The 72089-nt window shown below is 32.8% G+C and overlaps 1 protein-coding gene across 1 annotated transcript; it reads right to left on the reverse strand.

Moving 5' to 3' along the window:
- Positions 1-31159: 31159 nt before the first annotated feature.
- LOC108465096 (IQ domain-containing protein IQM2-like) lies at positions 31160-34482 on the reverse strand. The gene is made up of 8 exons (XM_017765409.2): positions 34265-34482; positions 33418-33882; positions 33142-33322; positions 32973-33061; positions 32780-32867; positions 32457-32696; positions 32247-32348; positions 31160-32135 (listed from the first exon to the last, which is right to left on the reverse strand). Exons 2-8 carry the CDS (start codon positions 33864-33866, stop codon positions 31416-31418), a joined length of 1869 nt encoding a protein of 622 aa, XP_017620898.1. The 5' UTR covers positions 33867-33882; positions 34265-34482; the 3' UTR covers positions 31160-31415.
- Positions 34483-72089: the final 37607 nt, after the last annotated feature.

Raw genomic sequence — 72089 nt, forward strand, 5'->3', positions numbered from 1 at the left:
ATAACTATTGTTGGTTTGAATCCCCATTCTTGGATAAATGTTTTGCCTTAAAGTTCAAGATAATACTTCTTAACATTTTGATTTCGAAATTGTAACACCTCAAAATAGGGCCTAAGAGTTTTAAGGGTAATTTAAGAATTTTAGCCTTAGAGTGTTTGAAATTTTACGACATGGTTTATTGATTTTTTTTTCTATGGTTTTTAAAAAATTAAATCGATTTCTGAATATGAGTTTTAAATACCTTTAATTTTAAAAATAAGACTGATTTGTAAAAGAGTCAAAATTGTCAGTTTTTCAGCCAAATTTTAAAAATCAACCTAAAATCATCTCCCACCTATAAGTTTCATGTTAGTCTTCTCCATCTTCATGCTTTAGCCGACCCTTGCTGCCAAAACTTCTCTCTTCCACCTTTTGTTCTTCAATCTTAATTCTCTTGATTTCTATCATCACTCAAGCCAAATATCTCCATAAAATCCAAGAAAAACACCCAAAAATACCATAGATTCCTCTATTGTCAAGCTTGTGGGTTTTTCAAGTTTTTTTATCAAACACTCAATTTTTTGTCGTCTAAGGTAACGATTCAACTTTTAATTAGTTTTAAATTTTAATTAGTCTTTAAAACCAATTTTTTAGCCATTAAATCGCATGTATTGAATAAAAGCCAAAAGTTAGGTGTTAATGGTGCATTTCAAGATTTTGCATAAAAATGATATTTCAAAGTGTTTTTCAATTAGTGTTGACATGTTTAAGAGGTTTCTAAACTTACTTTGAAGTTTTGTTAAATATTTCTAGGGTTTTAATGAATTTTTGAAAAATAGCCTTAAAACATGTCGAAAAAGTCGATACTATGAATTGGGTGATTTGTGTAGTTCAAAGGTTGAGAATTAATCGTAGGTGAATTATAAGATGAAAAGAATTGGTTTTAGCTGAAAATATTGAGTATAGATTAATATATTTGAGTTTTAATTTTGCTATGTTAAAGGTTTTGGTTACATAAGAACCTAGCTTAAGCTTGTGTTTTTGGATTGTTTGATGTAAGTCTTTAGATGAATGTTGATTGTGTTGTTGTGTGAATTACATTGTTGAAGCATTGGAATCGATAGGACCTTCTACAAGTAAAGATAAAGGCAAGGAAAAGCTAGTTTGAACTTTTGGCTTTTCGAAAAAAGTGTAATTGGTGAGTGTTTGGGATAATTGCTTGTGGACATGATTCAATGTGTTATTTGGGAATTTAGTAGTAGCCTAAACCAATTATCTAAATTCCAAGAGTAAGTTTTCTCATACCTATGTTATCTTGCAAACAATGTGCTTATGTGTTTGAGAATATGTGAATTGGGATGAGATGCTATAACATGTGATATGTGGTTATGATAACCATTTTGAAAGTGTAAATGTGTATATGTTAAATGTTAGTGACAATGTTTTGCTAAGGATGCAAATATGCAGTGATAATGCACGGATAATCAGTAAGTGATATGTGTTTAATTTAAGATATTTTTGCCTTGTAATCTTGAAACTGTTGGATATAGTTGGCATGCCACAAGATTGTGAGTACTCACCTATATGTACAGTGATTTTGGGCATTAAGGCCCTGGGGCATGTTGGAAAGATAAAGGTATGTGAGCTAAGCTCCATTCAAAGGGACATGTGAGGGGAAATAAGAAGAGTGTTAGCTTTATGTTTCACTTTTGGGACATGTTTGACTCTATGACTCTATGTGGTGTGTTGAAGATTCGTGTATCTGATGAGTGATTATAGATCTCACTTTTATGTTTCATAGCACAAGTGTCAAATTATCTTAAATTATAAATATGTGTGTATTGTGATAAGTGTTTATATGACATGTGACCATTATGTAATTTATCTATAACATGTTTTTGAGTATTGCGACATACGCTTGAATGTTATGTGATTATATGATTATTGTGATATATGCTTATATGTTATGTGATTATATGTGTAATGCGATAGATGTTTAAAAGTGAATATATTTACCATGGAAAAGAGCTAGTAATAATACACGAGTAAGTATAATATGACACTAGAGTTGGAACTGTTGAGGTAATGCTATATGGTTGTTTCATTGATGCTTGATGAATTGTTTGCACTGTAGTTATTCTAAGCATTCACTGAGCTTGATAAGCTCACCCACTCCCTTCCTAAACCATTGTAGATTAGTAGTGTGCAGGCATGAGTGGTGTGGTTTTTGAGAGGTGGTCCAAGCAAGTTTACTTGTTATTTCGTTTGTGTTCTATATTTATTTACGTTTTGAGGAATAATGCAATGTAGTAGACTTGTTTATAGCCATGTTAACTTCTAGACATTTTGTTGGTTTTTGGTTCGATTTATAAGGATTACATGTTATTGTTATACTTGGGTTCATGAACATGAGGATGGTACTTGGGTTCATGAACGTGAGGATGGACTAACATTACTTGCTCTAATGCAATTTTGTGATATTAAAATGTTAATTAGGTCATTGCATGATTATTTGTCAAAGTAATTGATATATGATGTTTAAGAACTAAATTAGAATGGATTAATTGTGTATGTATGTTGTATTTTTAAGGTTTGGAGAAGAGGTATTGATAATTGGGTTTTCAAATTTATACCTCGATGTTTTGAAATGTACAGGAAGTCAGAATAGAGATTTGGTATCGATATCTTTGCTCGAGTATCGATACTTGGGGTTAAAGTATCAATATTTCATGACAGGTACCGATAATTTTTTAGATATGGGTTTTTAATTGAGAAACAAAATGCAAGTTTGGTATCATTTTTCCTGGTGGTATCAATACCACTTAAAGAAAATATTGATACCTTAGTGTCAGTATCGATACCTATGGACCTAGTTGAGAATTTTGTTGAATGGACCTTATGCATGTTTTAATATGCTTATCTGACTAATTAATGTAAGTTTAGCACTTGATAATGATAACTCACTAGTATGATCGACTTAAGACCTATGCGAATAATAAATTGATGGATGTTTTGTTAGAATGGGATTTTACTTGTTGGTTATAACATGAGAAGGTGGTGTGGCATCCTGATATTTGAACTTGGAAACCAGGTCAGGTATAGGGTGTTACAGAAATTTTAAGGGATTCAAAACCATTGGTGGTTCTTGAACAATCAGCTTTTTAAGCTTTCTAGGAGGCATATTAATCTAAAATCTATGAAGTATTTAAGCAATATATTTAATGTAATAGTAAAAAGCAAGTTTTTAGAACCCTTAACCTTGTTGTTTTGATTGTTGCTGCTTTGTTCTCCATCGATTGTTAGAAATCTTTCCTTAGCTTTAATGTTCTAAATAGCAAAGAAAGTTTGTAAGTTTAGGAATTTTAATGAAAAATTGTTTTAGGTTTAAGAGATTTTTTGAGGAGTTTAGGATTTTAAGAAAGGTTAGAATACAAGGTGAAGGTGCTTTTAGGTTAAAAACTAATGTTTTGGGGGTTAAAGACTAGGTAAAAATCAGGTTTAGCAAGTCGAGTTGTGCAATCGAGTCAGGTCAACCCTGAAGAAAATTACAGCTATGTCGCGACACAGGGGTTTTGTGTCGCGACATCCCCATCAGTTTCTCATTGTCATGACATCGGGGTTTGATATCGCGACACACTCTAGAATTTTGGATTTCTTAGTATATTGCATTCGGTGTCAAGACACACAAAGGATATGTCGCAACATCAAATGATTTTCTCTATTTTTTCAATTCTATCCTTGATGTTGTGACACAAGGTTACCATGTTGCAAAGCTGGCTCTGTTTTCACCCAAAATTCCAATTTCTAAAGTGTTACAATTTCTATAAAACATAAGTTTAATAGAAACTAAAATCTAGATTAAATAGTTAGTTAAATATACAATAATTTACAAAAAATTAAATATTAATTTAGAAAATTCCAACTCTCTTTTTGTCCTACAAAATACAAAATTCAACCAAAAGATGAGTTTGCAAGCACATTAGGTCATCAAAACACATGGAAAATTTCTCAAAATATATGTAAAATTACACTCAAACATGGGATCTGCAACTTCCCTAGTGGACTTTTTTTATCATAAATTATGTATATCCCTTTATCTAAGAAGTCTCTTCCTCTTTTCATCCTAATTAGGTTGAGACGTAACCTTGGTAAATTTTCTCATTATCCTAGTGGTCTATGTTCTTTAGACACACCAAGATTATTCATTCTTGTGACTTATTACCCCAGTCACACTACAAACTCCATTTAAATCCTTTGGCATCCCTCCTAAACTACTTTCCAATTGTTTTCCTTGTGTTTTATGTCCTAGCAGACTTCCTTGTGTTTATTGTCTTAACGAACTACCCCGTGTTTAATGTCTCGGTAGACTACCCCATGTTTACTGTCCTAAAAGACTATCTCATGTTTACTTTACTGATGCACTATATTGCTTGCCATAGTCAAGCTATGGTCTTATATGTTAGACCTCTTTTGACGTGCCGCCCTGTAGGACCTTACTGCCGTCACAGTGTCGCCCCACAGAGCATGTTGATTGTCATTGTGGTGTTGCTCTATGGAACCTTATAACCGTCGATATCGACCCATCTCATGTCTACCTTGATGCTCAAACACCAAAGTGTCCCCCTAGCACAGGGCTCGGAGCTTTGTACATCGAAGTTTGCACTCAGCAACACCGTATGATGGTATCTTAATAAAATTTCGTTTTCCCTATTCCTCCGCTCATTTCTCCATTTCGTCATTCCTAACATTGATGCTCGAACACCGCATGTCCCCTCCGCAAGGCCCGGAACTTCACAAATCACGGTTTGCACTCAGCAATACCATATGACAGTATCTAACAGAAGTGCCCATTTCCCAAATCCTAACTTCATTTAGCTTGTCAATAATTTCCCTTCACGCTATGCATACAAAACTCAAGCATATCATAAAAATTATCGGTATATTTACAACACGCCGATTAACTAATCATCAACTATCTATTATTAACAATCAGCAAACAACTAACAAGCTTAGACAATATTTTGCACCTACATACCACAATCTTAAACAACATTTGCACACAACCAACATTGTAATAGCCCATTTTTCAGTGGTTTCGAGGCCACAAATCTGAGAAGTTCGTAAATATTATTATTTAATACTTATGAGTCAACTATGGTTTTAAAAAGGTTTTTGATATGGTAATTAATGTTATATGAATGATTAAGTTCAAGTGGTGAGACCCTAAAGTCAAGTGGTTTAAGAAAATGAGGTATCGAGATCTTGTTTCTATAAGTCGAGCCATAAATAATTTTATAAATATTTACGTAGTGTTATTAAGGTTTTATTAAAGTTTTGTTAAGAAATTTTAATGTTCCGATAGTTAATTAAGCAAAAAGGACTAAATCTTAAAAGCTAAAAAAGTCAATCGCTATTAGTTTAAAGATGTTAATCTAAATAATCATAATTGGATGGCCTTAATGGATAATTTACCTATACCTAAGATGGTGGGACAGTTTTAAGCTTTAAAATCTTTTAATTTTATATGTTTTATAAGTTAATTTATTATTATAATAAAGAAAAGGTTAAAATATACGAAACAAAAGGTTGCCTTCCTAATTTATTCTTTTTTACATTGATTGAAAGCCATTTTTGGGAATTTTTAAGCTTCGGCCAAGCTTCAATGGATGCATGTGAGTCCATTTTTCACTCATTTCTTTTCATTTTTATGTTTTTGATTTCGTTGCAATTAGGTCAGTTAGTCCGTACATTTGTTTTTGAAACTATTAAAGATTTTGTATGTTTTCATTGATGAATCTTTGTGATTCTAGATGTTAAATGATGAATTTGAAGTATTAGTTGTTATTTATAAGTATTTTGTTATGTGATTTTGATGAATTTATCGATTAGGGATTAAATTGTAGAAATAGTAAAAATACAAGGACTTGATGTGAATTTTTTACAAATATGGGCTGAAATGGAAGCTATGAATATTTAGTTGGCATGGGTTTTCAATAAAAATGGTTAATTTGCATGTTTTAGGCTCAGTGACTAAATTAAATAAAAGTAAAATGTTGGGGCAATTGTGTAAAAATGTCAAAAATGACTAAATTGCATAAAATGAATTATTTTTTCTATCTAGATTAATGAATTTAATGAATTTATTAATTTAGATCAAGAATAAGTGGAAAATTGTGAAGAAGGGAAAATTACCAAATAGCCCATGTACTTTGACATTTCTACAATTTAGCCAGATAAGTTCGTATGAACTATAATCATTATAATGTTAATTAAATTTAATGTTTAATGTATTGTTCTAATATAAATAAATCAATATATATATGTTATTATGTAATTTATCATGTCATGAAATGATGTAAATCCAACAATGTCACGACGATTACTGAGCCCCGTTTGAACTATAGGAATTTATAGGATACCAATGACATGTCATTAGGGTTTTCATGTTTCGAGTGCTAGTCTTGAATTTCCTACCGATGGATGAGGTCCTACATTTGTTGCGGATACCCCACAGCTCGTGTGAGCAGCATCGTGTAGCTTACATTCCGATCCACATCTCGTTTGAGCAGGCCCATTTCATAGCTCATGTGAGTAATGATGTAAAGGAAAGGAAAGGTTACGATTATATGTTTAGCACACTTCATGTGAGTTATCCCTAATATCTGACGGTATTCTAAATAGTTAAACGATCATGGAAAGGAAAGGAATGGTAAGTGTTCAAAAGAAACTATGTCATGTATTTATGAAAAGGTTGAAATAGTAAGTTTCATTGAAAGTATGATTTTGTAAGGAAAATGATGAGTTCAAATGAATTATATTCATGTGAAATGGCTTATCTATGTTAAATTCATGTGGATTCTGTTTGAATATGCTCACATGTGTTGTTGATGATGCTTAGGCTTGTGCCAAGCTATTGGTTGGATTGTATTATGTTTGATTTTAAAAGTTATGCATTGAAATGGTAAGTGTCCAAATGGAAATATGCTTATGTTCATGAAAGGGTGGTAAGAATCAAGGTATGTATTTCTAATTAAATGATTTATCATGTGGTTGATGTTTATGCTTACGTCGTGTATTATGCAAATGAAATAGGTAAGAAAAGGTAATGAAACGGTAAGTTCAAATTTGAGATGTAATATGACGAAAAAGGAATTAAGGAGTTGAATGATGTACTTATTTGTGAGAAACTTATGTATGCTATAGATGAATTTACCTAGTTCATGAACAAATATACTAATTAGTGAATTGATGTTGTTATTTAAGTTTATACTAAGTAAATGAAATGGAAAGTAATTAAATGGAATGGTAAGAAAGTAAATGGAATGGTTCATAGTATTATGAAAAGGTTAATGATTGAGTAGTATGTTTTATAAATCCTATTATGTTAGGAATGAAAAGTATATGAGATATTGATGAACTTACTCATTTATGAGTTGATGGCTATAAAGTTTGATAAACTTTGTGGAATTGGTATAGGTTTACAATTACCCCCATAAAGTTCATTCTTGAAATGTAATGTTATGTTTAAAGTTTATATGAACTTACTAAGTATTCAATGCTTATGTAGTTATTTTCCTTTCCTTTTCAGATTATCGAATGGTCAATCGGTTTGGAAGCTAGTCGGAGACCTATCACACTATCCAGATATTATATCAGTAGATTTTGATGTTATAGTCAAGGTTATAATGGCATGTATAGATGGACTTATCTTTAAGGGTTAGTTGATGTTTATGGTATGTAAGTGTTGATTTGATTTGTGCTATTTTTGGTACTCTGGTGCCTTGATGGTTGATGTTATTATGGCTAAGTTGATGCATATTTTGAATGAATAATTTGGTATGTGATAGTGTAGTTTTAATATAGTCAAGTTGAAGCATGATTTTATGACCAAAGTGGTAAGTGTTGATATGTTTGCAATGTGGTCAATTATGGTATGCTTGATGTGGAAATTGAGTTAAATGTGTTTGGACGGAATAAGACCAATTAGACATAAGTATATTTTATTGCTTGCGTTTGAGGTGCCTATATGGCATATTGGTTGGATGGTTAAATGGCTTATTGAATTGGTCTTATTATGCATGATTTAGGTATGTTTTAAGGTATTGATTATATGTGCAAGTTGCTTGTAGGTTCATGCTTGAATGAGTGAAAGAACTGGCTTGAATTTTAGCCAATTTCTTGTGCATATGGCCTAAGACATGGGCGTATGTCTCAGCCGTGTGTGACACACTTTCCCCTGTAGGTTTTAAAGGTTTCTTTTTGGAAGTTACACTACCTAGCACATGGCCTACCACACGAGCATGTGAGGTCATCTCGAAGGTTACACGGCCTGGCATAAGGACGTGTGGCTTAGCCGGTGTGTAACACCCCTAAACTGTATCCGTCGTCGAAACAAGGTTACGAGGTAATACCAATCAACCACAACATAAATCATACATTTGTGTAATCATAATAAAAATCCATTCATCTCAATCAATTTGTCCCTTATAAGGTCCTACAAGACCTTAAAACATGCTTAAAAGTGGTTCGGGACTAAACCGATAACATTTGAAAACTTTGGGAGACTTAGAAAATTTTTCAAAATTAAAGGATCACATGCCTGTGTGAATAGGCCGTGTACCTCACACGGCTAACAGACACACCTGTGTCATAGGCCGTGTGAAAACAAGGCATACATACTGACTTGCACCACACGGCCGAAGACACGCCCGTGTGTTATGGCCGTAGGAAAATTAGGGAGGTTACTGACTTTGCCACACGGCCGACCACACATCTATGTGCCAACCCGTGTGCAACACACAGCCAATAGACATGCCTGTGTGTCTAGGCCGTGTCAAAACTGTAGGGTATACTGACTTTAATTCGAAGGGTTACCCTAGGGTACACACAGCCGTGTCACATGACCATGTGTCGCACACGGCTAAGACACATGCTCGTGTCTCTGCCTGTGTGAACAAAAATAAGCCATTTGCAAAGCCAATTTGCCACCCTTTTCTCATGCACACCTAACCATCAAAATGGTATCATTTCAACACTTATATAGGCAGCCCAAACATACCAATTCACACACATATCATGCCATCTATCATCAATCAATTCAACTACTAAATTCCATATTCAAAACATACCAAATCATGCTTCTCAAACATATCAATTCATCATCCTCAAATCATACCAAAATATACCAACTTCCAAGCAATAATACCACAACATATAACTATCCAAAAGAGCATCCACAACCATTCCAAACAAGCTAACACTTAGGAAATTATATACATCACATATATCATTTATCAAACATATAATTCAAACCAACTTAAATGGCCAAATACATGCCAACATTTACAAGCTAAGTCTCATGGCTAATATCATAATTCAAGACATACCAAAATGACACTAGCCTATACATGCCATATACCATATATACAAAGCTTCCAAAAGTACCAACGAGATGATCGATAGTGTGATGACGTTTCTCGATGATCCCCGACTCTGAGTTAGCTTTGATACTCTATAAAACACAAAAAATAACACATAGTAAGCTTCATAGCTTACTAAGTTCATACTAAATAAACTCGACGGTTCACAATATTCAAATCATCAATTAATAAACACTTAATAAATCTCATATCATCACTCAATTCTAACCCATGACCATTTATCATATATATACAAATCCATCAAGCTTCATACACATAGTATATGTAACACCCCTAACCCATATCCGTCGCTAGAATAGGGTCATAAGACATTACAGAATGATAACACAATTCTGAACAGTTATATATATACATGAATAAATTCCAAAGATCGGTCAAATTTTATTTCATAAACTAACACAACTATTAAAATTTGAAAACATTTCACATCTCATTTTATGCGTTATATCACTTAGAAGCAATAATATATAATATATCATTGAAAATATTTAGCATATGCCGATTTTAACAAGGATAAAATATAAACTCTAATGAACATCCAATTATTATAATGCATGAGTATATATATATATTGGCTATTAAATTAATACTTAAAAATCAAATATCTATATGTTATACAAATTACTATCTTTATAAGTATATACAAGTAACTAACAAAATTAATACATAATATCTATTCAAGAAAAAACCACATGAGTCACTTATTTTTGTTAAATATTTAAACATGCTATACTCATATAACGGCTCATTCATAAAACTAATCTCTATGACTTTAATGAATGCTATGTCATGGTGACCGAATATAATTACAACAAAGTAACTATTTATAATATCTATCAATCAACATAAGTTATACTCAATTTACCATTCATCTTAATTCAATCGTTTATCTTGCAAGCATTTAATTTTTTATATCAAACCAACTCAATTATCATACTTGTTTTCTCCATCACTAAACGAAACTAATTTATGCATTTCTACTGCCGTACAACCAGCTCACATAGACCAACATTCATTCTATTACAAATATATATATTATATCCAAATCAACTAATATATCAATGAACATAAACATATCTTGTACATTGACTGATATGTCACAAACCTAGACGTATGCATAAGCAATATCCGAAGCACCAACAAATTCCTAAACACACATCACATGACGGTACTAATCAAATACTTTATTTGCAAGCGTTATACTCATATATAACCTTAGTCAAACTATGCACAAATATTTTTAGTAGTCATTATCCACTTCAAGCATATATGTTATTTACCGCAACTACCATGCAAATATAGAATGTAGCATTATAATTAAGGTGTACTTAAATCTTAAGCAAAAATATATAAATGCAAACATTTAATTAAGCCATTTTCGCATGGCTTTTATACAACCATGTTTCCAAAATAACCAACTCCAAAACGAGCCTATACATGCCATAATTGGAGTTTAGCTTATTAAGTACCAAAGTAGTAGATAGTGTGATGAACTTGGCTGATAGTCCCCGAACTTGTAGCTTGAATCCAAAATCTATAAAATGGAAACACACATAAAACATAAAGTAAGCTATTGAAGCTGAGTAAGTTATAAGCAAATAATTAACTCATTAATACTATCCACTTTTACTAACTAACATTTTATATTATCTTTAACATACTTGACCTTGAATTACAATTTCATAATTAAAACACTTTTATGAACAATTTTTTATTTAAGCCGAATATTCACAAGGCTATTTAACATATTTTTCATCAACTTCCAATCAATTAATCTTAATAACCATGCATCCAGTTACTCACTTATTCAAACATAAGGATCATAGAATAACATCACTTATATAAGAATCACCTATAAGGCCGAATATACCAAATCATAAGTGCACATACTAAAGAAACATTTCAATGTTACACGACTTATACATTCACAAGTCAAATACATATACTACATACTCATTTATTCTTCATTTGCATTGCACAATATTTACAAAAAAATTCTTAATATTTACTTACCTTATCTCATGTAAATATCAAATAAATTCTTACCTGACATTTAACTCGTTTTACAAATCCGATCACGATTTTCCTTTGCCCGATAAACCATTCAGAATTGGATAGGACACTAGGATAATGATAATCACATAAATCGTACAATGCCAACTTCCCAGACATGGTCTTACATGTAACCACATATCGATGCCACTGTCCCAGACAGGGTCTTACTCGTAAACACATATCGAAATCATAAATCGATGCCATAGACTTACTCACACACATATATTAGAATCCTCTGTCATGACATACGTATCCTAGCTATTCCTAAGGTTCATACGGAGCTTTCGGACGTCGTATCTCGATCGAATAGAACTTGGAAGTGTAGTAGCCACATTTAATCATATTCAGCCATAGTATATTTAAATTCTAGCATTTCATAACAGCATAAATATAACATTAAATTACCAATAAATACGTCTATTTGCTTATAAACTTACCTCGGATATCGTAAAATGGGACAGGGCTACTAGTCAACAACTTTCATTTTTCCCCGGTCCAAATCTGATTTCTTTGGTTCTTGATCTAAACGTATTCAAATTAAGCTCATTCACACATATTTTCATTCAATTTATTTCAAAACACATAAATGAGAAAATTACCATTTTACCCCTAATATTTACAATTTTTACAATTTAGTCCCTATTGCACAAAACACAAAATACACAAAATTTCCCTATACTTATGTTGGGCCAAATTTTACCCACTCTCAAACAAGTCCATATATTTAATTTATTTCACATTTTAGTCCCTCAAATTATTATTTTTGCAATTAAGTCCTAATTACTCAAAATCATCAAAAATTCCAATACAAAACATGTTAATCTAAAACATATCTTCCACTTTTCATCACCAAACAACAAAAATCACAAACTATAAACAATGGCACAACTCAAAATATTCATCAAAATCAAAAATCAAAGCTTGGGTTTTGTAGTACTCAAAGCAACGATCTCAAAAACGTAGAAATTATCAAAAGCCGAACAAAAACGAACCTTGATTTAGCTTGAATATTGGTTGAACCCTAGCTTGCTTTCTTTTCTTTTTATTTTGTTTTGTTTCGGCAATGAAGAACAATCATAACACATATATCCACTTTATTTTATGTTTTATAATATATATGTTCTATTATAATAGTTTATAATATTAGTTTACAAAAATAACCTTAGTTAATTTATATCAAAACCTTTTAATATAAACCAGCTACCGTCCACCTAATAATTTATGGGCTATTTACCTCTTAAAGGCTTCTATTTTAAAAGCCAAGTGCAAATTAGCCCCTTTTAGAAATAACTACCTAATTTTCACTTTACACGATTAAGTCCTTTTATTTAATCGGACACCTAAACGATAAAATTAAATCACGAAATTTTCACAGACATAAATTCACACAGAATAAACACTGAAAATAATTTTAAAATATTTTTCTAACTCAGATTCGTGGTCCCAAAACCACCATTCTGATTAGGGTCTAAATCGGGTTATTACAGTATCAGCTACCACATAGGTATCACACGTACCTGTACTCTCCTGTATTTATTTCACCTCTTTGTTCAATACGTTAATCCATCCAGAAATCTTTCAATACTCAAGGAACTCGCACACTTAGTGCAAAAATGATTAGCCGAAGCTATAATGATATCACACACTCAGTGCCATCACATTAAACTGAAACTATCTCAGTATCGCACGCTTAGTGCCACATATAACCGAAGCTATTCCAATTCGTACACTAAGTGCTATATATAGCCGAAGCTTTCTCGAAACGCACACCAAGTGCCAACATAGTTGATTCATTTTCGTACACAACCATCATCTCATTTATATAATTTATGCAATATTAAAGCATTAAAAAATAATTGTAACAATGTCTATCACGTACGAACCTATCTCGGACGAAAAAACGACGAAACTAGTCGATTAGTCGAGTACCTTGTTCTTGCCTCGATCTAACTCTGGGTTCCTCTTATCTTGATCTATATTATAACAAATTCAACTCATTTAATCACATAATCTTTCAATTTAGTCCACAAACACGTATTTGGGCATTTTTACACTTTAGCCCATTAAGTTACACATTTCTTACAAATTAGTCTGTATTTCACAAATACACAAAATTCATGAAATTTCTTTAAACCCAAGCCTAGCCGAATTCTCTATGGGTCCCTAGCAGCCCATATTTTCATTTATTTTACAATTTAACCCCTCAATTTACACTTTTCACAATTTAATCCTATTTAGACATTTTCACTCAAAATCACTTTACAAAACATATTAATCTATCAACAAGCTTTCTAAATTCATCATTAAACATCTAAGAACACATTAATTCGTCAATAGAAGCTTTAAAAATCATCAACACTATCAAAAATTAGGGTATAGACTAGCTAGTACTCAAAGCAATGATCATAAAAACATAGAAATCATCAAAAACTGAATAAAAATCACATACCAATTTGAGCTCACAAGTGTCGAACCTTCAAAGCCCTAACTATGGTATTCTTTCTTCTCATTTTCAGCTAAATAAGATGATAATAAAGCCAAATTAGTGATTTATTTTATTAATTATAACTAATATGCCATTTTACAATTTTAACCTTAATGAAACCTTTATAAAATCATCTAATATATGTCCATTTATGACCATTCCCACTATCAATGGTCTAATATCAACATAAGGACCTTTCATTAAATAAGTCATAGAAATTAGACACCTTTATTAAATAGAATACAACTTTTTCATTTTACTTGATTTAGTCCTTTTCTCAAAATTGAGCTATTAAACGATAAAATTAGCTCATGAAATTTTCACATATATATAATCACATGCTATGAACACCAAAAAGAATATTAAAATAATTTTCTGAGTTCGGATTTGTGGTCCCAAATAGAGGTGTTCATGGGCCGGGTCGGGCCGGGTTCGGGTTGGGCTCAACTAAAAAATCGTGCCTATTTATTGGGCTCGGGCGGGCCCAAAAATGGGCCTAAAATTTTCCCAAGCCCAATCAGGATAAAAATACTAAAACTGTAGGGCCGGCCTACCGTCAGATAAATTTTTATATTATTTTTTATTATTTTTAAATATATATAATACATCAAAATACTAAAATATCAAAATAAATATTTCCCAACAAATTGAAAATAAATTTTGAAAAATATGTAGACTTAAATAACACTAAGATAATGCAACTTAAGAAGCAAATGCTTCTAAAATAATAAAAAATTAACAAATGCCTTTAAAATAATAAGAAAATTAACAATAAAATAAATTTTATACAATATCCAAACAATAACAACAAAATAATAGCAACATAATAGTATGGTATCAAAATATGGAGAAAACAACAAGAAAATAACATTCAAAAATAAAAAAAATATGCAGATTTTTTTTGTCCTTTAGTGAATTCGGGTCGACCCCGGGCTAAAAATACCTTACACGAGGCCTGGCCCATTTTTTAGACGGGCCTTATTTTTTTGTCCAAGCCTATTTTTCGGGCCTATATTTTTGTCCAAACCCTCCCACATTTCGGGTGGGTCTTCGGGCTTGGCCGGGCCGGGTAGCCTGGCCCATACGCACCTCTAGTCCCAAAACACTGTTCCAATTTAAGCTAAAATCGGGATGTTACAGTGTGACCCAAGTCAAAGAGTTACACAGGCATAGACATGGGCTAGGACATGGTCGTGTGCCCCTATTTTGAATGTTACACGGCCTGAGTCACGGGCGTGTGCCTCAGTCGTGTGAGTCACACAGCCTGGTCACATGGCTGTGTAACCCCTGTAATGTGAATTTTTCTAACTTTTTCTTTAATGTTTTAAATGTTTTCTATAACAGCCTGATTTTGGGCCTAGTCAGAACAGTGGTTTTGAGACCCTAAATTTGACAAGAAAAATTTATTTTTATTATATTTGTATGGTCTACAAGTTCATGAAATGATTTCGTGAAAATTTTGTTTGAAAATTTTGACGTTTGGGCACTCAATTTGGTCAAAAGGACTAAATTGTAAAAAGTTTAAAACTTGAGTTCTACATGTTAGAGGTATCCAATTGTTATGAAACTTTAAATTAGAGGTCCTTATATGGTAATTATACCATTCGATAATTTTATGGACAAAAATGGACATGGTTAGGTAAAATTTCAAATAAAGGCAATAAGGGCATTTTGGTCATTTGGTAAATAAATGAATTAAAAAGGGAAAATAAGCCAAAATTGTTGATCTCCTACCTCCAGTCGAAAATACCTTGGAATCCATGGCTAGGGTTTTTTTCAAGCTTTCCAAGCTCTATAGTAAGTCCGCTCTTGCCCCGTTTTTAATGATTTTCACGTTTTTGAGATCCTTGGAGCATGATCTACCTAGTTCTAGCCTTATTTTGAGTTAGGGTTCAAGATTAAAAATTTACCCATGTGTAACAGGCATGTATTTTTATGTCTAATGGTAGATTATGCATGTTTTAGGTTAGAGAAACAACTTTTACAAAGCGATTTTCGGTGAAAATGTCAAATAGGACCATTTTGTGAAAAAGTATAAAAGTGTTGTAAAAGTGTGATTAAATGAGAAATGTGGGTTGCTATAGTTATGAAAATGGTTCAGCTAGGCTTAAAGAACAAAGAAATTGGATGAAAATCGTTTTGCGAGCCTAGGGGCAAAAGTGTAAATATGTAAAAGTTTAGGGGCAAAAATGTAATTTTTCCATAATGTGATTTTTGGGTCACATTGAGTAATGTGACTAATAAAAAGTTAAATGTGATGTTATAGATCAATGAAAATGAGATTCGGGCCTAGAATAAGGGAAAACAAGTAATTGACGGCTAGATCCCTTTTTGCTATTTTGGTGTCGAGATAAGTTCATACGTAAATAATGCAACTTCACATTATGTATTTAACATTTTGATATTTCATGAGTGGTGTATGTGCTCCTATGAAATTTAATAATGATGATTTGATGAAGTTTCGATGAATGAGAAATCCCTATTGAACTTTAGGGATGGATAAGATACAAATATCACGATGGTAAGATTATTGAGATTCCGTATAAGACCATATCCAGGATATGGCCTAGGTATGTGATATCGTATAAGACCATGTCAGGAACATGGCATCGATATGATATTTCATGTAAGACCACATCGGGGATGTGGCATTGATACAGTAATATATATGTATGTATGAGATTTCCAAGTATCCATTGATATTCCGAGTGATTCAACGGTATGTTCAAAACGAAAAGTATGTGCTATATACGAGTGATATAGGTATATAAATAGAACTCATGTGAAGTGAAATCGATATGTGATGAGTTCTCGGTATGAATGTGTAAGCATAAATTATGTTTGTGAGATATTGATAACTATTTGATTATTGTTTTACACCTTTCATGAAGGGATGCATGGTAAGATTTCAAATGGTCATATGTTAGGCTTATGAGCCTAAATAGGTTGTGAAATGGTATAATGTATATACGTAAATTTGTGACTCATTAGACATGGGCAAAAGAAAAGACAAGCGTAATTGTCGACTTAAGTCATTATGAATACATCGAGTTACATGAGTTATGGATAAATGAAATATTGTTAAGCTATTTGTTAAGATTATGATTACTTGTAAATGATGTGCATGTTGCAAAGAAAATTAAAGTAATTTTTTAAATAAAGTGACAAATTTTGATGGGGAGGTTGTGGTTGCTAGTCTAATACTAAGACATGCAATTAGTGTTTGTCAAATAAAAGAATAAATGTTAGGAATGAGTATGTGGTAATCATGAGACTTAATGTAAATTGTAACTATAATATTCTTATAGATCGGTGAAATAAATAAGTACTGATATTTGTTCATTATTTGCATATGAACTTACTAAGCTTATTAGCTTACTCCCTTTCTTTTTCCATCTCTTATAGGTTAATTTAGCAAGCTCGGGTTGGAGACTGCCGGAGATGCCATCACTCTATCAAGCTATCAGTACGGGTATAGTTGAATTCAAGTAGTTGAATCTATGGCATGTATAGGGACCTTGTCTTTTGAGTAATGCTGACATTGTTCATGTGGCCAAATGTGTTGGCCTAGAATAACTTGTAGTTCAATTTGTATAGGGCCATGAGATGTGGCTCATGTTGATCATTGGGTTGTAAACCTAATTGTTTATGGATGCATGTGTCGAAGTCATAGTGATGTGAATGTTTAATGATGATGGATGATATGATATGGTACGTAAGTACAAAGAATGAATGATGACAACCTGGTATGGCTATGATCACGGTTTAAATGTGTGAATTGAGGATAGATTAATAATAATATTAATTGGATATGAAATTGGTGTGGAATGCCTTAAATAAGCTTCTTAATTTGAGCATGAGAAATGATGACATTGCATGGGCATGAATTAGTTCTTAATTAGAATGAATGATTGTCACAAATGTGATATGTTGCATGCCACCAAAAGTGTATGTGTGAGTGAGCATTTAAGAATGACAAATGGCTTGGAAAATAGCCTTATAATTGTCCACACGGATAGACACACAGGCATGTGTCTCGGCCATTTGTAACACACAGTCAGCCCCATAGGCGTGTAGTCTAGCCGTTTGTCCCCTTCACCCTAATAAATGCAAAACAAAATGCCTAGTAATAAACACACGGGCAGAGACACGGCCATGTGTCTCAGCCGTGTGGAGGACACGGCTTTAGGACATGGGCATGTGTCTTGGCTGTGTGTCCATAATTTGGTGATGACATCATAAACAGAGAGTTACACAGGTTGAGGACACGAGCGTGTCCCAAGCCACACGGGTGTGTATAACCACACAGCCTACCCACACAGGCATGTAAGTCCTATTTTGTAGAAAAATTTTCTAAGTGAGATGAAAGTTCCGGAAGTCCTTGGTTTAGTCCCGACCATTTCCAATGTACGTTTTGGGCCTCGTCAGCCCATATAAGGGACTTTAAGCACATGAATGGAAAGTTTCAAATTTGGATGGATATTCATGACTTGATCTTGTATGGTTGTGCGAGTTTAAGTCCGATAATGCCTCGTACCCTGTTTCGGCGTCAGATACGGGTAAGGGGTGTTACATTTTTTATTTAGTCCTGAATCATTTCTAAAGTGTTTCTAAGGCCTCTAGGGCTTGAAAAAGAGATAATATATATGTGTATGAATGAATTATACTCTGATTAATGAAATGTTTGGAAATGAATGTTTAAAGTTACGTTTTCAAAGTAATGCTCCATAACCCTATTCTGGTGACGGATACGGGTTAGGGGTGTTACAAACATGATACAAGCAAGTCACAAGATATCATTTACCATCTAGAAGATAAGGTTTATAAATTCACATCACTTCCTTATCCTTGTCGACTTAGCTTGTCCAAACGTCAGAGTCTCCTTTGTTCACAGTTAAGCATGAAAACCATTTATCAGTTAAACCAAAGGTGTTCAACCCTTACAACTCAGAATTCATCATAATATAAAAGCTTTTAAGCGTTCTTACTCTACTTCTTTCTTCAATCCACGAGTTTATAAAGGTTAAGAAGTTTATCAATTCCTTAATTTTTCTACTATCAAATTTCCATGCTCACGACTGCTACGACATACAGAGCTTCCTTCAACTACACCCTCTTCTCCTTCAAAGTAACTGAAAAAGATGATTTTATGGAGAGGAAAATGTGTAAACATAATTGAGAAATTTGGTCTCCATACACTCCTATATATATACACCTTTAGCATGACTTTCACCGTCCTTATCTACCATTCATCCTTAATCATTTTGTCTTCCAATTTGGGACAAGTCAGTTCCATCCTAACCGAACAAGAATTGAGATCCAACTAATCAAAATTAGACCATTTAAATTTTTGAATTCCCCGGTAAAATCTGACAATTTACTAATCCTTTCAATTTAATCCTAACTCTATCTAAATTTTGAGTCAATAAGATACTCGGGTGTTATACGGGATTTGAACTCTGAAGACTAGGAGGTTCCAAAGGAGGCACAGTAAGGGTGGAGGTTGAGGAGCCGTAGGATTAGCTCACATAAATTGAGTAAACCATAAATTCATCATTTGGAATAAGGCACCATGATCCTCACTTCCAGGCGTCTGTGAAATAGCTAAGCTATGACTTGCTCCCTATTCAGAAGTCAAAACATTAGTGTCTACCTCATCAAGTACGGCGCTATTAGACTCAACTGACATTGTATATCTATATGAAAAATAGAGTCAGATCAGATCAGAAAGCATCACACTATCAAGTTATTATGGCATGTATTTCTAGACTTAATATACGCTATGTTAAGTCCTAGAATAAACTGAACTTAGCTCTTATACCATAAAATGTAACTCCCTAAGCCTGTCTCAATTACCGGGACTAAGCTACAAAATGTTACAGTATAAAACGAAATAGTTATAGACCTTTAACAGATACTTCAAATCAAAAATCATTATCTATCATAATATAAGTCATTCAGAACAAATTTAAACCCTTCCTGGTCCTTTGTGAGCTCAAAAGTTTACCCGAAATCAAACAAAGACTAAATTGCAAAGTTTGAAAAATATAGGGTCGACATCATGACAAGATTTTCTCCATGTCGGGACATCGCCAAATAGTATGTCACATCACGATGTCAGACCACTTGACATTGGGACATCACAAGCTATTGATCAACATTGCGGTGAGGGAAAATCAACATCGGGATGAAAAACTTATTTATGGCAAAATTTGACCATTTGGTACTTGCTTCAAACCAACCATCCAAATAGGCCAAAGAATTTTTTTGACCTCATTTAAACTTGTTCAAAACATATCAATTCCAAGCCAAAACATAACATATAATCATCAAAATCAATATGTCACATTTGGCACTAATTCATTACAAGGATACTTGAATAAATACAAGTCATTCCACCTATTTAAACCATTTCTCATTACTTATCCATTCCATACAACAAGTTGATTAAAGCATTCCCAACTCATTATAATTGTCACCTATTTATGCATAGCAATATACCAAAACTATGAACATGAGCAAATCAACATTTTCATAAGTTACCATATGTGGTCAAAATCAACTATATCACAAAATATAATTAACATTACAAACAACTTGACACTCCTAAGTACATGCCACATATAATCAAGTTCAAATAATCAAAAGTCTAGTGAATCAAGATATGGATAGTGTGTGCTCCTCAAGGATCTAATCAACATGTCCCGTAAGTCAAAATTTCAGGAAAAGGAAAAACAATAGGGTAAGCATTACAGAATGTTTAGTAAGCTTATATGCATATAAATAGCTAACTTACCTCATATAACAAGTACATAAGCTAAACTAACGTGTATAACCAAATTTTACCTAATCTATTAAAACATAATCACGACAAGGTGTAACACCCCCTACCCGAGTCCGAGCTCGGGACTGGGCACAAGGCATTACCATACTTAATCACATGCATACAATCATTTTCGAGTCACCAAGACTTGATCAAATGCAAAGCTCTTTTGAACTTTGTTTAAACTCCTTAATGTGGACCTACAAGGCCTCAAACTTTCATTGAAAACCATTTGGAACCAACTCAGGTCATTAAACCGATTTAATAAAAAAATGACTCTTGAAACAGAACACATGCTCGTGTGGAAGGGCAACACGCCCGTGTGGTCCTTATAACATGGCCGTCCTGATGGTTCGTGTGACACACACAGCCTAAGCATCTAGGGACACGCCTATGTCCCATACCCGTGTGAATTAAATTCTAAATTCGAATCTATAGGGGTTTTCACATGGCCTAACACATGCCCGTGTCTGTGGCCCGTGTCCCTCACACGGCCATGACATGCCCGTGTCCTAGTCTGTGTCTAAAAACCTTAACATTCTATTTCTGACGTCAGCATCCAAATTTCATGTGCAAGGGACACACGGCCGGACAACACGCTCATGGGGCTGGTCGTGTGTCATACACGACCTAGACACATGCCCGTGTGTCTATCCATGTAGACAATATAAGGCTATTTACCAAGCCTTTTTGCCACCCTGAAACACAATTTAATGCCAACCAACATATCAAGGTCTAACTAAATATGATTTCTCAACCAAACAACCATAGGTAAGGCCTACATACATTTCTTATATTCTACCATGCCAACAATTTCACATTCATGAAAGACTTTCTTGCATTCATATATAAACTTTCAATATTAGCCATTTTTCATGGCCTTATACATAGTGAATCAAATGCTAAAGTAAGCCAACACATTTGGCCAAATAACAATGACACAAAACTCAAAAGTCAAGGTCCTATACATGCCATAATCAAAATAAAAGATCTAACTATACCAAGTGCTTCGAATGATAGTGTGACTGGCTTCTTCGACGTAAGCAATGATCCTCGAGCTACTTTGACAGCACTATAAAAAAATGGAAAGGAAATAGGGTAAGCACAAAGATTAGTAAGTTGCATGAAAATAAACAACAACTACTTATCATAAACCAATATGCTCATAATCTTTCATAGTGTATTCAAGAATACCATAAATAAACGTAAGTACAACTTACTCATCACCATCCCATACAACTCATATAGCATACACTGAGCCCATATCTCATACATTTCAATTAGGTACCTATACCACTCATCACATAATCATAACTTTTCTCATTCCGATATAAATCATAACTCTTTTGTTGAACCATTTGGAATACTACCAGACACTCGGTAGCCCTAACATGGGTCAAGATGCTGACGCCATGTCCCAGACATGGTCTTACACTGGCTTTCATATAGTGAGGCCGATGCCATGTCCTAGACAGGTCTTACACTGGCTCTCATCTATGGGTGTCGATGCCATGTCCTAGATAGGTCTTACACTGACATACAACAAGCTGACGCCATGTCCTAGACAGGTCTTACACTAGCTTATCTATCTTGAGGCCGATGCATGTCCTAGACATGTCTTACACTAGCTCTCGTCTCAACGCCGATGCATGTCCTAGACATGTCTTACACTGGCTTAAATATCTCGAGGCTGATGCATGTCCCAGACATATCTTACACTGGCTCTCATATTGTGGCCGATGCATGTCCCAGACATGTCTTACACTAGAACACAAATCTCCCAATATCAAGGTACCAATATCCAAGTTTAGTCCAAATGTTCAACGAAAGTCCTTACTATGTTAGTTGCTCAACATGTATTCTCATACTCAAATCCAAAGCAATTTATGCCATATCAGTACAATTGCACATCATAAAGATATAGTTGCATTATTAACATACAACTTACCTCGGTAATCAAAATGTAGGTGACTAGTTAGTTTTAGTCTGCTAGTTTTACTTTTTCCCGGTCTAGGCTCGAATTGTGTAATTCTTGATCTAAAATGATAAAAATTCACAATTTTAATCATTTTATTGATCTAGGTACTCAATAATTCATAATTGGGAAAAATGACCATTTTTCACTAGACTTTCACAAAATGACCATTTTACCCCTAGACCCGAAAATTAATTTTTACCCCATTTTCTCATCAACCAAGCCTAGCCGAATACTTTTCATGCTAGGAGCAGCCTACAATTCTCATTATTTCACACATTTATCACCTATTTTACAACTTATGCAAAATGGTCCTTAGTTAGGGTTTCCATGAAAACTACTTCACAGAAGTTGTTTATTTCACAACTATAACTCATCCTCTTCCATAAAATTTCAGAAATCAACATGTCTACTATCATGGTAAAACCCTAGACTTTCAATCGTTTTGCAAAATAGCCCCCTTGTTAAAAAGCTCATGCTACAAGGACCTCAAAAGTACAAAAATATTCAAGAAAAACCCTCAAATCACTTACTTCCAAAGGCTTTAAGTTGCTGAAAATTTTTCAAGCTTTCATTCTATTTTCTTGGAGAAAAATCAGTGGAGAAGAAAGAGAGAGATGGAAAAAATGACAACTTTTACTATTTGTTTTATTTTATTCAATTTCAACACCTAATTTCACCAATTTTTTTACTTTTGACCACCTTTGTCTCCTATGGCCAACCATGCTATTCTAAAGGGTCTAATTGCCCTTTAAAGACCTCCAATTTAGGTTCTCTAGCAATTTGACACCCTTAGCTATCAAAATAGGACTTTTACACTTTATGCGATTTAGTTCTTTTTCACAAGTAAGCATGCAATCACTAAAATTACTTCACCAAATTTTTCATGCACTAATATAAACATGTTATAACTTAAAATTAACAATAAAATACTTTCTCCGACTTTAGATTAGTGGTCCCAAAACCACTGTTCAGACTAGGCCCAAAATTGGGCTGTTACACAAGGTGAGCGTGATTCATATTCAATTACATAATTATACTCAAACTTGTTATCAAGTCCTCTACTTTGCCACTTTTGATCATTTAGTACATTACATATTACTCAATTTCCACCTTTCGTATCTTGTAAGTTACCCAATGAACCATCATAAAAGAACTCAAATAAATTGGTACCAATCACATCTGATGTTTTTCCGAGCTAAATATATATATCCACAAGTGTCAGATAGCCAGTTTGGGCTAAAAATTTTATCGACACATCAAATAGCTTGGTCAAAGTTGCAATGTATAGGTCAGGTTACCCGTCCGAACTGAACCTTTCAACGACCCCAGGTTGCTCATTTGAGCTGAACATATACTAATGTCAGGTTACCCTTCTGGGCTAAACCTTATTGACACATCAAATAGCTTGTCCAAAGTTATCCATACATGTAAGGTTACCCATCCGAACTAAACCTATAAAACGACATCGAGTTACTTATCTGAGCTAAACCTATGTTGCATGTATCTTTAAGTTCACAACAAATGTTAGATCTCGAAATCATTGGAAACCAACCTATAACAATGTGTATGATACATTTGTGAAGTTTCATCAGGGTAATTTGCATCATGTAAGTTCATATTTACCTTTTTTCGATTTTGTCCAAATCTCACCATTTAGTACTAAATTACAAATAATTCAAAGTTCAAAAAAACATATATAGGTTCGAAATATAACATTCATAAGGATTTAAACATAATTACACCATATGAACTTACCTGGAAAAAACAGCAACCGGTAAGGTGTCAATGACTAATCCGTAATTTTCTCTTTTCCACAAATATTCTCCGATTGTTTTAAATCCCGATCTAAACCATAATCTAATTAAATTATCAATTCCAAACATCATTTAATAGCATTATGTATCTATATATCAGTTTAATTTCATTTATCAAATATTCTCTTAAGTTTTGTATTTTATTCAATTTAGTCCCTAAAACCAAAATTGCCCAAACTTTCAAATTTTGAGCTTCGATTTCAAAACCAATCTCAATTTCATCCTTCTACGACTCTCTAATAACTATAATTACAGTGATTTCATGCTAATTTTGAATTATTCACACTTTAAACCCTTGTTTAAAATTAATAATTTTCACTTTACAAATTTGTCATTTTTCATATCTAAGCTCAAAATCTATCAATTTAGCATCAAAAGCTTCAAATTTAACAATGGAAATTTTATAAACTTTAACAGTTTTGCAAAATAGTCTTTGGGCTAGCTAAATCAAGCTCTTAAGATCTTTTATAAGAAATGGACTTGAAATCACTTACCAATTTGAAAAACAAAACTTGAAAAATTAAAAACCCTTATTTTCTCCCTTGTACGAAAATGGAGATGAAAATGGATGGAAGATGATGATTTTTTCTCTTAAAATTTAACTTATATAGTTAGATAAAAGTGTAAATATTGTGATCTTTTGGTTTAAATATTAATTAATCTATTATTAATCATGTTTAACCCTTTTATATGAATGACAACATCATCATCATCCACCACATATAACTAAACATTGGTCTAATTTCTTAATTGAACCATTGACCACTTAAAAATCTATAGCAATTAACTTTTACGGCTTTTATAATTTAGTCTTAGTACCCTAATTAAAAAACTGTTTAATAAAATTATTGGACTGAAAACCAATATAATACTAAAATAGACTCGTAAATATTAAATAACAATATTTACTGACTCGATCATCAAAAAATGGGGTTTCAAATTTATCGTTTTCAGTATCACTGAAAAACGGGTTGTTACAGTGAAGCTAAAATAAGGAATCATGGTATCTAATTATTTGGAATGAAATAAAATTAATTAATTAATTAAAATTACATATTCATTTTAATACAGTAAAGTCATAATGACTTGAACGAGATTAAAAATAAGTTAGTAATTAAGTTAAAAGCCCAAAATACATATATGGGCCTTAAAGTACCTAAGAAGGTCAAATATGGTCGGCTAACATATGGGAATATTGCTTTCTGCCCAAGCAAGCATGTAGGTGGCAACATTAGTCCTTCTAAGACTAGGTGTACAACCCACTGCTATTAAACTTGGCCTAGAACTTTTTATTTTATTGCTAATTCCAAATAAGTATAACGAGTTTATTCGAAATCGTTTTTCTTTACAAAGTTCTAATTTAGTACTTGCATTTGTGGTAGAAATGGTGCCCATACATCATGCGATCCATGAGTTAGAGAATGTGGAGAAGATCCGATTGGTCGAAAGCAAAGATTGAAATTATGTAAGAATTTGAAACCAATCTTGTAGAGTTATGTAAGGTCAAATTTAATTGGACTTTTCAACATTCTTCAACTAGATTTTGGGACTTTCCAACCACCTTTTAGAATGCATTTTACGCCTCAATCATATGTCTTTGAGTCTTTTTTACAACAATTTTTGAATCACTAGATTTACATATTTGTAGCTCGAGATAAGATTATTTTAGTAAAGAAAAGTATAATTTTCTATGGGAAGTTTGAGTTCAATTGCAAATCTACTTCTCCAACTTGTCAAAGTGGATCAATATAGAACCGAGTTCTAGATGATCGATGTTCTATTGGTCTTATCTATCCAAGTTAATCCTAGATGTAATAAAAATTTTAAAATTCTGCCACACACACCCTACAACATTTTTCCAACAAAAACCACGATTTTAACCATGCAAAAGCATAATATAACCATTAACACAAGCCTAAAACAGAATCTAGTTTAGAGATATAGTCAGTTGTTTAGTGTTTAAAAATTGGTTTAAAGATTGCACCCTTAAACTAAAAACCTTAAACTCTAAAGACATATTTTTCACAAATAACACAAGCCTTGAACAACCCTAAACTTTGCATATTATAAGCTTAATATTTCTATTACATAAGGTTGCCTAAAATGTAAACAATATCCATAAACTCTGAAACAATTTCTGCTCATATAACACAAGCCTTAAACCCTAAACCACATACATATTATAACCATCCATACTATGATGATTAAATAATCTTATTATATCCTTGTATACGTAAAAACATCATCATCAAAAACATGTATACCAATGAAAAAATATAACCATCATCATTCATTTCAAAATATAACCATAATTAATAAGTTGTTGACCATTGGCAACAATAGAAAAATATATCATTAAGTATATGCTATCCATAAATGCAACAATATAAAAAAAACCATAAAATGGTACAAGTTCTCCATTAATTTAGCAATTAAACTCCCAGGAGAAAACCGAACCATCATCATAAAAGAAACATTAACATTTAGTAAAATTTAAAATTTTCATCCATCAAAATAAATAGAAATAGCATCACAACACAATAATGTTCCTGAGACCATCCTGAAAAGTTTGACTGGAAGGGTAAGTCAAATGCTTCATGAAGTTTTTTATCTTTTTTAACTCAGGCCTTTTCTTCAGTAGCTTTAACCAATGCAACTATCCCAATATGTCGAAAATATCCCTTACCTCTAACTTGTAATTTAAACTAAACTTCTAACTCTTTGATGATGTCTGAGATGCAAGCCTCCCATTCTTTTTCTAACCCATTTTTTTCAACTACCGGGTTAATCTCCGAACGTGTTGCTAGAACATATAGGTTACCCTCAAGCCCAATGCTAGTTCCCTCTATCCCATGTGTGCTTTCAACGTGTCCAGGTAGCTGATATAGTTTGAGTGAAGGAGCCCTCATCCAATCCTCATATAAAAAATTTTCAGTAGCTTTATCAAATACATGGCTTGTTTTGGAGTTATACCTTAGAATGCTACATACATATCATGTCTATGAAAGTCATTCCTATTTGAATAGAACAATAACATGCTCTTAGCCCTCAAGATTCAATAGGAAATCCTTAAACAATGGCCTCTCAACCTTGACTTTAATCTAAACTCTCACAATGCCATCCTAACTAGAACTATCAAAATAATTAAAATCAATTAAGATTAAATGATGAAATAACTTACTTATTTTAAGAAGATTTTGCTTTATTCTTTGCTTAAAAAGAACATTATGGATTTGAACCTAAACATCAAAAGTCGAAAAGTCAATATCATCTAACTTATAATCCATGAACCACTCATTCAGAATCAAAGTACTATTCATAAATTACAATAGACTATTAAATAGAACATTCAATTTGTCTTTAACATTCTTGAATATAAACAGAAAAATATTATCCTAACTGATGTACTTCCATCAATTCTTCAAGGGTTATAATCCTTCAAGAATTCTTTGATCAGGGATGGGATGATCAATTAATACCTTTCCCATCAAAGAATATTTCTTAATCTTATATCAATTTTCATGCCCATGTTCAAGAGAAAGAAAAACTCATAATCTAGATTTAAGTCTACAGTAACCTTATGTTGAACGTTGGATGCATCATCTCCCACCATAATCAACTGAATGGAAAATTCTAAAAGATGAAATTATTAGTAAAAATTTCAAGATATTCAACAGAACCCATAAACATGCTTTTAATGACTAAACAAAGAACAAAGGGCATAAATATGCTTTTAATAATTAAACATGATTTTAAGAACTAATTGAGAACAAAAGTAATATAGAGATTTTAAAGTAATGTGAAAAAACTTTTAAGATAATCAAAGTAAATAAAAACAAATTAACATGCATAAACATGAACCAAATAACAAAGAGATAAATATGGAACATATAACTATTATGGAATACCATAGGTTTATCACAATCTGACTAGATTTCAAGACATACAACGAAAATTCAAACATCCTCAAACATAAAGCAAAGAAAAAAGGAATACCAAAAGTTAAATTTCTTCTATGTATGGTTCTTTAAACTCACATGTAGACTTCAATAGCAAAAGAAAGTGAATAGAGTTTATTCCAATTTAATTTTGTTTCATTCTTTTAAATCACTATTCAATTTACTCATTAATATGTGTCAGTTAAGAATAAATATTAACTATTATCAGATAGTATACACTATCCCTATTTATGATCTTCTAAATCCTTTCAATTTAATTACTGATACCCACTAAACCCATATTTCAAGGTCCATTAATAACTTCCCACTAGTCTAAATGGTATTCACCTTTTAGCTATAAATATGCTCTATAAACTAGGTTTGATTGTAGATAATGTATATATGGTATAGAAATCTAGCTATAATTGTAATCATATGGTATATGGTATATGGTATGATCATATATTATACAAATTTAAGGATAGATATCTAATATAGTTTATACATGTATTTTTAACATAAATTTAATTATATGATCATTAGTATAATATTGTTTAGGGTTTAGCATATAGTATGTGTTGATCATATAATGTATATTGTAATAATGTAGTATACTTTGATCATATAGTACAATATTATTATCATATAGTATGCTTGGATCACATAGTGTATATTGTAATCATATAGTATATGTAACATCCTCACAATCTTTATGTTGGTAATAACACAGTTTCGAGGCATTTATAGTAAATTATAAGATAAATAGTAAAGTATGGAATATTTATGCTTAAATTGAGTGTCTTTAAATGGTGTAATTAATGGTGGGAATAGTTGAGGAACTAGAGTGGTAATTATCTAACCATTAATTACATAATGTAGGAGGACTTGAGTGGATATTAACTCATGAGAATTGGAGAATTGTCATTTTACCATTGACAAATTAATTATTCAAAGTGTAACTATACCATTAATAAAATGGAATTAGTTTAAGAAAGAAATGGGAATTAAACCAATATAAAGCAAGAGAGTGAACCAATGTTTGATTAAAAATATAAATTAGTAGTAAGTGATGAGAATGAAGGAAAAATGACCTAGTTATGTTACTGTCAAAACAATGGTTAAGTGAAGAATTACAAGGTTAGTTGTCAAGTAATAAGCTACACGAAAATCCCACTATTTCTTCTTAGGATAGTCGATCACATTACTTGAATTAAAAGAAAGCTCATACACCAAGTTTTGCAAGGGCTACACTTATCCTCTTATTCTAAATCTTTCTTCTCTGGTTCTATTTGATTTCTTAAGTTTAATTACTATTTCATGTTGTTGAAGCTTTCAAGTTTTGATTTCAAGATAACCGCAAGTCACTCTCTCAAAGTTCAAACTTCTTCGATTTTAATTTTGTTCACTCATTCAAGTCCAAAATTGGATTTAGACTTCCACATCATTTTCAGTGTTCATCATAGTTTGAGATCAACCATTTTGTTGTCTATTCCAAATTCCAACCACCATTCTTTATTGTAAGCAATGACCAACCACCATCTCCCAAAACTTAAAATCACTTCGTCTTAACCTCTTTCATATTTTAATTAGTTTTTTTTTTAAATCACCCCTCCAAATTTATATATAAAAAAGGCACGACTTTTCAAATTTTTTTTGTCCAAATCTGTCACCCCAAACTTCTTGAGTTTTGATATGTCGTTGATCTTTGCCTACTCTCCCTAAGCCCTAATTTGAAACCCCAACACCACTGCCTTACCTAAAAACCAAACTTGTTTCTCTCATCTTTTCTTCCCCCCCCCCCCCCCCGGTGTTACCGTAGAGAATACTTTATTTGAAGATGGTTATGGTGCAAATACATTTCGTGCTTTTAACCCAACTCAAGCAGAAGAAACTTATTCAATGGTCACCGCTAACCGCTTTTGGTCCCAAATCTTTGGGGTTGCTTTTTCCAATAAACGTTGGTTACATTTCTTTATGTTATTTGTACCAATAACCGGTTTATAGATGAATGCTCTTGGAGTAGTCTGGCTCTGAACGTACGTGCCTATGACTTCATTTCCTAAGAAATCCGTGCAGTAGAAGATCCTGAATTTGAGACTGGAACTCTTCATTTTTATTGTTTAATTGTTGATTGTGTTGAGTTCTCATTTCTTTTGTTTGTTGTCATTTTCATTTTTTTTTTCATTAACGCTATGTTCGAAACAGTAATTTAAGGGGTATTTAGAGTTTTCATTGAATGGCAAATTGGAGGGGATTTTTTGAACTATTCTAGGACATTTCAGGATAATGCCCGAATGGTCCATTTTGTTGAATGGCCAAATCAAATAGTCGTGTCATTGTAGCACACAAAAATAAACCTGTCATGTTTTGGCTATTCCATTAAACCAAATGTGATACAAGTGCCACTCTTTCAATATAAATACAAAAATACAATAAAAAAAAAAACAAACAAACAAAATGAAGGTCCTTTCTTCAAAAGAAAAGATATATACAACCAAGGTCCTGTACTTGGATAGAAATTAGAATTGGGAATATAATAGCTGCTTCTGCTGTTATTAATTTTTCACTGAAAGGAAACGTGGTGAAATGGATAAATCTTGTGAAGTAGAAAACTCGTTGCAACTGCAGATCTTCTTACCAAAAAATAAACAAAAAAAACAAAGTAATTTCTTTTCCCTTTGTATTGAAGGGGCACTAAGCCCAAAATTCCTAAATTGTTCTGTCATCTTATGATACAAAAGATGAATTTTTTTTTTTTAAATAGTGTACATCGATGGAGTTTTGAAAAGAATGATAAAAGAATCCTATATCATCTTTTCTATTCACACTAAAAGAATGAACTAACTGAATGTGGTTTTCACTATGGTATATATGTTAGCAACAAGCTGTCCTACATAGCCTCTTCATAATGGGAAGGACTGCCTTTTGGAAGGGATGCTTCTCTGCAGTAACTTCTCTTTCATCCCCACGGGTAAACTTTGGGTTCTCATATCTTCACTACCACCTGCTGGTATGCCAACTTTTGGACTTGGGCTACAACTCGACTGAGGAGAACAGTATGTTTTCAAATAGCTTGTACTTCTTGGAGACAAGTTCACTTGCTCCAGAGCCCGGAATTGGAGTCCCGAGGGGTAGTCCCTAACACAACCAATCCGTGGTCCTGCTCCTGTTGTCCACTTGCACGACAACTGCTTCCCTAATTGATATGACTTCATTCCCTTTTTAGAGTTGATCCTTTGAAGTATTGATTCTTTAGGGACGTCTTCTACCCCCGTTTCATCCATCCTTTCATAATCATCTCCCAAGGGGGAATCCATCGGATTTTCATTGCAACTCGGCATATCAGCACCATGGTCATCTTTTGACATCTCAAACAATTCTGTTCTTTTCGGTATTTCAAGATCAGTCAATTTTCTGCTAAGACTGATGAGCCTCCTTGACTTGGGGCGTCCAACAGCTGCACTAATTTCTTGTTCCTCTGAATTAATTACCTCCTCAATTGAATCTTTTACATTCATCTCTTCCACCTCTAAGCTAAAGTCCTCTTCAGATGAATTGCATCTAAGATGGTTAATGCTTCTTCGTTTGCCAGCCAAGTTTGCTTCCTCATCCACCGGAGTCATCTGAATGTAACAAAACAAGCATTGTAAAAATATTAATTTCAATTGCAAAACGAAAATATACACATGCTTAAAAGTGTAGAGCACATTTTTTGTTCTTCATTTTATTTTTACCTTCACATCTGTAAGATCGATGTTGTTCTCCCTTAGAAATGAAATGAAGTCATTAAAATTTTCTTCTGTAGGACGGTAGTGACCACTGTGAGGCCAAACTGCCTGTTAAACAGAGGTATAGCAATAATGGTTAAGAGACTGTTTTGGAACATAAAGACTATCAATCAATGAAAAACAAAAGGATCCGAAAGATAATATGCAAGGCTCTACCTTAAGGACACCATTATCAACAATTAATCTTCCAGCAGCAATAGTGACACCTCCAGCCAAGAAGCTAGAATGTTGAAATGTACCCTTCTTCTTCACGCCAACATATAAGACTTTGGATGTGCTAAGGACAAAAATCCACTTGGTGTCATCAGTTTCTTCAGTCGTGTGGAGAAGCTTCCCTGTTTGCCTGTACATGAACTTTCCATCGACCACAACAACTTCGTACGGCATTCTTTCCATCTGTATAGTGGATAATTGTTTCAATAACAGTTCGAATATAAATTCAGATAAAGTAGGATGAAAATAAACAAATAAATACACACCGGACCAAGATATTTGATGCACTGCTGTTGAAGCTTTGATCTAGGACATTTTTCGAGATTTACTTCTTTCCCTTCTCCAATATCCAGCCTGCATTTCCAAAACAAGTCCATCAATTTTCAGCTTTAAACTCTTGAACCAAGGATCAGAATCTCTTACTCTAACAAACCAAAATGCTCAGTTAAAGAAAATTACCAATAAAAGAAGGGTTCTAGACTCTGAGAATGGAGCCATTGATTATAATAAAAGTGTAGATTGTGTCCATAGCGATGCCTTGGATCTATCTGCACAATACATGAAACTATAATCAGCAACAAATAAGATGAACCATAAACTAATCTCGTTTTTATTGCAATCAACTTACTGCTTCAAGCCAGTGTTGCAAAGCAAGCTTTTGAGCTTTATCGTTCTTTGATAAACCTTTTCCAACCTTGGCAGCTCGAGTTCTTGCCCTTGACCAACGCGAAATTGCAGTCTCATGTTTATCTATATCGAAGAATGATACAGAACTCCTCTTGAGTTCAGCAAAATCTAAGAGCTTCCACCTACAATACAACAAATGATATCATTAGAAAAATAAAGAAACAAATAAAAATTTTGTGTTGCAAGGTAATATAGAACATACAAATATAATACACACCAACTCTGCTCAACGAGTACTGCACAATCAGCTAGTTTTCTTCGTGTTCTAAAGCTCTTGTACACCTTCTGCAATCTTATTGCCGCCTCATGTTGTGGATTGCTGGGATCTAATACCGGTGATGTGGATTGAATATCCATTGCTTCTCTCTTTGAACTGACATGTTTAATGTGCAAATCCTCGAGTTTATCCGATGAAGAAGACGACCTGAGTGAAAGCATCCTCTCGAAATCGCTCCCCTTAAAGCTTATAGATCCCTCCAATATCATCTTTCCAGAACCTACTGATTTTAAAATGGTGGGCTCAGAATCTGAAGTTTTGAAACTGATAGATCTAACAGGTGTTTTCACTCCATCATTTCCAAAACTTATGGATTTCACAGTGACAGATTCTAAAGCATTCTCCAAATCACTGCATTTAGCAAATGGGTAGGACAAAGCAGCACCCATCCGACAACAAGGATTTCTGTGAATCAAAAATGAATTGGTTAACCCTTTCCCAGTGCTAATATATCAATTTATCAATGTTACCAAATAAAGCATAACAAGATAAGATGGTCAAAACAAACAGATTTTAAACTCCAAAAACTCTTCTACCTTACTAGAAATAGAATCAAAAGCATTTCACTTTTTCACATTCTCTACCAAATAAAGAATCCCTTATCAAAATCCTCCAATACTAGGTTCTGGATCTGCCAAAAAAGCAATATTCTTGGAATCCCCACTTAATACGATAGGATCATGATCAAAAGAAGAACAAACTAATAATACCCATTTCATCAAAATCCAAAACAAAACGAATATAGCAAAAGCAACATAAAGCAGTGGAGGTTAGAGGGAAACATTACTTGAATAGTTAAACAGGCAAGAATAGGGGTTGCTATCCTGGGATTTTCGACTTCAGTTTGAGTTTGAGTTTTTTTTTTGTCTCTCTCTCTCTGAAAACAAAAACACTTGGTTTTTTATGCTAGAATGAAGATGGTACCATTGCTAACCTCCACCTTCGATGGCTTATATTCAATAATTTTACGAAGACAGAGAGCAAATTTAAATTGTAATTTACTCAAAATCAAAACAGCGTTGTCTTATATTTCTATTCTAACCACGTGGTTTGGAGTTTTGGACTATTTTTTCCTCAAGACCCTGTACCTGGAGGTGGGTCTCATTTCACTTTTTTCTTGTAATATTTCAAAAAAAGTTGACCAAGGATTATAAATAGTTATAGGGTAAACTATAAAAATAATTACTTTTATTTGTCTCAAGTTATATTTTAGTCATTTATGTTTGAAATGTTACGTTTTAGTCACTTATGTTATTATTTTGTTACGTAGTGATCACTCTTCTGTTAAGTTTCGTTATTTCCCTAACGGTAATACTACGTGGCAGTCTAACTAGATTTTAAATGCCAATTTGGATTTTCAAATGGGATAAGAATAGATTTTTAATTAAATAAATTTAATTAATTAAAAATTTTAAACCCTAAATATTAGTTGAAAAAACTATTCATCTCCTCTATTTTTGTTAGCTTTCTTTTTCATTTGACTAAAAAAAGTTATTATCATCAGAATTTTTTATTCACGTACAAAAACAAAAGAGGATTCAATGGAGGGTCCAGTATGTCTTCTTTACCGACAAATTTATGTTCTAAGACTTAAAATCAAGTGGTTTGTTTGTTCAATCCGATTTTTTTTTGTTTGTTTGTTTGTTCTAAGACAAATTTATGTCTTCTTCACATTCTTGAATAATTGGTTTCTCAATCCGACTTTTTCTTATCTGAATTGACTTGTTTATTCACAATCCCTTTGTGGATAGTCCACATTTTTCTTTCTTACTACTTATTTGTGCTGATATGGAACTAATATAAAAAAATTTACATTCTCAATCATCTGTTCTGCATCTGTTTTGGCTTTCTTTGATTAATTTAATTTTAGATGGAATTATTTCACTTATTTTGCTTTTCTTGTATGTGTGAAATCTTGTATGGAAACTCGTAATCTATCACTCTATCGTTTGTACTATCGTTGTTGTTGATATAGAATGGATTCAGGTTGCACATTTTTGCATGTAATTCCTTATGCAAATTACATTCGTAACCCAGAGGACGTATGAGTATATCTGTTAATACATACTTCATCCGACTAAATTATGCATTTGATTTACTATTATAATTACGTTCTTCAACTGGAGGAAGGATGACTATCCTTTGTAATATACATTAATGAAACTTTTTAATATCATACAGTTGTTATTAATACTCGGATTTATAACAAGCCATATGAAATGTTCATCCTCACACTAATATGTATAGATAAACTAAAAAATATATCTTGTGGAGCAAACTTATAGAGTAAAATTTTCATAAATTATGCGTGAGGTATTCATGGTAAAGACAACCACATGTGAAATTAAAATTGATTACTTTCATTTTGCAGAGCAAATCAGCAACCAGTTGAAGTAAAAAAAAATGTATAAATACAGGATCAAAGTAATGCAGTGCCTGTTTATTTCTTTCTCTTCTTTTTTCAATGCCAATTGAGTGAAAATAATTGTTAACTTTGAGACAAAAGATTTTGATTTTTCTAGCATGAAATTGCTCATATTATTTGGTAATTAATTTGAAATTTACTTGTTTGTTTTATATTTTGTTTACACCCATGATTTCTTCTTCGTCCTCTTCGACCCTGTTAGCTTCTTCTAACCAACTCTTAGTAGGAGTGGATCTACAACGCATAAGCAAAAAAGCATTTGTAGGTGGGACTGCAGCAGTTTGATCATCAACATGATCGAGGGAGCATTTACGAGCAATCACAATTCTTAATATCAATATGCAAGGATTGCAGATTTCAAAAACTTAATATCAATCAACATGATTTTGTTGCATGTCTAAAAGAACATTGAAATAAATAACTTATGGAATAGGGGTAAATTTGAGCAGAATATGACCAATTCTCAAAGAAAATTAAGGTGCACATAGCATAGAAGGGGAGACGCAGGGATAATACTACAGCTAAAAAGGGTGAATCAAACTAAAGCATGAAAATGATTTGTGGAACAAATTAGACACAAGGGATGTACAGTCCAGATCTAAAACTTGACTAAATCTACAGCACAAATCTCATGTCTCAGTGGAAGCAGTGAAACTGAGCCAAGACACCACTAAAACAATTGAGTTTTGACACCCTTTAGACCATTTCATGTAGGAAAGAAATGTCTCATTGTAATCACTTGCTTATTTGGACATTTTTTGTGCATCTTTCTCCAAACAAAACTCCTAACATTTGCAAGCATGTTTACCTTCTAGTTTGATGCAAAAACAATAACAAGCCAATTTAAAGAACTACAATCTCCTAATCATATATTTCATGTTGAGATCCATGTTGGGAATATCTTGAAAGTTAGATTACTAGAAAGAACAAAGATACAAACGTTGGACAAAGGAATTGAGTGGAACCAACCTGACATAATCAAACAAACTGCTAGAAATTTCAAACTATTCTAAATAACACAATATCAGAAAGCAACAAAGAAATAAGGCAAAAGGCAGCAATATGTAACTGTAAAAATTCAAAAACATACTTGATGATGTCTCCGGAACAGCTCTCTGTGATTGATACAATTGAAGCAAGGAACTTGATGTTTGACCTGATGCTTGAAGTCTCTGCTGCATATTTTGTTGTACTTGATTGGGTTGTTTTTGCAAACCCAACTGTTGTTGTAACTGAATAGGATGTTATTGCATCTAAGACATCAGTTGCTGCTGTTGTTGTGGCTGCTGGGATGTCTGTCCTCGTATTCATTAATAAGAAAGATTTTCATTTTCTAAATAAAGTATACAACCTGAATCCATTCTATATCAACAAAAACGATAGTACAAACGATAGAGTGATAGATTACGAGTTTCCATTCAAGATTTCGCACATACAAGAAAAGCAAAATAAGTGAAATAATTCCATCTAAACTGAAATTAATCAAAGAAAGCCAAAACAGATGCAGAATAGATGATTGAGAATGTAATTTTTTTTTATATTAGTTCCATATCAGCACAAAATTAGCAGTAAGAAAGAAAAATATGGAATACCCACAAAGGGATTATGAACAAACAAGCCGATTCAGATCAGAAAAAGTTGAATTGAGAAACCAATTATTCAAGAACGTGAAGAAGACATAAATTTGTCTTAGAACAAACAAACAAACAAACAAACAAAAATCGGATTGAACAAACAAATCACTTGATTTTAAGTCTTAGAACATAAATTTGTCAGTAAAGAAGATATACCTGGACCTTCCATTGAATCCTCTTTTGTTTTTGTACGTGAATAAAAAATTTTGATGATAATAGCCTTTTTTAGTCAAATGAAAAAGAAAGTTAAAAAAATAATTTTTTTAATTAATTAAATTTATTTAATTAAAAATCTATTCTCATCTCATTTGGAAATCCAAGTTGGCACTTAAAATGTAGTTGGACTGCCACGTAGGATTACCGTTAGGGAGATAACAGGACTTAACGGAAGAGTGATCACTTCGTAACAAAATAAAAAACATAAGTGACTAAAATGTAACCTGAGGCAAATAAAAGTGACTATTTTTGTAGTTTACCCATAATTATAATGATTGTTATTTTTTGAGTTAGATAGTGGGAAACATATTAATTCTTATTTTTTTGCTTTATTTATAATTTTAATATTTAAAAGAAAAAGTTGGTTATTTAAAGCAAAAAGATAGTAATTGTAAGTGAAGCAGAGTAGCATAGAAAGTACAGTGAAATTGTGGGATGGACTTTTAATTTGTTTCTTCTAAAATAAAAATAAAAAAATTTCTTGGAAATTGCTGTTATAAAAATAAAGGGGTCATTCTCGGACAAAGACGTTGAATATTCTAAACCAAAAAGGAGTTGTAGAAAATAGCAAGAGATTTGATTTTGACTTGGCAATTCTTTCTTTAATTTCTCCTCATATCGTTCAACTTGTAAAAAACTCGTACCTTCATCCCCAAGCTTTCGGTTTTTCAATTTTTGACTTTTTCGCACAGAAAGACTTTAGGTAGATTGAGTTCAACATCAAATATTTTAAATTTAGTCTTATTTATTATTTAAATAATAAAAAATTAAATTGGTTAACTTTCTTCTAAAATTTATAATTTTTTATATTTGAATTCGTGAGATGGCACATTTATTTAGGAGTTTAATGGGAGGTAAGCATGCGATATACATTAACCGACATTTGCATCATGAACCAAGAGGTTGGGCAGCTGCTGAACAAAGAGTTGAGTGATGTAAAAATGATAAAGAAAGTGGCATTATTTTGCATAGGAGTTAGTTGAGATTATTTACATCACAAGTTTAGTGGTATTGAAAGTGAAGGAAACTTCCCCAATGACCCACACCTTGACTTGCAATTCAAATCCCATAAATTTATTTATTTATCTCAATCTCATGCAACCATATGAGTTGGTGACCCTTTTATAAACATGAATAAATACAAATACTATCTATCTGTCCATGAAACCTAAATAATAGAATAATGTGTTGAGGATTGTGCATGTATTTTGAAATTATTAACACAATTTATGCTTTATACTCCCCACTAAAACTACAATATCTGCTGCCCTTCCTTTTTTTATATTTATTTTTTGTCCCACTTCACAACCCATCCTACCTTGTATATGCATTAACCATAAATTCTTTTTTTTTTTCTTTACAATCTAACTCATATACCTCCATGTTAATTCTAAATGTTATGCTATATTTTGATTACAATAAAACTGTATATACTTCATATAAAAATATATTAATCATATTCTTTTTAAATTTTATTAAAGATATAATCTAAATGATATTATTATTTTAGTTTTTAAATTTAAAAATTGATATTATTTAAATCTCAAATGTTATTATTGATATTTTAAATGTTTTATAGTGTATAATAATAACATGCAAAATTTTGGTATATATATATAGAAAGTGTTGATTATATAATAATTAAATATGGTTTTGGTTAAAACAGAGACTTGAGTTATTAAAATCATTTATGTTTTGAGTCAAATCACAATCATGTTGCAAATATTTTTCTGAATTTTATATGAAAAAATAAATTTGTCCTCAAAATAATATTTTATGCTTTATAAAAAAAAGAGTGCTTCCGGTAAATTCTCCGTTAAATTAGGACCCGGTCGAAGGGTGAGATAAACTCAATAAAAATTTTAAAAATATTATAAAATCAACTCAAATAATATTTTTTTTAATCAATCAATAATTGATTAATATTCTCATAATTTTACTACAAATAGAATTGTTTTCTTAAAGAGAATTATTTGAAATTGAAAAAGTAAAACCCTTAAATACCGGTATTTGGTCTATTGGTCAAGGATGTTTATGATATCTCAAAGGTTATGGGATTAATCTACAAGTTATGCTTATGTGATAATTTGAATGAGTGTGTTACTTTAAAATTCTATTTTATGAAAAAAAGTAAAACACTCTTAAATTACTTAAAAGTATCATGATTGAAATGTGGTAATGTAAATGTGTGTTTATGAAGTTTGAAAGGTAAATAAAAGAAATGGTGATTTAAAATGGTTAGAATATTAGCATGATTTGTCATCCCTTTATCGTTTTATGCATACAATTTAGAACCTTTCGGCAACATTAAAAAAAAAAAATTTAATTAGTATTGCTGTAAAAGGAGAAGTCGCAAAAATAAAGAATAAAACAGTGATTTGTATGAACAAATTGTTTTTGAACCTTTACACTTCATAAGTAGTTAACATTTTTTGTTTGTAAGCATAAAATGTGAAACAGAGATTATTAATTATTAATTATTTAATTTTATATATTCGCGTAGCCGGAAACTCCAACACCTTCAAACCAAAAAGATGGACTATTAAAATTATTTGTCGGAAAATAGCAAAAAGTGCCATTTTCTTTTTAAAAAACTGTGCTTTGTTTGCTGTAATTTTATTTTATAACCGGTAGTAAACTAAAAAATTAAAAAATTTTAAGTCAATTTTGGATCTGTAATGCCTGAGAGGACCAAAATGATTTTATTGTTTTATCATCATTATTAAATAATAAAAATGGGCTAATATTAAATTATATAATTGTCTAGAAAATTGAATTATGAAGATAGAAAATGAGACAGACAAAATACAACTGTCATTTCGGATCTCCATGCAAACAAAAAGATCAGTGAGATATGGGATTGGGTACTTTGAACCGTACGAGATGTCAATACTCACGTGTCTTCTCTCTACTCAACCACGTCATTTTTATTTCGAGTTAAGTTAGATAAGGAAAAATGTTGGGTTCAAAATTTCAGTCTCATAACCAAAGCTTTAATAAAAATATATCACTTGAAAAAATTAAAAAAAAGTAAAAAGTAAAAAATTAAATTTTAAATATATAAAGTATATTTTAATCTGACCTCATATCGCTCTAAATACATATTTATATATTTGTAGTATAAAAATATGGGCTGAAAGAAATATTAATCATTACTTTATTAAAATGGTGAGAAATAAAAAAAAGGGATGGAGGGTGATCCATCTCAAGGCGATCCGCGGACACCGGTGACACCTCATTCTCCCTTCCACTCCCATTCCCACTGTTTTCTCTCTTAATTATTCTTTTTTAAAGTTTAAGTACTTTCAAAGTACAAATATAAGTACTTTTTCAGTAACTATAAACTCAGTAATTAAATTATTACATATAAATTGGAGCAATAAAACAATTATAGCCCAATTAGAATGAGATTGGAACACTTTAGAGGATTTTTTTTGGAAGAAAGATTATTCTTGTGAAATTAAAAATAACAATGATCGTGATATTAATTATTATAGTAATGAGATTAAAATTAACATTAGGGCGTGTGTTTGGATATTTAACAATGCTAGTTAGAATAAGTATTATACAATGTTTTTCAAACCGAAGTCAATTGTCAAACCAATCAAGTTACTAGTTTATCGTTCCAACCAATCCAATTAAAAAAAGTAAAAAACTTTTGATTCAACCAATTCTCAATCTAACTAATTCAACCCACTAGTCCAATCTGGTTTAAAGACTGACCAATTCAAACGACATTAGTATCGAGAAAGCAACATGATTATTAAGGACATTAAATTAAATTTATATAAAATATAATTTTACTATATGTAATTAATTATTTAAATTAATTTTATGTAATTAATTATATTTAATTTTTGGTAGCAATAATATTTGTTTTTATTTGGATACAATTGATAATATTTATTTATATGTTTAGTTAATGTAAATAAAACATTATTATTTGAAAATAAATATATAAATAACAATATTTAAATATAAATAAGACAAATTATTATAATGAAATAAGAAGAAAAATAAAACGTGAAGATGTTTATTTGTAGATAAAAATAGCACATAAGTTTTATAGTAGATGATTTGGAAATGAAAACAGATCTTAAATTCGGGATCTTCGATTTCGTTATTTCTCTTAATTAATTTTAAATATTATAATATTTAGGTAAAAATATCCAAACATTTTAAGGCTGGATAAAAATATTACTTACCCTTCTCAGGTTTAAAAATATCCACTTAGTTTGATGAAATATACGCTAACCCCAAAGTCTATTTATAAAATAAAAGGATAAATTTATCCTTTATTAATTACTTATTATTCTATTTAACTTTTATCCATGGTCTTTATATTCATTTTTTCTAATTAAAAATATTAAATTTATAATTAATTATAAAAATATTTTAATTTTTAATTAAATTATAAATTATATTATATTACATTATATTATAATCATATGTTAAACCTATAATTTTTTTTTGAAGTTACAAGTATAGTACCATCATAATTACAAAGAAAACATTTGAATAACTATAATCAAATTTATTATTATAAAGCACAATTAGACTAAAACCAAAATATATTCAACTATGGACCATAATAAAATCTATACAATATCCAAATATGGTGAGAAATAAATCATAATAAATGCATATCTTATATAAAATGATAGTTGAACTTGAGATTTAAAGTTCTTAGGGTCTTAAATATAATAAAAAGTTGTTACTAATCTTTATGATTCACTAAAATAAGGTCTAACCAGGGATAATATATAATTTGACCTTTGAATTTGTCTATTTGTACTTACTTAGTCTTTAATTTTTTTTTTAACTTAGTTGATCCCTAAATTTGTATTCCATCAACTAGGTTGATATATTTGCACTAATATTGTTAAATTGTACTGATGTGATACTACTAGCTAATTTGATAATGTCACATGGCAACCTCTCAAAACGCCACATGAAAAACATAAATATAAAATTTAATATATATTTTTAATCTTTTAACTTATATTTGCCACATGACGTTTTAAGATGTTACCACGTTGCATCATCAAATTGATTAGCTATACTTTATCAACACAAACTAACTGTGTTTGTGCAGAGGCACCAACCTAGTTGACGAAATATAAGTTTAAAAACCAACTAAGTCGAAAAAAAACTTAGGGACACTAAATACAAATGGATAAGTTAAGAGACCAAATTATATATTATATTAAAAAATATGTCAGTTAAAATATGTTAAGTTTTTGCCAGGCTGTTAGCTTTTTCTTCAAGTTGTAAATAGCGTTGAAGTTAGATATTAAAACTAGTAAAATTTTATCATTTTTAAAGAAGTCAAGTATAAATTTACAATTATTAATTTAAAATTTATAAATTACAAAAAGGTTAAATGAAAAAGAAAAATTAGGGGAAGCCGGCCCTGGCAGCTCCTGTCTTCGCCACTGACAAACACTAACATAATTTCATGACAAAATGAGTATTATACAAAATTTCTAATATTTTATGTAATTTGATAATATACATATGAAATATATAAATAATAATATAAGTATTACATGAAACGTTAGAGATTAATAATCTATGTAAATTAGTAATGCATAAAAAATATGTATCAGAAAAATAATAATGAAACTGACATTGTTTTGCAATATGATTATACAACTAATCTGTCGCAAATTGATTTTGTACCAACATGACTTTATAAAAGAATTGTGTAATGATAATATTTATTATATCTAACCTGTCTAATATCTACTATAAATAATTTATAATTGTAAAGTAGGTGATCATTATAGTAAGTACTTTTTAAAATGAGAATTTAAATGATTTTAGCCATTAGATTAAAATAAATAGTTTTAGATTTTAAATTTTGTATTTATCTTATTTTATTAAAATAAAACTAATAATACCTAATTCTTTTTTCACGGTGTAATCAAGGTATTAGGGTTTCAAATTTCATTTATTTATTTTTTTAAAATTAAAATAAAGATTATCTAAAACTTTTCACCCAAAACTTCAATTACACACGGTGAAAAGAAAAAAACATAAGAGAAAGATTGAGTGTTGTTGGTTTTATTTTAATAAGATAAGACAAATATAAAACTCAAGGCCTAGAGCCATTTATTTTGATCTAATGGCTAGGATAATATTAATTCTCATGGTTATCATTTTAAAAGTTCTTACTATAGTTGCCTCCTGAGCCTAATAATACTTTATATGACTTTTTTGGTATATACTTGATAGGTATAATGATTTATTTGACCTCTAACTTTATAAAAAATTATTTTAGTCATTCACTTAAATTTTCATTTCTTTTACCATTAAATTTGTATTGTTTTTCAAATTATTTCTTTTGTTAACGTGACAAACAAATGAATTGCCACATGGATGCTACATTAACAATTAATTAATTTAAAAATTTAAAAAATTAAAATTAAAAACATTAAAATTATTTAAAATTATAAAATTATAAAAATATTTTTAAGAAACTTTAATTTTTAAAAAATTAATTAATTATTGATGTGGCAACATACACATTGAATGGCACATGGATGCTACATCAACAAAGTTAATTGACGTTAACTTTTCCATCCATTTTGAGATGATTTGACAAATAATACAAATTCAAATGCTAAAAGAGATGAAAATTAAATGGAACGCTAACTTTTTTATAAAGTTGGAGAACCAAATAAATCATTATGTCTACTTTATATTACCTTTTGATAATATATTTTTCTAACTTATAAAATTTTATGTAATTTTATTGTGTGTACTATTAATCGTTATTATTTATTATAAAATATTTTCTAATTATAACTTATAATATTTTTATATAATTAAAATTATGCTGCACCGAGAAAAAATATGTGAAAAGAAATATATTTATAAAAATGCATTTATCAATTAAATTATAAGTTGAGCGATAAAAGATTTATATAAAAAAGTCATCAATTTCGGAAAAAAAACTAGTTTATTTTAAGCGGTGATTTTTAATTATTTTATTTAAATATTTTATATAAAAATATTAAAAGATAGAACTAACATCATAATAACATTTATTACTTATTTAAAAATTATTTTAAAGTAATTTTCTAATGGAATTGGTGTTTCAATTAAGGATTTTATAATATATGTATTGTTTTATAACAATATTTATATTATTAATAAAATTTTAACGAGCTAGTGCCATAGGTTAACCAAGTACCAATTCAGTTAGAAAATTGTGAAAATATCCTTTTGTAATTAAAGTGAGTTATATTATTTAAAGGCATTTTAGTCTTTTCATTTTAACAAAAATAAAAACTACGTTATGGTGAGATCTGAACCTACACTAATTAGATCAAAAAATTAATTTTTCCACTCAATAAAGCTTTATGATATTTTTATACATTTTTAAAATATGTACAATTTATTATCTCCCTCGTTTTATATATTAAATAATTATAGATATGATGTATTTCTCTGTTTAAATTTCGTTTTAAGCACAATTGAATCTAATTTTTATTTTAATATCATACATATTTCATGTGTTATTATGATTAGTTAATTTTAAATTATATGTTTTATTGTTATTGAATGTTAGTTTTAAACATATTTGTATTCTAAATATGTGGTTTCCACATATATACACGTGTGGTATGATTTCTAGTACTATTTATTAAGCCATTGACTGAGTTGGTGTCACCCCCAACTGAGTCACTAACTCGATCAAAAAATTACAAGAATACGCTTCTATAATTAAAAAAAATTATATTATTTGAGTGTATTTTAGTCTTTTTATTAAAAATCAATTAAAATATGCGTATGGTGGGATTTGAACTTGCGCCAATTGAATTATCTAAACCTTAAATTTACCAGTCAATCAAAAATTTATTTTTATGTATTTTATATAATTTTGTTTTAATATACACAATTTATTATCTACATCAATTGTATATATATCTATACTATTTATTAAGTTTTAGCTGAGTTGGTATCACCCTCAAGGTCACCAACTCAGTTAGAAAATTACAAAAATATCATTCTGTAATTAAAAGAATTATATTATTCAAGAATATTTTAATCATTTCAGTTTAACAAAACCAATTAAAATATATATATGATAAGATTTAAATCTATACCAATTAAATTGTTCAGTCAAAATTTCATATTTCATTTTAATATATTTTGAACAAGCAGTTGTATTTTAAATATGTAATTTCTACTTGTGATATAATTTTAGTATAAAAAATTGTGAAATTAGTTAAACCAGTATAATATTTTATTAACTGGTGACGTGGCTAAATTTCATAGATAGGGGAAATACGAATGGCAAATAGTCGGTAATAGGCTAATGGTAACAGCACTAATAGCTGGAGGGCACGCGATAGAGCCGATTCTATAATGACGTCTCTATTTGAAATATAATACTAATCGACCAACTACCTCTTAATTACACTTCCTAACAAGTTCTTTTTTATTATTTATAAATTAGATAATGTTTATTAATTAACGAATTTATTTAAAGAAAATTTAAACTAAAACTAATTTCTTATTATCTATATTTATTTACCATAAAATCGTGAAAATGATAGTTTAAAAATATTTAAAATGATATTTTAAAAATTAGGAAATCTCAAAAAAAGAAAAACAAACAAACTACATAAAATAAAGTGAATGAGCAATGGAATCTAACCAGCTAAAGCCCACGGGGATTGAGATGAAAAAATTTGTAATTGTACCGAATTATGTTTGAATCGCACCATATGCTTAGTTGGATTGAAAATTAATTCAGCTATTGATTTGATAAGAAAGATTGGATCGATTGATTTTTAAATTGGTATCGATTATAATTGAATTAATTTTATTTATTTTTAATATTTTTATTTTATAAATTTTAATAATTTATTTAATTAAATTAAATGAATTAATTACATTAATCAAACAAAAATTAATGATATAACCAATTTAATCATCAATTTAATTAGTTGTGCTGTGAAATTAAATATATATAGTTTAGGATATAAAAACAAAAAACATGTTATAATATAAATTATTAATATATAAAAAAACTTGGGAAAAAGAGAGAAAAGAGAAAGACAGAAAAAAAGTTACTATATAATATTCTTATGAGAACGCGGTTTAGTAGCACCGACGAGAAAGAATGAAGGAGTGAATGTAGCGTGTCACTCATAAATGCGAGTCACATTGCTGGCTAACAACAAAGTCAGCGTCTTATTATGTTGACGTTTGCTGGATTTCATTCCTTTTTTGGTTTTTGTATTTGTGCTTCCTAATCGTATGTTTTTTTTTTTAAGACCACCACCAGTTCCAGTTGTTGATATTCCTACTCACCCACGTCAACCTTATCCTTTCCTTCACTGCCAATCTTAATCTTTTAGTCCACCCTCAAAAAGTACCCTCCCTTCACTTTTCCCCCTCATTTTTGCTGGTCTTCCTTCAGAAAGATTTTAAAACGTTCATGTCTCTTCTCATTTTTGCCCGTCTTCTTTCAAAAAGGCAACATTAAGGTTTTAAAACTTTTATCTCTACTTCTTTTTCGGAAATTTTAAGGAATATTTTTTAAGATTTATATTGATTTAAATTTAATTATTTGTGGTTTTATTTTAATTTAGATTTAAATATATTTTGATTTTTAATCTGATTGTACTTCATATCAATTTGGTTTTAATTATAATTATTTAGTTATGTGATGATTAAAAATATTGGACCATTATTGGAAACGACCTGTTAGAAAATTTGATATATATCAAAAGAATCAAATCTCACATTTCTAAAGAAAGATCTACGTACCCTTATTTATAAACCACTATGCTTTATTAGACTAATAAGAATTAACTTGAGAGGCACCACACTCACATGAATGAGAGTTGGTTTTAAATGGCTAGTGTTATGTGAATTGGTGGATTTCCCTGTGTATATCACAATGTTTCGAGTAGGAGTTAACAAGGGTTCTGACCCCCTTTAAAATAAAAAAATTTTCTCTTTAAGCTCTTTAAAAATTTAAATTGGTAAAATAAAATTACACTTTGATTCCGTAAAAATGATAAAAAAAATTAATTTAATCCTTTAAATATTATAAATATATAGATTATTAAAATGCTGAAATTACACAATTTAATTTCAGCTCCCCTAAAAACTTTTTCTAGCTTCGCCATTGGTTCCAAGTTCTTTTGTTTTTAGAATGATTTTTATTAAATATTTTAGAGTCTAAGAAAAGAAAACTACTTAACTAGTAACAACTACATTTAGCCAAGTTAAAAGTAGCTTAACTGATTGAAGCTATATTTTGTCAAGTTAAGATTCGTTGAACTTTTTTTAAATTGTTTTTACTTTTACTATTTTTAGCTAGTAAAACTCTTATGTATATAATATATATATACCATGACTCACTTTCACTCTAAATATACCTAAAAATTCTAGCATTCTCCCCTCCCTCCTCTTCTGTTTCTTTTAAGTTTGTTGAGTATTTTTTGTTGCAATCTATTGTTGATTCATGTTCCCATTTTATAGTGAAGAGCTTGTTAAATTTTGAAAAATATGCTATAAAGTAAAATATCCTTAAAGACAGTGTCCAACATGCTTCAAGCTATTCAACTCATATTCTTGGTTCATTAATATGGTGCAATATTTGCCAACAACCTTAAGGATACTTCCGTACAGATGTCCATGGTCGTTGTTCCATTATTTCCGTAATGTTGTCAATGTCATTTTTCCATGAACGTACTAGCTGTTTGCTTTTATCATTGTCTTGTTGTTCGTATCCCAACGATATATATATTTATGTTGTTCAAGATTCCCATCCATCAATAATAGGTATAAAAAAATGTAAGATCTAAATATTTCCAAAAGGCTAAGGTTGGTTTAATTTAAAAAAATAAAATACTAATCGCATATAAAATAAGTTATTTCTATAATTAATTGTTTGAACAAAACATGAATCTATGATTTTATATTTCATGAATTCATTCATTATTAGTGAAAAATTATTATATTGGAGTTTAATAAAATTAAATTCTTAATGTAGTAATATTGTGGTTAATATTAAATTTACCTTTAAAATGGGTTGGGTCCAACCTTTAAGTTTTTTTTTTTAAAAAAAAAACTAAGGTTTTAATGATAAGTGGTTTGTCGTATTTTGATATGTCAAATTAGGCTTCCCAATTATACTTAAAAGAGCTTGTTTTCAAGTATTTTTATGTTTTTTTTTTTGTAATTTTTAGTAGTTTTTAGGTTTCGATTGAATAAGTAAAAATTGCCTCATTTTAACTTATTTTTGAGACCCGAATTGGCCAATCGTGCCATTGGGGCCCTAAACATTCATTTAAGTGTTGTAGGTACTAGTCAGAGGCCCGAAATCATGTGAAAATATCATCGAAGTAGGGGTATCATGACATCAAGGCATTGGAATAACGATACCCCCATCAGTCCCTGAACCAAGGCAAAAAGCAGTGATATTGCGATATCTAAGTGACAAGAAGACCCCCCATTTCAATATTGATGACGATATCGTGATACTGAGCCCTTGGTATCGTGATATCACTATTGTCAGGGACAAAAAATGACACCAAGGACGATGTTTGTCCAACCGAAGCACCGATCAAGAGATGCTTGTTCAAGGGTATTTTGGTCACAATTTTAGGTTAGAGATTGCTGCTAAATCAGCCAATTTTTGGCTAAAGTGAAAGGAGGCTACACTCAGGATAGTTTTTGCTTTAGTATAGTTTTTGCTTTAGTTTTCTCCTTTTCTTTTCTAGGGTTTCATATTTTCCACCTTCTTCTTCCTTAGCTGTAGACTTTAAATTTCTGTAATTTTCTTATTGTTCTTAATGTTGTAGCTAAGGTTTATTTACACCTTTAGTCCATTACTTATTTTGTAATGACATTTTCATCTTTGTTTAATGCATTTTTAGTTTCCTTTAGCTTTAGTTGTCAAAGCTTCCATCTTTAATGTTTTTTGCTTCTTCTTTTACTATTAGATGTTCATCTTTACCTTGTTCTTAAGTTTTTTCCATTAAAAATTTCAACTTTTTTATTTTTCTTAAGCTTTGCTTTAATGGCTACCATGTTTCTTTCTTTTATTCGTATTCCATCGGAATTATAAATATTAATGCTGACACTATACGCTTGCAGTTAAAAACTTACTCTTTTAAATTGTTTTTTGCACATGCACGCGGACGATCAATAAGATATTAAATTATAACAATAATGAGAATTTTTTATTTACCATGTTTGATTGAGTATGTAAGTTTAATCTATTTAGTTTGAATTGTATGCTTATATATATGTATGAGTTGAATTTATTTTAAACATGATATGATGTATATATATTGGATTGATTACAAGCCAAAGTAAAAAATTGAGAAAAGAAAGGAAAAAAGCAAATTATTTTGTGTTGAAAATCCACAGTTGGTTGTTGAAAAATGAGTGAGATAGTGTGAAAGTGCATGTCTAGGAACGATTCTGGCTAGGAAAGACTTGGTACTTAGAGTATCATGTACACCACCTCTCTTTCGTGGGAATCTATCAGGTCCTTTATTAATCAATTATATTTAGTATTCTAGTATCTAATTGTGATGACAAACCGAGCCACTATATAACTCTATGTAAAAATCAAGAAAGGAGAAATAAAAATCTTGTTAAACCAAATATTAATTTGGTTAAAGTAGATGATATAATTTTTGTGTTCATTTATTAAGTCAATATTGTGCGAATATGAAATAATAGGCGATAGACAGTGGTGCCATTAGGCACATTTGTGATAATTAAAAATACTTTTGTGTCCTACTTCCAAGAGAAAAAAAGAGAAGAGGTTGTCTATCTTAGAGACTCTTGAAACTGCACTTGTGTTTGGAAAAGGCAAGGTTTTGCTTAGACATTCATCTGGAAAGACCTTAACGCAAGTGAGGTGTTTCATATTTCTAATATGGAACATCTTGAATTAAGGCCTAGTTGGAATAGTGATTTTGAGACCACAAATCCGAGATGGTAATAATTCTTTTATGATTATTATAAGGTATATGATATGTCTCTATGCTTGTGTGAAAATTTCATGAGGAAATTTTATGAGAAAAGTGCTTAATTAGACTTTAAGGACTAAATCGAATAATTTGTAAAACTTGTGTTCTAGAAGAAATTTGCATGAAATTGAATTATATTATTAATTAAATGTCCTTAAAGAGTAATTTGACCAATTTATAAAAATTTGGATGAAAATGGGCTTGGAAGGGCAAAATTTGAAAGAATGGTAAAAAGGGCATTTTGGTCATTTAGGGGTAAAATGAATTAAAAGACAAAAATTAAAAGTCAAATATGTCCATATTCCTCCCATGGCCTTTTCAATCAAGACGGGAGCCATGGCTAGGGTTTTCAACCTTCCAAGCTCAATAGTAAGTGATCCTGAGTCCCGTTTTTAATGTTCTATGCATTTTTAAACTCCCGGTAACATGCTCTACTCATTTCTACCATTATATTGAGCTAGGGTTTGTGACAGCCCTAAAACGACCCTAGACGAAATGTGGTTTCGGGACCACAAAACCGAGGCATAAAAATAATTTAAAATTTATTTTGATGCCTATAATATGTGTTAATTCATGTGTGACATTTTTGATGTTTCGATTTAGAGTTATAAATGTGAATTTCACTAGAAAGGACCTAGTAGTAAACTTTGAAAGTATGATGGGGAAATGTGTGATGACTAGTTGATAATGCATGCAAAAATAAGGGATTTGCATGTCAAATTCCCCCCCTAACATGAAGTGGCCGGCCATGACAAGGAGTATGGGCTAAACATGTCATGAAACATGTTTTGTTGGTGCATTAGGGAGAAATAATAAACAAAGGTGTATGGGTAAGAAAAGAATGAAAAAAAATGTGTGTGAAGGCTTCTCCTCCCTATTGCCGTGAGTGAAAGGAAAACAAAGAAAAAAAATAGTTCATCCTTGTTCATCCCTTTTGGCCGAAAATACTAAGAAAAAAGGAAGGAGTTTTGCTTCATACTTGGTTTAGAAGAGAACTAGAAGGAGATTTGGCTATACTTGCATCAAGATTAAGATATGTTTGAGGTTGTGTCATGAGATTCATGCATGTTTTAGTTGCTAACTTGATGTTCATGTTAGCCATGGTTCAAATCCTTGTTATGCCATGGAAATGGTATTTGGCCAAGGTTGTTATTGTGTTAAAGCCATTGCATGCTAAATGTGAAGCTTGCTAATGATGCATGTAGTGATGGATTGACTACTCTTGAAATTTCTTTGTAGCAATCTTGAGTAAAACATTGAATTCTTTGTTTAACCATGACCGAAGTTGAAAGGGTATGGTTGTGAGGTATTCGCCATGGTGCATTCATGAGCATGATTTATGCTTGTTACTTGATTGGTAAAATTTGTGTTTTGGATGGTTATGAACACCTTGAGATTCGCCTTGCACCTATATGTGTACATATGTTTGCACATGATGTATTGGTATGACATATATACTATCTCAAAGTATGTATTTTCTTGTGATTATGTTTTGGTTATGAAGTAAATGATAGATGTGTATTGAGCTACAATATGTAAAGGATTAGCTAGTAAAATGCGTGCCATTCATGTGTGGTATTAAACATGTAATTGGCCTCAACATCAACATATATAATCGGCCCATGAATGAGTACCTAAGGGGTTGTGTTGTTCGGCCATGAGTAAGCATGTTGAAGGCTTTGTTTGTTGAGTTGATTCATGAATTCCGTACTTATGTGACTTTAATGTCTAGTGAACATATGTGGGCTAAGTGCCTTGAGTTCCTCTTTTCGATACTCAAATGATTGAATCAATTTATTTGTTAAATCAAGCTCAAGGAGTTAAAGAAGGAGAATCAAGTAAGGGAAAGACGAAGGTCATCGAGTAGCCGACTTGGAAATTCCTTGCCCAACACAAGGTAAGTCATTAAGCATATATTTGATATTGCTTAAATGATTGTAAAATCTATGCAATTGTGTTTAATGAGATGAAAAGATGATATCGTTCAATGTAAAAGAGATAGTGAAATGTGTAGAAAGTTGGCTTTCGGCACTAAGTGTGCGAGAAGTAAATGTGTACGATGATGAGATTGGCACTGAGTGTGCGAGCTTGAAATGTATGGCACTAAGTGTGCGAGTTTGGACTATATGGCACTATGTGCGGGCTTAAATCACATGGCACTAAGTGTGCGTGATCGAGTATTAAGCACTATGTGTGCGAACTCTATATATATATTTCGATTGAATATTTATACGGAAGGGTGACTTTATTGAGTTGAGTACGGACAGCGGAAAAAGTAAGTACCTTGAGTTCATGGCTAATAGATGCTATGTTCATGCTCGGGGTTGAGTTGGTAAGTTTTAAATCTATGTGATGATTTCAATTGCATTCCGTAAATAAAGTATCGTGGAATAGATGAAAGTTCATTTGATTGCATGATTATTATGAAATGAGATGATGTATGGAAATGCCTCTATTATTCTATTGAACAAAGATATGAAATGTTATTGGGTGAATTGGTATGAGAAGGAACCGAAAGGTCCGAGGAACTATGGTATATTTTCGATATGGATGGAGTACCTAGCCTCGTACATTATTTCATGTTGTGATAATTTTATTGATGGATGATTGTCGAATGCTTAGGACTTCTTGAGTTATAAACTCACTCTGTGTTTTCTTGTCACCCATTTTAGGTCTCTTGGATTCGCCTCGCTTATGCGTTTCGGAACCGTCGTTGAAGTCATCACACCGCTGGAAATCTTTTGGTATTGTCTTCGTAGTTGAACTAGGAGAACATTTGGCATGTATAGGCTATTTTGTTTTGTTGAATTGTGGGTTGTAAACTTTAAGCCATGCGAAAATGGCCTATGTGGTCGGTTGAGTGTGATTCTAAAACCTATAGTCACGAGCCTTAGAAACCTTAATTTTGATAAGGTGGCCATATTTTGTATTATGTATGATGAAATAGTTGGCCATGGAAGAATTATGAAATAGTCATTGTTTGCTTTAGTAACAGATGCTGCCAGCAGCAGTGAGGTGAGATGGAAAAATCACTAAAAATATCAGAAGTAGAATTAAATAGTGAATAAATTATGAAATCGAACCTTGATGAATCTATTTTCATATGGATGAAACGAAATGACCATATGAGCTGTATTTTAAGAAATATTCAGGTTTTCGTGAAACAGAGCCAAAACGGTTTTTGGATCCCCTGCTCCGACTTTGAAAATTCACTATAAATTAACCAGAGAGAATTAGAAGTAATTCTCTATATGTACAGATTCCCTTGTTAGTCTAGTTTCTCTAGAAACAAACGGAATAAGTGTTGGATCCCTGTACAGGAAGATATTCAAGTCGTAGTGCACAAAGGTCAGTGTAGTCGAACCCTGAAACAGGGGAGACTTTAACTAATAAACTGTACTAATTTGCTTGACCAAAAATTCTAGAAAAAAATTTGTAGATGGAATTATGAGTCTAGTTTCAGGGAAAATTTACGGAACTGATTTTCGAGTTCTGGAACTCGAGATAGGATTTTTAAGGTGACAGTGACGCAGTTAGCTAGCCTGCCTGGGACAGAAATTAAATATTTCCAAGAGAGAAATAAGGGAAGTAAGCCCGGTAACACCACGTGGTCAAATCCGGTGACGGTCACGGGTTTGGGGTGTTACAGGGTTTATGTTTAAAAATTTACCCATGCATGACATGCTAGTATTTTGATGTTTAATGGTAGAATATGAAAGATTGGAGTGTATTTAACACTTTTTACTAAGTGATGTATTTAACACTTTTTACTAAGTGATTTTTCATGAAAAAGCCTAAAAAGGACTAAATTGAAAAAAGTGTAAAATAGGTAACTAAAAATCTGTTTTAATGAGAAATGTGGGCTGCCATAAGCTTGAATATGGTTCGGATAGGATTGGGTAATCAAGAAATTGAACACATTTCATTTTACGAGCCTAGGGACTAAATTGAAAATATGTGATAATTTAAGGGCAAAACTGTAAATTTTCCAAAATATGATTTTTGGGTCAATTTGAATAATGTGAGTCCTAAATAGGCTATATTTGAAATGATAGATAAAGGAAATCAAGATTCGGGCTTAAATCGGGAAAATACAAGTTTCGGACTAAAATGGTAATTTTGCCGTTTTTGTATTCGAGGTAAGTTCGCGTGATTTAATGAGCATATTATTCATATTATTATTGTTATACATGAAATATATCTTGCTATGATTGTATTGAATTTGATGTTAATGGAAATTTGATGGAAATTGACATTTTAAATGAAATGAATAAGTTTGTATGAAAACTAGGTGATATGTTATTTTTATTGTATGGATTAATGCTCAAATAAATATTAAAATGTGTATTCATGCATGAATTATAATGTTGATAGACATTGTGAAATAATACATGGGAAAGGTTGTACTAATGAAAAGTTGATAATATGTCCCGGTTGAATAAAAAGGGATATCCGATGGATATATCATTTCTTACATGATATGAGATCTTGCATGTGTTGCAGTAAAGGATTTAGCCCAGACGAGTAATCCATAGATCTCAGTATAGAAAGGATCTAGCTTGGATGAGTGTTTCTTGAATAATTGAGCCTCCTGAAGAATATGTGTGCATTATGGATTTAGCCCAGACGGGTAATCCGATTGAGGACTGAATTTAGCCTGGACTGGCAATTTAGATCCGAGCTTATGAGAGCAATTTTCGTTAAAAGGGGTTTAGCTTGGACTGGTAATCCCGATATTGCTTTATGAATTTATTTTACGGGTGATTTAGCCTGGACTTGTAATCCCGCTGTAAGATGTAAGGTTCGCGGGAGTGCGTTTTGAGATGATCACTTGTATGAATTGGCGGTAAATGGGCTATCCATCGAGATCCCTGAGAAATTCAATGGGATTAACATGTGAAATAGAAATGGAAATACTTGAAATGATAAACTCATCTATGCTTAGATGATACTAGTATGATGCATATGATTTTCATGTTTGGATGAGTGGTTGTGCTAAGAAATAGCACAGGTACGTGCTCGAAACCCATGAACATGTGTTTGACATGTGAAATGAAATGGACTTGTGGTAAGAATGCAAATAGATGAATGATACATATGAGAATAATATTTTTATGGCAATCTTATGGTGAACATTATTTTGTTGCTCTAAAACTGTTTGGACAGCAGCAATAGTCCAAATTTGAAAATCCACCAAAAATTGTGGAAGTCGAATTAAATGCTGAATTAAACATGAAATGAAATATTATTGAGTCTAATTTCACATAGAAGAAATGATATAGCAAAATAATTTAATATTATGAGATATTCGAATTCTTGTGAGACAGAGTCAGAATGAGTTCGGACTCCGTTGTTCTGACTTGGGAAAATCACTATAAATTGTACAAAAATAATTATGGGTTAGAATTCATATGAATAAGTCCTTAATGAGTCTATTTTCAATAGAAATAAACAATAATATTATCCAAATCCTATAATAAGATATAATTAAGTTTTAGTGAAGAGAGGTCGGAACTCTCGGATAGCAAAATAGGGGAGACTTTAAAGAATAAACCGTACTTATTGGCTAAACCAAAAATTATGAAAATTTTATGATAAAAATATATGTGAGTCTAGTTTCTGGGAAAATTAACTGATCTTAATTTGGAGTTCCGTATAGCTCCAGATATAAATGATTTAGTGACTATGACTCAAGAAAACAGCTTGACTGGATTTTAATAAATAGAGAGAAATTGAAATAGCATATTAATTCCTTGCTTATTATTTTCATGCGAGCTTACTAAGCATAAATCTTACTCCGTCCTTTCCATTTCTTTTAGTGTTGTCAGGTCAGCTCGGGGTTGAAGAACATCGGAGGCAACATCACACTACCAAACTATCGCCTTGGGGTATTGATACATAGGTTGAGAAGTTTCAAGTGAGTAGCATGTATAGGAATTAGTTTTTATGATATGTTTTCTATGATTTGGCCAAATGTATTGGCTTATTTTGATTTATCTGTATATGACCATAGGGTATGGCTCATATTGAGTATGGTTTGTAAATCTATCTATCCATGCTATGTTATAATGTTTGTGATGAAATGATGTGAGCATGATGGTTGGCAATGCATGATTGGTGTTGTGACATGCATGTGTGATGAATGCTTCATGACCATTTGAAGTGGTCATGACCATGGTTAATGTATAATAGGGCAAGTAAGATAATAATGCCTTGAACGTGAATGCTGGATGGATAAGTTGATAATCATGGTATAAGAGAATAAGTGGTAAAGTATTTGACTTGGTCAAATAAATGAGATTTGGTATGCCTAGAATCGGTATAATGTGACGATATGTAAAACGTGTATGCTGCCTCAAAAATGTCATGTTGTGTCTTAATAGAGAGTGTTTTAATCATTAAAATGTTGCTATGAATTGTGATTATGACGTGTATATAGATGTAAGGGATTGTGGGTAACATGAAGGTTTGGAAAATAGCCTAAGTGTTAGTCACACGGGTTGAGACACGGCCGTGTGTCTCATCCGTGTGAGAGACACGGCCTGGTGACACGGGCGTGTGGCCTGGCCTATGGTTCAAATTGTGTGCTGATGTCATAAACAGAGAGCTACACGGCCTGAGGACATGGGCGTGTTGATGACACACGGGCATGCCTTTGTGTCCACACGGGCATGTGACCTTATTTTATGAGAAAATTTTTTAAGTTTACCCAGAACTTTCCAAAGTTCTCGATTTAGTCCCGGACCATTTTAAATGTATGTTATGGTCCTCGTAAACCCATAATAGGGACACTATGAATATTTTCAATTGGTTTTAATTTGGAACGAAATTTTATTGCTCAGATTATATGATCATTTGCGTTTAAGTCCGGTAATGCCTCGTATCCTATCCTGGCGTTGGACACAGGTAGGGGGTGTCACATAATGTTTGAACCAATTTGGTTTCCATTGGATTATTAAGAAAAGTTAAAGTGAATGTTTCCTTTGAATGTGACAATTTCTTAATGATTGAAAGTATGCTTTTGTAAGAAAAGACTTTTATAACCGTATATATTGTTGGATTTAGTGCCCTAAGTGTAATATTTACATTTATGTACACTTTTAATTTTTTTTGAAAAAATTGGTTAATAAAACAATTCATATATTACATTAATATACTTTGTATAATTGTCTTATGTGGCTTTTTCATGCAAAACAAAATAGAAACAAATATTAACTCATTGGTTGTATAATGTTTAAACTAATACTAAGAGGTATTATGTGGTCAGATCGTAATACAGAAAGACAACTTGTATTAGTAGATGAACCTAAACATGTCCTTAGTTTAATTGAAAAAAGCAAACCTATTGAAAGACTAATAATGCCATCTATCAAGTCCAATAGGGGAGACGTTTTGTCTTAGGTATCAGAGTAGATGACTCCCAGAAGATAGAGATATAGATGTGACTAACTAGACTGACAGTACATTAGGCTAAACCCAAGAAGAATAGATCTTGAATCCGTTTATGGATTTATTCACTTGTGATGTTCATAGTGTGACATACTTAAATCCTGAATGAATGACAAACTACATATGCGTGACTCGTATACTTTGATGTAAGTAAAAGCCTAAGTTAAAATAAATAAGAAACTGAAAGCTGGTGCGTTGGGTATACAACTTTTGCATTATGTAACGTCATTCAAAACAGTCGTCGATTTAGATAATGAAGACCCAGAACCATCTATGCCCTCTACAAGGCGAACTATCGCGCCTATTAGGAATCACTTCTGATGAAGCCCAACTTCAATCGAGATAGAAAGCTCTCACAATAGTACCGTTACTTCTAAAAGGTTGATTCTTAACTTGCAACCCATTTTGCCTTTACTACCGTACTATGCAAGTTGCTCAGACGAGGCCGGAACTTCTAATGACCATGGCAAATGTTGTTCGAATAAAAACGAGCACATTCCCGAGCGTCGAACATGATCATCAACTACTCGAACACATCAACTACCATTTGATGAACCAATAACACCTCCACACAGTAGTACTAAAGCTGCAGAAAATTCGAGTCCACTACTCGACTCGCCTGAAGAAAATGTTCGACCACCCCGAGACGGTCAACGTAATAGGCGAGGCCGTACCTACACTATACTGGCAGAAGCATGACTTCGAGGGTTCTTGAACTTTACAACCATAGAGTATCATTCAAGATACGACGACATTCGACAACGTACGCTACCAATTTGTAAGAAAAATTCTCTTTACACTCTTGATATGCTTAATATACGTGATGCTGAATTGAACTATTTTGATGCTATTGGTTGGAATCCGTTTGCAAATATTTCATGTGCTGTATATTATGAATTAGTCTATGAGTTCTATGCAACGTTTAACTTCAATATTGATGCATTGTGAACTGTTGAAACTCGAGATGTTGTCTGTTTTCGATTACTTGGTAAGGATTTTAGGACATCAATTTCAAATTTTAATATCGTCATGGGTTTTGCTAACCCTGACGAAGTTCAAACTAATTCATACCATACTACTTTTTTGGATATGCCAAGTAATTTCAATGTTAATGCTGCTTATTCTACTTTAACTCAATCTAGGAATCATCTTTATAATCCCAAGACATCTAAGGACTTGTTAGTGTATGAACCAACTTTAAGATATATTCGTCAGTTTTTAACTTTTAGCTATTCAGGTCGAAATTATTAATCATCTGTTTTAACTAAGACAAAATTATTTTTCCTATGGTGTACGCATTTTGGATATAAGGTTAATTTAGGATATTGGTTTGTATAAAATTTTCATGTTGTTTTACGCTCCAATCAACTACTCATACTTGGCCCATATATAACAAATTTAATCTCCCAACTTTTTCCCTTTGAAGTCGATTTTTCCTCCTTTACATGTGCATCTACTATGAATCATCTAGATGAGTATTTTTTAGATTCTATAGGGTTGCTTGCCGACACCCTTATTGTGTACTATTTTGTTCCTCTAAGTATACGAACTGCTCGCAGTAATAGAGTCTTTCGCCAACTTCACAATTTCTTTACTAAGGAGTAAGAGGAACAGTCTCTTTTATCTGTAGAGGAACGTTTAAGCCATATCGAAGCTCACCTTGAAATAATAAAAGCCCAAGTTTCCACAATTCTTGCAATCTTGCAAAGTAGTCACTCACAATGCCGACAACCATGTTAGCATGTCATTTATATGTTAGATTCCATATAAAAAATGGTAAGATACCTTATGTTTTGAAAATTAATATTTCTAACCTAATATGTGTAACACCCCTAACTCGTGACCGACGCCGGTGTCGGACACGAGGGGTTAACGGCCAAACCCTCTCAAGATACCAACCAATTTGACATTACCAGTCAGGCTAGAAAACTGCGTCACCGTCGCCTTAAAAATCATATCTCGAGTTTCAAAACTCAGAAACTGGTTTCGTAAATTTTCCCTGAATTTAGACTCATATACCCATCCATGGATTTATTTTTAGAATTTTTGGTTGGGCCAATTGGTACAGTTTATTAGTTAAAGTCACCCATGTTACAGGGACCGACTGCTCTGACCTTCGCACGTTACAACTTGAATATCTCCCTGTACAGGGCTTTAATACTGGTGCCGTTTGTTTCTAATGAAACTAGACTCAAAATTGAATCTTTACATATAAGGCATGACTCCTAATTCTTTCTGGATAATTTATGGTAAATTTTCAAAGTCGCGACAGAGGACCCAGAAACCGTTCTGGCCCTGTCTCACGAGAACCTTAATATTTCTCAGTATACCGCTCATATGGTCGTTTCGTTTCATCCATATAAAATAGATTCATCAAGGTTCAGTTCCATAATTTACTCACTATTTAATTCTACTTCTACTATTTTTAGTGATTTTCAATCTCATCTCACTGCTGCTGTCCGCAACAGTTACTGCAGTAGACTATGCCAATTTCATGAATTTTTCCTTGGCCTTAATCATCCATCATACATGACACAAATTATGGCCACCTTATCAAGATTTGAGTTTCTAAGACTCGTGGCTATAGGTTCTAGCATCCCACTCGACGACCACATAGGCCATTTTCACATGGCTTAAAGTTTACAACCCACAATTCGACAAAATATAATAGCCTATACATGCCAAATGTTCTTCAACAACAAAAACAATACCACAAGATTTCAGCCGGTGTGATGACTTCAACGACGGTCCCGATCACATAAACAATACGAGTCCGAGAGACCTAAAATGGGTGACAAGAAAACACCGAGTGAGTTTACAACTCAGAAGTCATAAGCATTCATCAATCCATCGATAAAGTTACTACAACATGAAACAATAAACGAGGCTAGGTACTCATCCATATCGAATCTATACCATAATTCCTCGGACCTTTCGGTCCAATCTCATACCAAGTCATACATCCACATTTCATATTCTACACAACAAGATATTTGAGGCATTTTCACACACTAACTCATTTCCACCACAATCATACAATTTCAATCATCACATAGATTTAAGGCTTACCAAATTCAACCCCGAGCATGAACATATTTTCTATTCGTCAAGAGCTCGAGGTACTTACCCGATCCGCTGTCCGGGATTAGCTCGATAATGTCGCACACTCAGTGCCAATTGTAATGCAAGAACATATAGTGAATCCGCACACTTAGTGCTATATGTATTCAACTCGCACACTTAGTGCTATATAATCAAACTCGCACACTTAGTGCTGTACAATTTTAAACCCGCACACTTAGTGCCAATCTTGTCACCGTGTCCATTTATACCCGCACACTTAGTGCCGAGACCAATACCTTATGTATTTTGCTGCCTTTATACATTCAACAATGGCATCATTCCATACACATACATTTCCATTTACACACCAACTCATTTAAACACATTTGCATATATATATTGATCATTTAAATCAACACCAAATATACGCTTAATGACTTACCTTGTGTTGGGTAAAACAGTCCAAGTCGGCTACTCGATGACCTTCGTCTTTCCCTTGCTTGATTCTCCTTCTTTAACTCCTTGAGCTTAATCAATAAATCAACTAGTTTAACCCTCTTGCTAAACATTCATAATTCAATTACACATGCATATGTATGTTTGTATATTCGCAACCATCCTCACTTATTACCCATTTGGTCAACAATCTAAGCCAAGATAAGGCTTCAATATGGTTGCCTCTAACCGAATACATGCACACCAATCTACTTCCTTTGGCCGAATATGCATGTCTATGTGGAGGCTAATTTTACACTTAATACTACACAAAAAACAGCATACATTTTCCTAATTAACGCATTACATATTGTAGTTCTATACACATCTCTCATTTATTTCATAACCAAACAACATCACAAGCAAATAGACACCTTAAAATAGTATACATGTCATACCAATTCATCATGTGCAAACATATATTCATGTAGGTGCAATGGCGAATTCTCAAGTGGCTTATATCCAAATATACACACATATCCAAAGCTTAAATCTTACTTACCATGCAACATGCATGAATCATACTTATGGATACAACATGGCGAATACCACAACACCATACCGTTTCAATTTGGTCATGGTTAAACAAAGAACTTAGTATCTCATTCAAAATGCTAAAAGAAAATCTAAGAATCCTCAATCCACCATCACATGAATCATTATCAAGCTTGATATTTAGCATGCAATGGCATTAACACCATATTCACTTTGGCAATTTCATTCCCATGACATAACAAAGATTTGAACCATGGGCTAACAAGAACATCAAGCTAGCAACTAAAATATACATGAATCTCATGGCAAAACATCAAACTTACCTTAATCTAGGTACAAGTATGGCCAAACCTCCTCCTAAACCTCTTCCAAACCAACATGAAACAAGAATTCCTTCCTTCTTCCTTAGAATTTTCAGCCCAAAGGAAATGAAAAATGATGAACAAAAATTCTTCTTTCTTTCTCCACACTCACGGCAATGGGCATGCATGAGACCATTTTTTTCTTTTTTTTTTTGTTCCCTTTCATTATTAAATTCCCATGCTCACTATTTTATTTTTTCTTACATACACCATTGTCCCAACATGTTTTATGACATGTTTTTACCCATAATCTCTTGTCATGGCCGGCCACTAACTATTAGGGGGGGAAATTTGACATGCAAGTCCTCCCCTTTGACTACATGCACTATTAGGTCCTTATAGATTAGCCTATCACTTTTCAAAAGTGTCACACAAGTCCTACTAACTGAATTCACATGCTATCGGCTAAATCAAGCTTGAAATTTTCACACATTCATAATTACATATTCTAGACAATAAATATTACGCTCAAACATTTCGGTGACTCGGTTTAGCGGTCCGAAACCACTTCCGACTAGGGTCAATTTTGGTGTCACAACTCTCCCCACTTAAGAAATTTTCGTCCCGAAAATCTTACCGTAAATAGGTTTGGGTAACGCTCTTTCATAGAGTTCTCGGGTTCCCAAGTAGCTTCTTCCATCCCGTGTTTGAGCCATAACACTTTTACTAATGGAACTCTTTTGTTTCGCAACTCCTTCACTTCACGAGCTAGGATACGAATCGGTTCTTCTTCATAACTCATATCGGCTTGAATTTCAACCTCGATGGACTAATTACGTGTGACGGTCGATCTATAACGTCAAGCATCGAAACATGGAAGACGCTAGAATCCTTTCAAGTTCGGGGGCAAAATCAAACGATACGCGATCGACCGACTCGTTCAGATATTTCATATGGCCCGATGAACCTCGGGCTCAATTTTCCTTACGGCCAAATCTAAGCACCTTCTTCCAAGGTGAAACTTTGAGAAAGACCTTGTCTCCAACCCGATATTCAATATCTTTTCTTTTCAAACCGATACGACTTTTGGCGATCCAAGCGACTTTCAAACTTTCACGAATTACTCGAACTCTTTGCTCGGCATCCTTAACCAAATCAACCTCAAGAATTTACCTTCACTAAGTTCACCCGAATAATGGGGTACGGCATTTACGATCAGTATAAAGCCTCGTAAGGCGCCATCTTAATACTTGATTGAAAGCTATTGTTGTGCGAATTCAATCAAAGGCGATACTGCTCCCATGAACCACTAAACTCAAGGATACAACATCTCAACATATCCTCGAGTATTTGAATTATCCGTTCGGATTGACCATCGGTTTGGGGGTGAAAGGCGGTCTTGAAATGCAACTTGGTACCCAAAGCTTCTTGAAATTTCTTCCAAAATCGCGAGGTAAATCTCGGATCTCTATCCGACACAATAGAAATCGGTACCCGTGTAATCTCACAATCGAGAAACGTACAATTGGCTAGTTTATCCAATGAAAATCCGACGACGACGGGATAAAGTGAGCCGACTTAGTCATCTATCAACAACAACCCAAATCGCATCCTTCTTACTAGTCGACAATGGCGGCCGGACACAAAGTCCATTGTGACTCGATCCCATTTCCACTCGGGTATCGTGATCGGTGAAGCAACTCAAGGCACTTGATGTTCCGCTTTCACTTGTTGACATATTAAACATCTCAAACAAAGTCGGAGATGTCCCGCTTCATACCATGCCACCAAAACCGACGTTTCAAATCGTTGTACATCTTCGTACTCCCGGTGGATTGCCATTCTCGCTACAATGGGCTTCGTTCAAAATTATTGGAATAAGTTCAATTCTTTGGGACACACGACGACTTTTGAACCTCAAACAATCGTCATCATCGATTTGAAATTCGAGTCCTTGTTCGAACACACTCATCCCGCTTTTGCAACCAACTCATCGTCGACTTTCCGAGCTTCACGAATTTGACGTATCAATAATGGTTTGGCTTTCAATTCAGCTACTAACACATTGTCGGGTAGGATAGACAAGTGTACATTCATCGCTTCATAAAGCAAATAGTGATTTCCGCTTAAGGCATCCGCAACCACATTAGCCTTTCCGGTGATAATCAATGACGAGCTCATAATCTTTTAACAACTCGAGCCATCGCCTTTGTCGCAGATTTAAGTCTCTTTAGGTCATCAAATATTTGAGACTTTTGTGATCCGAATACACATGGCACTTCTCACCAAATAAGTAATGTCGCCATATCTTTAAGGCGAATACGATGGCGACCAATTCGAGATCATGGGTCGGATAATTTTTCTCATGTGGCTTTAATTGCCTCGACGACAGGCCACAACTCGCCCTTCTTGCATCAATACGCAACCCAACCCAAGTAGGGATGCGTCACTATAAATGACAAACTCTTTGCCCGATTCGGTTGCACTAGAATTGGGGCTTCATCAAATAAGCTTTCAGTTGATCGAAACTTTTCGACATTTCTCCGTCCATTCGAACTTAACATCCTTTTGGAGTAACCGTCATTGGCGTGGCTATCGTCGAGAAACCTTTACAAATCGTCGGTAATAACCGGTAAGCCCCAAAAGCTCCTAACTTCGGTAACATTCCTTGGTGGTTTCCAATCGACTATGGCTGAATTTTGTTCGGGTCCACCGACACCGTCACGCGACACCACGTGCCCCAAAAGCTAACCTCTTTCAACCAAAATTCACATTTCTTGAACTTTGCGTATAATCGCTTATCTCGTAAGATTTGCAACACTAGCCTCGGTGTTCAAGATGCTCGATTTCATCTCTCGAATAGACCAAAATGTCATCGATAAATACAACTACGAACCGATCCAAGTATGGCCCGAAAATTCTATTCATTAAATCCATAAACACCGCAGGGCATTAGTGAGCCCAAACGGCATCACCAAGAATTCGTAGTGACCGTACCTCGCTCTAAAAGCGGTTTTGGTATGTCCGATTCTCGGACCTCAACCGATAGTACCCGACCTCAAATCTATCTTTGAAAACACCGAGGCTCCCTTTAATTGATCAAACAAATTGTCAATTCGTGGCAATGGATATTTATTCTTTATCGTCACTTTATTGAGTTGACGATAGTCGATGCACAACCTCATGGTTCCGTCCTTCTTCTTCACAAACAATACAAAGCGCCCATGGAGAAAAACTCGGTCGAGCGAAACCTCTATCCGTCAATTCTTGCAATTGAACCTTCAATTCCTTTAATTCCGTTAATGCCATACGACACGGGGCTATTGAAATCGGCGTAGTACCGGTACAACTTCGATGCCAATTCCACTTCTCGAACCGGTGGCAATCCTGTAACTCCTCAAGAAAACATCCGAATACTCACAAACCATCGTACCGATTCGAGTTTCCTTTCCGTCTCTTTACTTCCAAACACATACGCAAGGTATGTTTCACACCCCTTTTCACATACCTCCGAGCGGTCATAGAAGATATTATCATTGGCGCTCCTTTTAAATCAAGAGACTCGACTCGGACTACCTCATTATTTGCACTCCTCAAATCAATGGTTTTCCTTTTGCGATCCACCATCGTGCATCATGTACTGGTCACCAATCCATACCAAGAATAACATCGAATTCATTAAATGGTAGAAGCATCGATCCACGGAAAACAGATTCTCGAATTGTTAGGGGCATCTCTTGCACACTTTATCAACGAGCACGTATTGACCCAAAGGGTTTGACACTGAATTATTTAACTCAAGAGACTCAATAGGTAGAGTCTTCTTGGATGCTAAGGTTTCACATACATATGAGTGAGTAGAGCCGGGTCAATCAATGCAATCACAATAGTATCAAAGAGAGTAAAAGTACCGTTGATAATGTCGGGGAGGATGCTTCCTCTCGTATGCGGATGGCATATGCTCTAGCAGAGTACGGGTCTCGGATCGGACACCAGATTAGAGGCTCCTCTCGATTACCACCCCTACCTCCAGAGATTCTCGGGGCCTACCTCCACCGTCGTTCCACTAGGTCTTACACCTTGCGTCTTATTCCTCTCATCTAGCTCCGTGCAATCTCTAATGAAGTGGTCCTTCGAACCGCATCCATAATGAGCCCTATTAATGACTTACCCCAACATTCACCTAGGTGTCGTCTTCCACATTGGGGGCATTCAGTCTCTCTTGACGATTATTGCTCACACTAGCTACTCAAGTAGCTGGAGTCCGCCAATGGTCGGGCTCTAATGGAAATTCCCGCAATCGTCCTCGACTTCATTGGTGTCCTCCCGAACCTCTTTTACACCGAGAACGGAGCTTTACTCGTCGATCTTTTACGGTAATCTCTTGCTTCAAATTCAGCCTTCTTCTTCTCCTTCCCAAGTCCTTCCGCCTTGCGTGCTCGTTCGACTAGTGTCACGAACTCCTTTATCTCCAAAATTCCCACTAGTAACTTTAACTCTTCATTCAATCCTTCTTCAAATCTTTTGCACATCGCAACCTCATCACCACACACTCCCGAGCATACCGACTAAGTCTTACGAACTCATGTTCAGATTCAGATCTGATCATCCCGCCTTGCTTGAGTTCCAAGAATTCCTTACGCTTCGATCGATGAACTGTTGACTAATGTATTTCTTTCAAATTCGGATTGGAAGAAATCCCAAGTAACTCGTTCATTTGGGACTATGGAAATTAAAGTCCTCCACCAATAGTAAGTCGAGTCTCTTAACAAGGATATAGCACACTTAAGACATTCATCGGGTGTGCATGACAGTTCATCTAACACTCTAATGGTGTTATCGATCCGAACTCGGCCTTTTCGGCATCATCAAGAATTATGGCCTTGAACTCCTCGCCCCACGCTTCCTAATCAAGTCCACAGGTGGTTTACTCACCTCACAGGATCGAGAATCGGAGGCATTGCGGGCTCTTGGGGTGGAGTATTTAAATTGGAATGGTTGGACAGCCGGGTTGGTTCGGGCATATTATGCGACCCACTCATTCATCATGGTGAAGAAGGCTTGTTTCGCCCTTCATTTTGATTATTCGCGGATGATCGAGGCTCAAGCAGGCGGTGTCCCCTTGCGCAGAGCAGCCGCTACACTTTCAACGTCATCCGCCAAGGGTCTCTACCCCAGGTTCCATTGCTAATCAAAACAAAAATTCCAACCGTCAAGTCATCACATTATTAAGCGCTAACAATTTGGCATGTATAGCTAGATTCACACGCGCTATGGTAGTCCTAGAACCGACTAAACCATAGCTCGATACCAATAAAATTGTAACACCCTAACTCGTGACCGACGCCGGTTTCGGACACGAGGGTTAACGCCAAACCCTCTCAAGATACCAACCAATTTGACATTACCGGTCAATTTGGAAAAGCGCATCACCGTCGCTTAAAATCATATCTCGAGTTTCAAAACTCTAAACCGGTTTCAGAATTTTCCCAATTTAGACTCATATACCCATCATACATGACACAAATTATGGCCACCTTATCAAGATTTGAGTTTCTAAGACTCGTGGCTATAGGTTCTAGCATCCCACTCGACGACCACATAGGCCATTTTCACATGGCTTAAAGTTTACAACCCACAATTCGACAAAATATAATAGCCTATACATGCCAAATGTTCTTCAACAACAAAAACAATACCACAAGATTTCAGCCGGTGTGATGACTTCAACGACGGTCCCGATCACGCAAACAATACGAGTCCGAGAGACCTAAAATGGGTGACAAGAAAACACCTAGTGAGTTTACAACTCAAGAAGTCATAAGCATTCATCAATCCACCGATAAAGTTACTACAACATGAAACAATAAACGAGGCTAGGTACTCATCCATATCGAATCTATACCATAATTCCTCGGACCTTTCGGTCCAATCTCATACCAAGTCATACATCCACATTTCATATTCTACACAACAAGATATTTGAGGCATTTTCACACACTAACTCATTTCCACCACAATCATACAATTTCAATCATCACATAGATTTAAGGCTTACCAAATTCAACCCCGAGCATGAACATATTTTCTATTCGTCAAGAGCTCGAGGTACTTACCCGATCCGCTGTCCGGATTAGCTCGATAATGTCGCACACTCGATTGCCAATTGTAATGCAAGAACATATAGTGAATCCGCACACTTAGTGCTATATGTATTCAACTCGCACACTTAGTGCTATATAATCAAACTCGCACACTTAGTGCTGTACAATTTTAAACCCGCACACTTAGTGCCAATCTTGTCACCGTGTCCATTTATACCCGCACACTTAGTGCCGAGACCAATACCTTATGTATTTTGCTGCCTTTATACATTCAACAATGGCATCATTCCATACACATACATTTCCATTTACACACCAACTCATTTAAACACATTTGCATATATATATTGATCATTTAAATCAACACCAAATATACGCTTAATGACTTACCTTGTGTTGGGTAAAACAATCCAAGTCGGCTACTCGATGACCTTCGCTCTTTCCCTTGCTTGATTCTCCTTCTTTAACTCCTTGAGCTTAATCAATAAATCAACTAGTTTAACCCTCTTGCTAAACATTCATAATTCAATTACACATGCATATGTATGTTTGTATATTCGCAACCATCCTCACTTATTACCCATTTGGTCAACAATCTAAGCCAAGATAAGGCTTCAATATGGTTGCCTCTAACCGAATACATGCACACCAATCTACTTCCTTTGGCCGAATATGCATGTCTATGTGGAGGCTAATTTTACACTTAATACTACACAAAAAAACAGCATACATTTTCCTAATTAACGATTACATATTGTAGTTCTATACACATCTCTCATTTATTTCATAACCAAACAACATCACAAGCAAATAGACACCTTAAAATAGTATACATGTCATACCAATTCATCATGTGCAAACATATATTCATGTAGGTGCAATGGCGAATTCTCAAGTGGCTTATATCCAAATATACACACATATCCAAAGCTTAAATCTTACTTACCATGCAACATGCATGAATCATACTTATGGATACAACATGGTCGAATACCACAACACCATACCGCTTCAATTTGGTCATGGTTAAACAAAGAACTTAGTATCTCATTCAAAAATGCTAAAAGAAAATCTAAGAATCCTCAATCCACCATCACATGAATCATTATCAAGCTTGATATTTAGCATGCAATGGCATTAACACCATATTCACTTTGGTCAATTTCATTCCCATGACATAACAAAGATTTGAACCATGGGCTAACAAGAACATCAAGCTAGCAACTAAAATATACATGAATCTCATGGAAAAACATCAAACTTACCTTAATCTAGGTACAAGTATGGCCAAACCTCCTCCTAAACCTCTTCCAAACCAACATGAAACAAGAATTCCTTCCTTCTTCCTTAGAATTTTCAGCCTAAAGGAAATGAAAATGATGAACAAAAATTCTTCTTTCTTTCTCCACACTCACAAGAATGGGCATGCATGAGACCATTTTTTTCTTTTTTTTTTTGTTCCTTTCATTATTAAATTCCCATGCTCACTATTTTATTTTTTCTTACATACACCATTGTCCCAACATGTTTTATGACATGTTTTTACCCATAATCTCTTGTCATGGCGGCCACTAACTATTAGGGGGAAATTTGACATGCAAGTCCTCCCTTGACTACATGCACTATTAGGTCCTTATAGATTAGCCTATCACTTTTCAAAAGTGTCACACAAGTCCTACTAACTGAATTCACATGCTATCGGCTAAATCGAAGCTTGAAATTTTCACACATTCATAATTACATATTCTAGACAATAAATATTACGTTCAAACATTTCGGTGACTCGGTTTAGCGGTCCCGAAACCACTTCCCAACTAGGGTCAATTTTGGGCTGTCACAATATGTATGAAAATGTGGGGGTGTCTAAAGATTGTGTTTTTTTTATCTTATTAAAAGGAATACAAGTTTTGATGGCATGTTTATTAACTATGATAAACATACTGTTGCATATTTTAATAGTGATGTACTTGATCAGAATACTATACTTGAGGCAAAAATGTTGAATTTTTTGATCATATTTTTCTCTAAAAATATAATATTTCTCATTCACCTATTAGAAAAAATGACTATGACTATGAATATTTGAGAAGGTCTAAAAGACCTATATTAGAAAAAACTTTTGGAAATGATTTTTACACTTATTTGGTGGAAAATGATCCATTAACTTATTTTGAAGCATTTTCTTCTTCTGATGCTCCTTTGTGTAAAGAGGTTATTAAAATAAAACTTGATTCTATTTTACAAAATAAAATTTGGAAATTAGTTGATTTACCTCTTGGAACAAAACCTATTAATTGTAAGAGAATTTTTTTTAGAAATTTAAACCTAATGGTTCTATTAGAAAATACAAAGCTAGACTGCTTGCATAAGATTTTTCACACATACAAAACATTGACTATTTTGATACCTATGCTCCAGCAATAAGAAATTCTTCAACTTGCATTTTATCTGCTTTAGCTTCAATACACAAACTTTTTATACATGAAATGGATATTAAAACAAAATGTTAAATGGAGAGTAGAAGAAGAATTTATATGAAACAACTCAAAGGCTGTGTCATTTTAGTTCAAGAATCTAAAATGTGTAAACTTTTCAAATTCTTATATGACTTAAAGCAAGTACCCAAATATTGGCATGAAAAATTTGATCAAACACAAGTAAATGATGGTTTTTTCTTCTGTTGAAGTAGATAAATATGTATTACAAAAAACTTGCTAGCAATGATTGTGTCATTATATAATTATATGTCGATGATATGTTAATTTTTAGTACTAATTATGAGTTATTACTTGAAACTGAGAGATATCTTGCTTCTACATTTGAAATGAAAGACATGGGAGAAATAAATGTTATATTGGGCGTTAAAATCATTAGGAAAAGTGATAGCATAATGCTATATAAAATGTAACACCCCAAACCTGGCCTAGACGTTATGGCCGAATCTGGTGACGTCACAAGAAATGAGTTTTGAAAACGTAGTCATCACAAATAAGCCTCTTAGTTAACAGATTCACATTTGCTTAGAACCACCGACAAATCGTTATTTATTTACTTAATTAATCTGCCTTAAGAAAAAACATCTTTTACGGCGGAAGCTTACAAAAACCATTTAATTCTAAAACCCAGATCTTTTTTTGAAATTGTTGACTCATAAAATATTTTGTCAAAGCATACAGATAAGAAACAAAACCAAAACCATAGTTAAAAATCATAAAGTCCAGAGAGAGAGTCCCAGAAATTACAAACTCTCAAAATTTCAAACAAACTATAAAATAAAATCCATAAATCTAAAACTTAAACAGTTTTATGAAAAGGTAGTCACCGTTGAGTCCCCCGCTGTATCGATCTGCTTAACTCTTTGAGTTACCTGTACAGATGCAACAAAAAGAAGTGAGTTGATGTAAACTCAGTGTGAA

Source organism: Gossypium arboreum, chromosome 8 (assembly GCF_025698485.1).
Source record: "Gossypium arboreum isolate Shixiya-1 chromosome 8, ASM2569848v2, whole genome shotgun sequence".
NCBI classification, from domain to species: Eukaryota; Viridiplantae; Streptophyta; class Magnoliopsida; order Malvales; family Malvaceae; genus Gossypium; species Gossypium arboreum.

Bases quoted from the DNA above. Each gene is read 5' to 3' on its own strand.
- LOC108465096 (XM_017765409.2), bottom strand. From the start codon at position 33,866: ATGGGTGCTGCTTTGTCCTACCCATTTGCTAAATGCAGTGATTTGGAG. The intron at 33,323-33,417 runs GTGTGTATTATA...GTTGTATTGTAG, and splicing joins GTACTCGTTGAGCAGAGTTG to GTGGAAGCTCTTAGATTTTG. The intron at 32,868-32,972 runs GTAATTTTCTTT...TTGGAAATGCAG, and splicing joins CTAGAACCCTTCTTTTATTG to GCTGGATATTGGAGAAGGGA.